General features: G+C 38.5%; 2 protein-coding genes and 2 pseudogenes across 3 annotated transcripts; all 4 read right to left on the minus strand.

Moving 5' to 3' along the window:
* Window positions 1–25,591: 25,591 nt before the first annotated feature.
* Window positions 25,592–26,585, minus strand: LOC143883391 (protein P21 pseudogene; annotated as a pseudogene).
* Window positions 26,586–33,038: 6,453 nt separating this feature from the next.
* LOC143884711 (protein P21-like) lies at window positions 33,039–33,930 on the minus strand (annotated as a pseudogene).
* Window positions 33,931–38,334: 4,404 nt separating this feature from the next.
* Window positions 38,335–39,546, minus strand: LOC143882797 (uncharacterized). Its single transcript, XM_077386211.1, has one exon. The coding sequence runs from the start codon at window positions 39,544–39,546 to the stop codon at window positions 38,335–38,337; it is 1,212 nt and encodes a 403-aa protein (XP_077242326.1).
* A 2,126-nt stretch (window positions 39,547–41,672) lies between these two features.
* Window positions 41,673–53,905, minus strand: LOC143884710 (alpha amino-terminal protein methyltransferase). 2 transcript variants are annotated; one of them, XM_077388442.1, is made up of 8 exons: window positions 53,689–53,905; window positions 53,456–53,597; window positions 52,593–52,651; window positions 48,868–48,984; window positions 48,645–48,746; window positions 46,806–46,860; window positions 42,809–42,906; window positions 41,673–41,965 (listed from the first exon to the last, which is right to left on the minus strand). In XM_077388442.1, exons 1-8 carry the CDS (start codon window positions 53,815–53,817, stop codon window positions 41,852–41,854), a joined length of 816 nt encoding a protein of 271 aa, XP_077244557.1. In that variant the 5' UTR covers window positions 53,818–53,905; the 3' UTR covers window positions 41,673–41,851. The 2 variants fall into 2 exon arrangements, with proteins under 2 accessions (XP_077244557.1, XP_077244558.1); XM_077388443.1 differs by lacking the exon at window positions 46,806–46,860.
* Window positions 53,906–56,179: the final 2,274 nt, after the last annotated feature.

The raw sequence follows: 56,179 nt of genomic DNA on the forward strand, positions 1-56,179 counted from the left end.
TTATTTTCATAGACTAAACGATATTTTCACCCCTTTGATTTGGCCTGCATTTGAAAAATTACAGCCCATAAAGTTTGTCATGTCACTTAGGCTGATATTTCCAACAGTTATCACCCTTTTAGGCTAATATTTCCAACAGTTATCAACCTTTTGGAGCTATTCAAATAGTTAAAAAGTAGAGATAGATGTGATGCGTATAGACAACTTGGTTCCAGTTCTAATTTGTAGAGTTATTTGCAGGTTTTGATTATTGTTTATCTTCCAATTTGTATATTTTTTCACCATAACTCTAAGACAGTTACACCATAACACTTCCAGATAACAGACAATATGCAGGCCCAGCCCACGAACCAAACTAATACCATGGTATAATTGGATCCTTTATATCTTTCTTCCGCTTAGACCTATTGTTCCCCCTTTTTACCTTATTTTTGACATCACATCGGTTTGATGATCTAATGAACTTCTCCAATCCACTTGACCTTCTCAATTTATGGGTGAGACTTTTGAACTTCTAAAATTAGGATTTTAAGACTTTTGGACTTCCTCCCAACCTTGCTTGGAGCACATTTTCCAGGTTTTTCTAATCGGTGTCCTGCAACCAGATACCTTTACTACATGGGTATTCTATTTGCTTTTGGTAAAATGATGTTAAGTGTTATTTTCAATGAATCTTATATTCTCAACTTAGTGAAACCTGGAAAATCCACACATTTTCCAGGTTTTATTAGCACGGGTTTGCATATTGTTATGTGGTTTAAGCTGAATAAAAATTAGTAGATTTGGTTCTTTTTAGGTATATTTGCAAATATACATATTTCCCCATAACCTTCATGTGGCGGTCTAATGGCCAGCCTTTACAGATTTTCATCGTGTTTTATTTTCTGATTCAGTCTACCCTTTTTGCTAATGTTTGCTTCTCTTTTTTTTCTTTTTTTCTTTTAATGGCAAATAATTATGTTTGCTTCTTTTTTCCTCTTACATTGTTATGAGATATGGGTTCATTTAAAATCTATATCTACATATCCTTTTCACTTACTCTTTTCCTTCTTAACTGGGTAGAAAGCATACCTATCTTTGTAGGGCCTCTATGCATACCTCCAAAGCTGGGATTATCCCATTTCTAAATTTTCTTTCTCTTCGCCCTTATCGATCCCAAATGCCTCATGTTTTTTTTGGATGATTAATGAAAATTATGTGCTTTTGGATGCCCAAATGCTCATGCATATGTATAATTTTGTTGGCCATGAGGACTTAATAAATTGGAACCTTCACTTATATGTCTGCAAGCAAGATAAATACTTTTAGGCCACGTTTGGATGCCTACAAGATTAAGATTTGGATTTAGTTCATATTTTGAACTGGATCAGATCCTTTAGATTTCCAAATCAGCTACGACAGTGCAAAAAATTCCGATTTTGAAATTTGTTCTATGAGACATTATATTTGTGGCAACTTCCTTCACTATCGCTGCTCCTCGATGTGGCTCCGGCAGCAGCGAGACATCCCTCCCTCCCTCTCTCTTAATCTCTCTCTTAAAACATGATCATGAAGATGATTGATGTAGTTTGTATCCAAAACTCAAATCCAAATCAAAATACAAACTCATGAGGTATCCAAACGGGCCCTTACTTCTGGTGGGGTTGCCCATGAATGTGTGCATTGGTTAAAATTTGGCAAAAGGAAACATGATTATTAATACAAAAAAAAATCCCAACTTCATATTCAAGGATAGCTTTCATGTTATATTGAATCAGACGTTATAAGTTCGTTATGGAAATAGATTTAAGTCCAAAATTGATTATTAGACTTAAAACTCTCTCACACACGCACACAAAATGGTTGTGCATGACATCTTTCATTCTAGAGGCCGCTGCCCTGCAAAATTGTTTTGGTTCCTAACCCATGGCATCTTTTATGGAAACATTAGCTCTTTGGATGCCACGTGGCACCCCTCTGCATACTGCATCCGTAGTGCTGCCATGTGACACCCCCTCTATATAAAAAATCGTTTCGAAATCTCAGGAAAACGTAACCCCCTGTTCTCATCCATTCATTTCCAAACGTGTGCTTTTCCATTCGGAAAGTAGCCAAAACACGTATACGACTCGAAAACCCAAGAAACCTATGCATATGTATTGCAACTCCTCTCGCAGTTACTCCCTGAAGAAATACACATTGAAATGAAACGACACAGCCGTTGCAATCGGTACCTTATAATTAGCATCTCAGTAAAATCCCTCTCTCTCTCTCTCTCTCAAAACTGACGCTATGCCCATTCTCTTCTCTCCTGCCGCCATCACTACCTATACTCTCATCTATTCAGTTATGAAGTGCTCGAATGATTTGGCAGCCTCCGTGTATGAGAATAATTGGTTCTTTTGACTCGATTGAAATGAGTTGTGTTTTAGGTTTGGTTCTCTGCATATATGATTTTCATACATTCCTTTTTGTTCTGCACGAACTTTTCTCTTTATGATTACCATGCCCGACCAAGTTTATTGCTTCATGTTTTAGTTTGTTGCATAACTATTCATCTTTTTTGTGATCTCACTCTTCCAGAAATTTCAGTGTTAGTGGTTTTTAGTCCTTCTCATGGTTTAGTATTATTCTTCCTACTTTCATTCATCGATTTATATGTTCTTGGCTTGGATGTGGGTTAAGGCGCCGCGACTTCCGGTAGTGCTTTTCGGGATATTTATGGTTAGGGTTTTCTGGTGTTTCTCATTTTTTTATTTTTTTTACATTTCTCTCTTTTTCCATTCGTTTTGGGGGTATTTTTTTTACTAATTTCCATATCCGTTTTTCTCATTTTATGTCTTTGTGTGTATTTTTAAACCTGTTAGATTCTTAATAATTAATATTTGATGGTTGCTGAAGATGTTGCTCTTTCTCTATGGTGCTTAGATGGAAATAAGTTGCCATGGGATTGGATGAAGGTGATGAGAAGAAGTTGCCTCAGGCATGTTGTCATTTTCTCAGTCATTTGAGTATTTACATAATATCATCTGCACTGAAAATTGATCTCTATCTGCTTCTGTGAATTTTTCTCTACATTTTATTACACTTCATTTTAGCAATGCATTTTGGGAAGTTCTCATATTTTTTTCCATTTCTTATGGTCTCACTACTGTGAAGGTAAGTCTTATGTTAGCAGATTTTCATTCTTCTCCACTCTTTTACCCGTAAAATAAAGTTTTATGGTTGGAAATGTATCACATCACACTGTTCTATTTGACATAAAAGGATTAGAATTTCATTCCTTTTTCTGTTCATGATAGAAATATCCATTTCTTTTGATGCTCAGTGATGCTTCTAGCTATTGGTTTGTAGGGGAACAATCTAAACTGAGGGTTTATGTCTATTTTGTGGACCATATTTGTATGTTGAATCTATTTTTCAAACCATGTTTTTTTTTTATGATTATTTTGAACCATATATAGAAAGCAGAATCCTATAACCGTAGTGCTGCCACGTGGCACCCCCTCTATAACCTTTTCTTTTTTTAACGCATCTATTCACAATGCAACCCTTTCTTTTTTTAACACATCTATTCACTTCAACTATTCAACCGGTAAAAACTAAAGTCATTTCACTTTATTTTCAAATCGTGGCTCCTTCCTCACTTCACCTCTGCATAAGGCATTTGTCACCTCTGACCCACCCAGGAATATCATTCGCAGGTGCTCTTATTAAATTTGAAAATAATCCACTCATGTATTGTTTGTTTTCTTCAACGTGCTGATTTTTTTGTTCGTAGTATTCCCCTGGGATAATTCATCTCTCTCTCTCTCAATCTTCCTCTTCTCTTGATCTCTTTCTATTATTGCAATCTTCTGCAACTGTAACTAATCGTCAACCTGAATGCAGGTACATCAAAAGGTCAAGTTCTGTATGCTCAAATTGAGTATGGAAGCGGAGGAGCATCTGTCTTGGAATGGGAAGAAAGAACACTGAGATCAGCCACATATGTCTTCAAATGATGTTTCTCCCATATTCACTTATTTTTTAATCCTTGGTTAGATGACAGTGCCTGATCCCTTCTCTTTCATTTCATCTGGTAAATTCATTTTTCTTTTATTATAAATTTTGATGCATCATCATCTTAGATAACCTATAATTAAGGATCAATGGCAGAGGCTCTCTTACATATTTTTTTTTCACACTTATCTGTATTAATTTTGTGTAAGATGGGTGTGCTATAATATTTGATTTTATTTACCATGGATCTTATCAATCTATTATATTTTGCGAGATGGAGTATGTAATATATTCCATTTTTTAACTAACCTATGTGCAATGTTGTACCTGATGAATTGGAAGTATTATTGTAAGTTGTAACATGTAAGTTCTTCAAAGCAGAATGATAGTACATTCAAAGCCTTAACAGTCAAATTTTTTTCCTGCTCTTTTTGTTTGGTATGAAGAATGCGTTCCAATTGAAGGATCACCTAAATGTTATTACTTTATTGTTGTGTCTATTTGCACTTTTACATGCATTAGAAGGTTTTAAAGGTCCAAAACTACTGAACAACTAATTTATTTGCCTTTGTCTTTCTGTGTTCCCTTTTTTATTTCGCATTAAATTGCATTAGTGTTTAATCTTTTCCTTTTTTGGCTCATTGATGGGTTTCATAAATAGCATGGTCAAGATAACTTACTTAGAAAGGAAAATCATTTGACATTGCATATCTCACCTCTTTAAATATCCTCTCCTTTCTGCTTCTTGAATCTCATGGACATCCTAACATGATAATTTAACCATGCTATTTGGGGTACTCCTTGGAGTAGGAAGAAATTTTCATGTAGCAACAATTAGAATACTAATAAAAGGCTCCTAAATTCTTTCTCCCAACAATAAGGTTCTTTCTCCCAACAATAAGGTTCCTCATACTCTATACAAATCCATCCATCCTCTCTCTTCCTCTCTAAAAGACCCTATGGCAATTGCCACCCCATCCATCTTCTCTCCTTAAAATCCTTTGTTTTTATGTTCCCTGTTGTTAAAAATAGTGTATGCCATTGACTACCTATCCATTTTCTTGCAAAAATGATCATTTTTAAGTACTGACAAGTTGTTTCTCACATCCGCGTCCCTTGATATCTATCTCATCTATTTCGTAATAAAAAACTATTAGTGTTTCAAAATACAACATTTTGCATTATTATTTTTAGATTTTGATCAATTGTGAATCTTTGCACAATGATCACTGTTATTTTTTTTTGCAGGTTTCTCTTCAAACGGCATAACCTATAAAGAAAGAACTTAAGACACATTGGCGATTTGTAAGTAGAGTGCTGTGTTGTTAAGTAAATATTCAAGATGCATTGATCTTTGTTTTTTTTCATGTTTCTCTTCAATAGGCAGCAACTGTCAAGAAAGAACTTATGACACATTGGTGGGCTGTCAGCACAGTGCTCTGTTATTAACCAAATATTCAGAGCAGTGGTCACTTTACAAAATGTTTTTCCTTCACTTATGTCTTGAAGCTTCATGATTTTGGATCATTTAAGAAATAATATCTTTAATTCCTTGGGTGTGGTCCATCTCGGCCCCCCTGTTTCTCTCTCTTTTATATAATATATTTGCCATTTCAAAAAAAATTAAAAAAAAATATATAAATATAAATATATATATATATACACACACATATATGAGGAAACTGTTGGTGAGTTTAAGCTCACCAAACTTATGGTGAGCTAGCTTGCCCAATCACATGGGGGCCCGCTTTGTTAGGATGATCCAAGCCATTCATTTGAAAGTCCCTTACATAGATGGGGGGTGTACCAAAAATCAGCTCCATAGGATCATCCTAACCCCTCCATTTGTGGAGGACAAAAATGGACAGACACAAATTTGCCCTATTTTTGTCCTCCACAAATGGAGGGGTTAAGATGATCCTATGGAGCTGATTTTTGGTACACCCCCTATCTATGATAAGGCCTTGCAAATGAATGGTTTGGATCACTCCCCAAAATGTGGGACCCATGTGATTGGGCAAGCTAGCTCACCATAAGTTTGGTGAGCTTAAGCTCACCAAATTATATTTTTCTTAGTTGGTAGTCTGAGCTAAATATAATTCTCTCTCTCTCTCTCTCTCTCTCTCTCTCAGTTTATTCTAAAACACGGAATCATTTTGATACCTAAAACTTTGATGTATACAACAGGAAAAATCATCTTTCTGGGTGATGCCAATTCAGCAACGAAATCTACAACCTTTCCCTTTTGTAAATAAGTGTTCTTTTAATCAATGGTGTCCTATTAAACAACTTAAAGCATCGATATACAGGAAACAGATTGACACTATCCCTACTCATATTGTCCTTTTCCCATTCCATGGTCCATTAGATACTTAATTTTTTTCCTTGACATTTTTCTTTACTCTGTGAATGGAAAGTTTAGGATGTATGCTTGCTGATAACAAAGTGTTGTGAGTGCTTTATAATTAAGGCATGGTTTATCCATGGTGCGACATACAAATTCACAGTTTGGATTTTGGAGTTTGGATCATTGAACAAATGATCCCCACAGGCATTTTGCCCACCCTTATTTTTCTTTGTAAATAGGTCTAAACAAAACATAATTCATATATGTATCTGTTTTATGTGTATATGTATACAATTTAGTTTGTCGTCTTCTTTTATGTTAATTGAGTTTTTAGTATTGTTGTAACATGTCAACTTCTCTTTTGCAGCCATCAAACAGTGACTGCAGCCTTCTCTTTTAAGCATATTTTTTCCTCTCGCATTAAGCTTTCCCACGTTTCCCTTCCTTTTCATATTCCTACGCATCTAAAATTTAGTGGTATATACAACATATATGATTTTCGCCTATGTCCTTGATTTTCACCTCTCTCTATATCATATACCGATGGAAGGCCTCATCCATCTCTCTAGCTATGCCGCTTTCCTGTCGAGCCAATCAAGGCGAAAAAGGGTTCCTCCAAGTTCATTGATTTCAAGAGGTTTCTGTTTTTGGTTACAGTTGATATTTATAGATCGTTCTTCTTCTATTTGGATATTTCAATTCTCTGTCTCTCTCTCTCCCCAATGTAAGTTATTTTTCAATTTTTTCACCACTATTTTTTGGGATTTCAGCAAGGCCGCCAAAAAAGGATTCCGTCCCCCGTTTTGACTTATTACAAGAAGCATGCTTACCAAGTGAGTAGTATTATTTGAAGTCTCTCTATCTCTATCTCTCTCCAATGTGAGTTATTTTTCATTTTCCTAAATCTCTATGCCGCTTAAAAAGTGAGTTGTATTAAGAAGCATGCTTAGCAAGTGAGTTGTATTATTTGGTTTTTCTAAACTTTGTACCATGATAAGTTTGTAATTCTCTCTTTAATATGATATGTTGAATTGTACGTAATCTCTCCAATTCGGTTGGGGGACCTTGGCCATAGAAATGGATGATTCATAATCTCACAATTGGTTCATATTTTATTTAAATAAATATGAGCAAAACTATCAAAACAAATATTTCAATATGAGTAAATTGAAATTATTTAATTGCTACTATTTGTGGGAGTAAAGTTTGGTTTAAGCTTATTGTAAACGGGTTGATCCTTATCTTCAAATGGAAGGCTAACTCCTCTTAGGAAGTCATTAGAAATGATATAGTTATTGACTTCCAAAGTGGCCTTACTGCCCTATTTGTAAATTAAAATAAGAGTGTGTATATGCAATTTTAGAAATCATATTTTGCAGCCCTTTTTCCACAGAGATGAGCGCTGTTACTTTCTACCTATCCATGTGTTTTTGCATGTGAAAACATGTTGGTATTTTGACTACCAATCCATGTGTTGCACAACATGATGGTTATTAGGTTTTTTGCGTGTGGTTTAGGTTGGTAATGAGCTATGCTATGCTTTCTCTTTATATTGCTGTTGAAATGGCCCCGATAATGATAAGCTTGATTATATATCGCCGATTTAGTTTGCATGTGCACCCAGTGTAGGTGATTGTGAACTCAATGTTCATTTTCTCATTTTTATTGGAATATACATCTTTACCAATAGATTACAACTAATGATCAGTTTTGCTTCTATCCAAAGATGGTTTGGTCTATTTTTTATGGTTGCACTATAATCTTATCAATTTCATTCTTTTATTGGTAGTGTTGCTTCAAAACTAAAGAATTGATAATTCTATCTTTTCTTTCTTTTATTTTTAATTACTAATTGTAGACACCCCATTTTGACCAAGCCCTAAAAACAAAAAAACAAAACAAATTTGGAAAATCCCTGAGCAGCTGGGCCCGGATAAATCCTCGAGTGCAAATATATATATATATATATATATATATATATATATATATATATATATAAATAAAAATTTTTTAGCAACTCAAGGCTCTGGGGTTAAATCTTGGATAGTTCGAGACTGTAAGTGGGCCCCATGAAGTTTCGTCGAGATTCGACAGAATTTACCTGGGTAATGGGGTTTATTTCGAAAAGTAGTGTAGAAGAGGGTCGAATTAGTCAAGTCAGGGGGTGCCCTAGGCAGAGAAAAACCAGCGAACATAAACCAAAAGAGGGTTGTCCCCGGGAAAAAGAAGAAGCCAAATTCGTGCGTTTTTCCAGAGTGTTTTGGTGCGCTTATAGGATATGGGTGTGCCAATATCATCCCCAAAACCTACCTATATATGACAAAGAGAGGGGAGAGAAGCCGAACAAAAAAAAAAAAAAATTTCTTTTCACCTTCGTTAGCTGCAAGGAGAGAAGAAGGAAGAGATAGGGAGCTCCACCCACCACCGCCAGCCGGAATCCGGCAAGGCCAAACCCACCTCTCTCGCCGTCGGCCAATCTCCAACCCGGCCAAGACTACCCCACCACCGCCTCCACCTTCATCTCCATCTCCCCACCATTACTCATCTGCCATTTCTCCACTCACGGCCGCCTCTCCATCTTCTCCGGCTATCTCCCTTGCCACCGGCACACACCCATCTCCACCACCTTCACTGCCATTAACCCTCATTAAATCCGGCCACTCTCTCTCTCAAGTTCCCAAAACCCATTTCAAACCCCATTGAAACCCACCATCTTCAAACCCATTTTCGTCATCTTCTTTCATCAAATCCGGTGAGCCCACGGCCATGAAATCCGGCCAAGCCACCCACCATCACCTCAAAACCCATCGCCATTACCTCCCTTAAAGACCTCCATCTGCCATTTTCCAAGAAAAACACACACAGAGAGAAGGAGAACGAGAAAAAGAGGGAAATCCGCCCCCATCTCCATCTTCTCCGGCCCATCCTCGTCCCCATTCCGGCCGAGCCTCCACCATTTTTTCTCTCCCACGATCATCTCCATCCACTACCTCTGCCGTTTCCATCAAACCCTCTTCCATTCCAATCAAAACCCACTTCATCTCTTCTTGCAATTTCAAACCCATTTCAAAACCCCATTGAATCCGACCCAGCTAACCCATTTTTGAAAACCCACAAGCCTCCACCATGACCTCCATTCTCTCCATCAAACCCTTTTTTTTATTTTTAAAACCCATCTTCCATTTTTTCGACCCCCATCGCCGGATCTGTTCGCAGAGAAGAGAAGAAGAGGGGAAATTGCAGAGGAGCTTCGGCTCCGTCATCACCTCCATCGCCTTCTCTGGCCGGATTGCCGGAGCTCCGGCCAACATCACCACCTTCTTCTACCTCCACTTTCACCCACAAAACCCGTTTGAAGATTTTCTTCTATTTTCCCCGGTCCATTCTCTGTTTCAAGCTCGCCCCATTGATTCCGGCAACTTTTGCCGGAATTTGACTAACATCCCGCCGGTCATACACCTCCATCACTGGACTCCTCCATCATTATCTTCTTCCCCATCCCATCTCTACTTCAAACCCTCTTCACTCCTCTGCCATCTCTAACCCATTTCTTTTTTTTTCTTCTCTAAAACCTTCACCGGCCATCTCAGCCAACCTCCACCATTAAACCCAAATCCTCCACCCCATTTCTACCCACTTCAAAACCCCATCCCACACCATTTTTTTCCATAACCATCCCTATCTCCTCCACCGAGCCGCCATCTTTATAAAACCTCGTTCCATTTTCTATCACCACCAATCTCATCTGCGCGGTCCAAAAAGCTCAAAAATCCGAAAGCTATTGGAGTGGAGCTTGGCCACTTTCTTCGTCGATTTTATCAGCATCAAAATCGGCTCTCTAATCATCTTCTCGGTAAATTCTGCTACCCGGGTAACATCTCTGACCCCTCTTATCTTGCTGAAATTCATATGGTTATTTGCCTAGCTTTCTGATTATAGAATTAATTCATAGGTTTTGGATGTTAATTCGATCCTTGAGTGCAAGGTGGCGATCGAATTTTCTGTGACGAATGGATGGTGGAGTTGTGTATGTTTAACTGATGTAGGAAATCAGGTGATTACTCTGCTCCATGTCGTGGGCACGAGCATCATCTGATTTCACAGGAGACCCCATGTCGAGGGTTTGATCGTGTGAATTGCTTGATCTCATTTCCTTTGAATATTTCCAAAGTACCTGTAGTTTTCTCAAAATTGGTGTTGCCGTGTATCTATTGGTTATCTTATTTGAAGGTTACTCATCAGTCTTCATTATATTTCCCTCAAGGCTTAAGAGTTCTTTCCCTTTTGTGGATCGTCGTTTCATAAGGGGCTAGGTGACCCTTTCTTTTCAAGGTTATCCTTTCCTATAGGGTTTAGAGTTCCTCCCTTTATCAGGTTTATTCTCTTCACCGTTCCCTGGAATTCTTCGCGTGTTTTAAGATTCCATCGATTTTGGAAGTGCCTTTGCCAGGTTCAGGCTATGACGGAACGTATCTTGAGCCAACCCTTTCCCTTCCTGCCTTAGAGTTTTCGCAGGTTAATGGATTTTTTCCTTTTTAGAGTCTGCCATAGAGAGTTTAGGAGTCTGTCCTTCCATCTTTCAGAGTCAGTCTTCAGCATAGGAGTCAGTCCTTCAGTCTTTCAAGAGTCCGTCCTATCATCATAGGGGTTAGGATTCTGTCCATCCCCTCATCAGATCATGTGATTTTTATCCGCTCCTGCAAGGTATAGGATGCTGTCCAACCCTTGCAGAGTTGTTATTCTGTTCATTTCCCCCAGCAAAGCATAGGATGCTGTCCAACCTTTGCGGGATATCAGGAGTCTATCCTACCCTTATGATGATAGGATTCTGTCTTCTTTTGTCAAAAATTCAAAAACATTAAAAACATCTGAAAAACCAAAAAATCTCAAAAATCTCGAGTCATTAGAAGTGTATATAGGAAATTCCAGTCCGAACTACGGATGGCTTGATCCCTAGCTGAGGGGTACGTAGGCAGCTCAGGCGTGCTGCTGGCATCCTGAGTCCAGTCACCCTTTTTTCATCACCCTTTCACCATTTTTTTAAATCACCATTTTACAAATATTTCTCACCTTTTCATCCACCCAAGTTCAGTCAAACTTTTTTAATAAATATTTTCAAACATTTCAAAACAAAAGCAAAAATGGGCAAGGATGGTGATTGCCAGGTCACTCGGAGCCCTCTTTTCATTCCATTTCTGGTTTTCATCGTGATTTTCCGGTTTCCATCGGTTTTCTGACGTTTTATCGAGTTTTGGGACGGGCGATGACGTAGCGTGGCCCCTTTACAGGGATTGCCCTCGCTGAGCCCAACGATAGGTTATGACGATCGCGAGACTTGTCCGATCTTCAGCAGATTAGGATCGCCGGGCTTGATTCCTTTTGAATCGCCCTCTGAGCCTATCGTGTGTTCCATCTTCTTTCCCCTGGCATTTTTGGTTCTCACGTGCCGTTGATTTTCCGATTTCTTTCTTTTCTTACACCTTTTAGCTTGCTGTGTGCTTATCTTAGATTTCTTATGCATTCTAGTTTGTTTGTTCTTCTAGCGTGCGATCGATTGCCATTTTCTTAGTCTTATCTCTTGCATAGGCTCGCATGCTAGTGTGTTTACCTTACTGCTTTGATTGCTTAGCTATAGCGTTTATCCATTCGTCTTAGCTTGATTATCTGTCTAAACTTAGATATTTGCTTTCCTTATCTCATTATATCTATCATTATCTGCTTAGCTGTAGCTATGCATGCGATTGTTTATTGCTTTCTTAGATGTGATGAGTTAGGATTAGATGCGATGAGTTAGGATTTGGATGTTCATTTTCTCTGCCCATTCCCCGGTCATGCATGCTTAGATAGACGTTTTCTCGGGGATGGTTGTTCCCATTTCACATGATTTTTGCTCAAAACTCTTCAAAGTTAATAATAAATGGCATAAGAGACCAGGTGCTTGCACTTGGGCGAATTGGGGGCGCCTAACCCCTTCCCCATTCGTCATCAGGCACGGACCTTTTGTATCTCTGGTTATCTGTTACGACAGAGAACAGCATGGGATCCAGGGCCTACTTCCTTGGATGGCGACTCTTTCTTTGTTTAAGGTGCGTCTCGAATCCGGGCTGGTCCCTGAATCGAGAGGTATCTCACTTTACATCGCCGCTCATGCTGTGAGGGGCACTCTTTCGAGAGTTCCTTGGTGGAGCTCTCCTTCACGTGGATGATCGCGAGACTCGCGTGGGGGCACGTCCCCCCGCCCCTCTCGGATCGGGGTCCACACTAATTTGTTTGTACATTTAGCTTTTCTTTCTTTTATTTTTATAGGATTGTCAACATTTATCCTCATGGATTTTTTTAAGAATGTATCTTTAATTTTAAAACAGTTTTAAAGCATATTTTGTTCCTCGCCTCATGCATCGCACGGGTCTACAACTAGTACATCATATATATAATGATATTGATGTTCAATATGCTTTCCTCTAGTGCCAATCTCACCATTCTTTATTGTGGATATTGCTGCTTGATTATCACAATAAATGTGAACATGATCGCCGGATATTTGACCTAGCTTGAGATCCTCCAGGAAGCGTCTTATCCATACAGCTTCAGATGCAGCTGCGTTACAGGCTATAAACTCAGCTTCGATAGTAAATTTAGCAACACATCCTTGATTTTTGCTTGACCAGGATATTGATCGTCCGCCCTAATAGGAGGATATATCCAGATGTTGACTTTCTGTCATCAGGGTCTCCTGCTAAATCTGCATCACAATACCCTACAACTGACAAATCATCACGTTGATATGTCAACTTATAGTGCAGGGTACCTTTAAGATATCTCAGTATTCTCTTAACTGCGACCCAATGCGCAATTCCAGGATTATCTACTCACAAGACCAACTACAAAACTTAAATCTGGTCTTGTACACAACATTGCATACATTAAACTTCCTACTACCTGAACATAGGGTTTGTTTTGCATTTCAGTTGTCTCTTCAACATTAGAAGATTCCATGTTCTTTGATAATCTGGTACCTTTGCAAATGGGAGTATCTCTTGCTTTTGACAAGTCCATTCTAAACTTCTTTAGAACTTTCTCTAAGTAGCTTTCTTGAGACAAGCTAAGAAGTTTGGACTTTCTATCCCTAGTTAGTTTAATTCCTAAGACAAATGAGGCTTCACCCATGTCTTTCATTTCAAACTGGAACTTTAACCATGATTTGACTTTCTCAATCAATAGTAGGTCATTTCCTGCTAATAAGATATCATCAACATATAATGACAATATCACAAATGAACTCCCACCTTTTAAGACATATATACAATGATCAAAATTGTTTTGCACAAAACCAAATTTCATCACAACATTATGAAAAGTATAGTACCATTGCCTAGGGGACTGTTTTAATCCATATAAGGACTTCTTCAACTTATAAACTTTATCTTCTTGTCCCTCAATTTCACATCCTTCAGGTTGGATCATATAAATTTCTTCATTCATGCTAAGAATTTTCTGAAATATTTCAAAATATTTTTGCAATGGTCCCTAATCGTAGGAATTTAGAATCTATATAATGAAAACATAAAACCCAACTCAAATCTGGGGGGAATACAAAGAATCCATAACTGAGTGGGACCAAATGTGTGATGCATAGGATGTCATTTAAAACCTAAATGAGTAAAGATTTATGAAATTGAAGAAAGGGATAAAAAAATAGATGAAAAAAATAAATTAAAAATAACTAAAAAATGCAATGTTATGAGAAAAAGATAATGGGACCCATCATTTATTCAGAAGACTTTTCTTCGCAGATTTCTATCATTTATGACAGGCTGTTTGGAGGATATAGAGAAAATAAACAAAATCTATTTTTTATTTTTATTTTTAAGTAATATTGCAAACGCCCTAGACCATATACTTTGTATTTCATGGAATGTTTTTTCCTTGGAAAAATTTCTTTTTCTTAGATACAAACGCCCCAGTATAGGACTTTTCCTCTGTTTGGTCTTTCAACCACATAGGCTCACTTTTGAACAGATTTTGTCTTCATTCATTTATTCATCTGACGTGGCTGCTCTCACATGCAACATACCATCCGCGAAATGCCTTCTGCTATGGACACTAGCAAAACCCTATTTATTATTTTTAGATCCAATTGGTATATGCAATCTCTACAGTGGAACCCACCTAACCAACGACACACACCTAAAAAATGATAATTGCACCCCTTTTAATTGTCTTTTCCTGAAAATGATATTTCAAAAAAATCCAAACAATAATTGCAAAAATGTTGCAAAAGGTGGGTGTATATAATCATTTTAACTTGTAGAATCTAAAGGTTGGAACACATTCACTTAGACAATGAAGATCATTAGTATATAAAACCATTTTATGTCTAAGTGAGTTTGTTAATCATCAAAACATATCAATGGGAGTACTTGTTGAACCCTTGGGCTAACAGTGTCTTAATAATCCACCTAATTAAGCCAAAGATTTTTTAATTAGCCAATTCACCCCCCCTCTTGGGTTGTCACACTTGTATTTCATTTGGTATCAAAGCTTAAGCTCTTAAAGAGATTGTTAAATTTAAAATCTATAAGAGAAAAGATTCATGACAATCCAAATGGATTTTGAGGAAGGCCGATCCGCTCTAATTCTTCCATTTTTTTTCCTCCCTAAAAATACCCATTTAGGCTTCAAGAATCTCTGGCACGTTTCCACTAACACTATATACTAAAAATTATATATTTTTTACGGGAAACAAAGCCCAGCCAAAATGGGGGAAATAATGGCTGGGTGTTGTTTCTCTTTTCTCAAAAAATAATAAGAGTTGTAAAATAATAGCACATAAATTAGCACAATAAAAGAGTACCTGTGTCTGATAATAATCTTGGATTCGAAGCAAAATAAATTAGAAGAAACAAATATGGGATTGATGAAGGGCAGAGGCAAGGAGAAGATGGTGTGGAGGACTATTATAGATTGGAATATTGAAGTTTCTAGATTGGAATATTGAAGTTGGAATAGAAGGATGCATTGTTGAAATGTATTTAATTTGGTGGAGGGGAAGAGGCATTTATGAAAAGACGTAATGTTTGATTAAATGATAGCTACCTATTCGCATCCATTGGTATTTCACATCAATTGGTATCCACATCGGTATAGACTTTTCTGTTGAATGGTGATTGGAATGCGGTTTACATATTTATTTATATTAATTTAATAAATAGGACATATGATTGAAAGATATATCTTGGATTGTATGTAGATTTTATTTGTAGTTTTTTCCGTAATTGTCATATTTTACTACATTGTTTTGGTATTTTTCTGTAATTTTTCAACTTTGCTTCCATTTGTCCGTAATTTTTCATTTTAAACTTAGTATTCTACCAATCTTTTTTTCACATAGTCGTAATGAGTATTATTTTTTGCTAGATTTTTTGCTAGCCACCTTTGCACAAATAGTACTTCGGCCAATCTTTGCACCTCGAAGTAAGCACAGGCGAGTTGTAGCCTCGGCGATGGTGGGTAGCAATAAAAAAAGGACGGTTTGGGTTTTTTGCGTTAAAAAAAAAAAAGGGCTGGATGCGGTTTGCAGAGGGGGGTGCCACGTGGCACACCCTCAGCGTACCACATCCAGCTTTATATATAAGTAATAGATTCTTAAAAAATCCGATTATAAGGGGGTGCCACGTGGCAGCACCACAGCACCACGGTTTGGGTTTTTTGCATTAAAAAAAGGACGGTTTGGGATTTTTGCGTATTAACAAAAAAGGACGGTTTGGGTTTTTTGCGTTAAAAAAAAGGGCTGGATGCGGTTTGCAGAGGGGGTGCCACATGGCACACCCTCAGCGTACCACATCCAGCTTTATATATAAGTAATAGATTTCACTTTCATGACTAACTGAATCTTTTTCTTTAGATATTTCAAATAACTCTATTAACTTACAATGATTTCTTGTATCTAAGTGTTCTTCTAGGAAATGAGCATCTCTGCTCTCGACCACTCCCACCGATCCATCGTCATGATGAATCGCAAATCTGGTTACCCTTAGAATTCTCAGGGTATCCTATAAATGTACACTTAATAGTTTTACTACTTAACTCCCTATTTTGACTAGGAACTAGCACATGAGCACCAGAGCCCCAAACTCTCAGGTTACTTAAATTAGGTTTAAAACCTCTCCAGAGTTCATAAGGCGTCACTTTTATAGCCTTAGTTGGAACCCTATTTGAAATGAACATGGCTGTTGATAAAGCTTCACCCCAAAAATATGTGCTAAGATTTGAATGGCTTAGCATAGACCTAACCATATCCATAAAGGTTTTGTTTCTTCTTTCAGCTACACCATTTTGTTGCGGTGTATACGGTATTGTGGTTTGATGTATTATTCCACATTCTACAGAATTCGTTGAATAGTTCTGAACAATACTCACCACCTCTATCCGTTCTAAGGATTTTAATTTGTCTACCTAATTGGTTTTCCACTTCCTTTTTGTATTCTTTAAAGATATCTAATGCATCTGATTTCTTTCGTATTAGATAAACATATCCATATCTTGAGTAGTCATCTATATATGTTATAAAGTACTCCATTCCTCTATGGGTTTTAAGGGACCACAAATGTCCGAATGTATAATTCCTAAGAGTTCAGATGATCTTTGCCCTTTTGGAAAGGGTTTTCTAGTCATCTTTCCACTCAAACATGGTTCACATGTAGAATATTCTATTTCCATTTGAGGAATTAAACCATTCTCAGACATTCTTTTCATCTTATCTTTATTTATGTGTCCTAATCTCATATGCCATATAAAGGGATCAACTACATTAAAAGACACATCAAAATACTCAGAAGAAGAAACACTTTTATTGATAATTCCAGAAGATACATCTAACTTATACAACCCATCAACTTTCTTTCCCCAGAACAAGACTTTTCCATGTTTTCCAATGGAAACTTTTTCTGATCGGGAACGAACTTCAAAACCATGTTCGTCCAATCAAGATACAGAGAGAAGGTTCTGTCTTATAGACGGAGCATACAATACATCAGAGACAAGGAGATTATTCTTCCCAGGTATCTTCAGACGGAGTGTTCCCACTCCCCTCACATCACAGTAAGTGTCATTATCCATGAAGATACGATGATCACCAGCTTTCATTTCCTTCATCTCTATGAAGTTCTCTCTGCTTCTAGCCACATGCCGAGTGCAACTTGAATCAATCCACCAAGCACAGTCGTCTCCATCTGCCAGAAGGGATGCAGAAACCACGCAGGCAATGTCCCCGGACTCATTTCCATTTTTCTCCATTTTCTTTTTGGGACAATCAATTTTACGATGTCCAGGTTGGCCACAATTAAAGCAGTTTCCCTTAAAGATCTTATTTTTCTTGAACTTGTTATTCCTATGTTTGAATTTTCCCTTCTCTTTTCTCTTTTTAAAGTTGTTTACTTGGGGCTTGTTATTTTCTGAAGAAGATGGGACAACTAACATTGCTTCTGACTTCTCTCAAGTCTCATTTCATATTCCACATTTAACTTTAGTGGAAGAGTCCTCATGTCAATTTCTTGACCAGAGAAGTTTATAGCGACTACAACGGAATCCCATGAGGCAGGAAGACTATGAAGAACAGTCGAAACTTGCATTTTTTCCGGAATGGGATTTCCTACAGCAGCCAATTCCTTTGCTATCACTAACATTTTGTTAACTTGATCCGCTACTGACTCACCTTCTTTCATCCTAGTTGAGTTAAACTTTTCGATCAGTAATTGAACATATGACTCGGACATAGTACCATATGCCTCAACTATTGATTCATACATCTATTTAGCATGTTCATATTCCTCATAAATTATTTCTAAATCTGGTTCCATTGACGTTAACAAAATGGTTCTTGCAGTTTTATTATCTGCCATATATTTTTCGTAATTTCTTTTAACCAAATCAGCAGCCCTAATTGCGGGTTCTGGTGGTGGATTAGTAGTCAAAATATAATGTACTTTTTCTTGGCTAAGAATATGTTTGATCCTACGTTTCCACATTGAGAAATGCATTCCATTAAATTTCTCAGTTTTACTAAGTTTTCTATTTAGAGCCTTAGAAGCCATGGATATCAAAATGAACTTAATAAAAACAAATGAATCAAGGTTTAGACACTGACCGGATCGGCGAAATTTAAAAGTCACTAACCCCTTTGTGGTTGAATTCCTTTGTTAGATTGATGATGTGCTTGTAAAATGACGCTTTATTGCGTCTTTCTTTGTCTTGATCCACTTGCTTTGTGCCTGATCGAATCTCCACGGGTTCAAAATAAGGCCAAGTTTGTCCCCTTTTTCAAATCAGAGATCCAATGACTTTTGTAAATCTCAAATAGGATATTTGGTTAGGCCCAAAAGATGATATTTGAAAATTTAAGACAATAGGTGTATCTTTATCAAACTATAGGGATGAGGATTTCAGTCATATATATATATATATATAAATGCCGATGACAGTATGTAAGACCTTTCTAAAGAAAATGGGATTGCGGTAGATTGGTTAATATGGCAAAATGAAGGTCTTAATGTATAAGTTGTAGGATTGATGTCTCTGTGCAGTTTGTCCCACCCTTCATGGGAAAAGGAATAAGAGTGAGGGGATGAGAACGAATATCTTTCCTTGCCTTTTTCAAGATACTCTTTTTTTAATTTATTCTTCTTTCGTCCTCGTGTCTTCTTCACTTGCAGGGAAGAGTATGGGACTGAGTTAGGCAATGAGTTCGGCCAGCAATGGGTTCTCCGATTATTCTTGCCCGATTAACGAAGGGACGTTGTTGTCCGGCAATGTTTGCAGCAACACAGTGACATTGATGAGGAATCATAAAATCTCTGTAAACCATCTTGCTCTGATACCACTGATGGGAATTACAGAGATGCAAGACAAGTGCAAAAATGCAAATGCAAATTGAAGATGAGAGAATGGAGAGAGAGGGCTTTTAGACTTTCTTCCAATTAAGAAAACTTATGTGCAACAATGGCAGATATGTAGGTATATTCGAATGAACCAAGTGGGGAAGATGAGGCTGTTCTTATAGAAGATTCATACAGCCCTTCATCATGGCCGTTCGGCCATCACGTCCTTTTAACATGGCTTTTCAAATAGCCTTCATACCCCTCTAACACCGTTTCAAACGGATATATGACCGTTCATTCAGTCACAATCAGGGACAAATTCCAAGTGTCCCCATGGCCACAGAGGGGCAACAACACAAGAACGACGTAGGAACATCGCTACCACATCAACTCTCACGTGGCTACAAATGATATCCACTAAAATGAGATAATTATCCATAGCAGACAAATTCTTGAGCTTGAAAGTAGCTTTATGAAGAAACAGACAAAAATAAGATAGTGATGGAATACTTTTACATTACCTGACGACCTCGCAGTAACCATAGATTTTCATCCCTCTCAAAAAGCACATGTATGCAGAAAAACAAGAGAGATTTGATAGAGGAATGCTAAAGTCAAGGGCGCCCTTTGCAAAAATCGCAATTCCAAAGTGCATTTATAAGAGGAACGATAGAAAGCAGGGCACCTTTGCAAAAACCACTTTCAAGGGCGCCCCCATTAGTAAATTCCATCAAAGTGCAATTAAGATGGATGGTGCAGGAAAAACCGAAGCGACCTTGACTTTTGTTGAAACTGACCAATGGGGGCGCCCTTGAAGTTTGTTTTTGCAAGGGCGCCCTTCATTGATTCCTCCATTTATAATTTTTTGAATATTATCATGAAATTAGGCTTCCCTATGAAAAAATGTGTTTAATGTTGTATCAAATTTCTTTTAGACCCATCCTCGTTCCTCGCTGCTTCTTGCTACTGTAGTTTTATTCCCAAGGACCCTTGAAAGAAAACTAAATTTACCATTCTTTCGTATCAGTTGAAAACAAAATCTCCTCCTAGATCATCACATTTTTTTAGGAATATCCTAAGGGAGGACGGGATTTCATATCAAAGGTGAGACCTACTGTTTAAAGTGGACATGCCTCGTATTGCAGCAAGTTTGTACCCTGTTGGACTAATTCATAGGCCCATCCCATGAAACTCTTCCCTCTTGATCTTCTTTTCAACTTTTGCAAAGAGCATACCTTCATCCTTGTCCCAGGATATCAAGCTAAAGATCGGTAGTGAATATTTCATTTCTAGCCACATGCCAAGTGTTACAGGTCTTCACGTGTTCTATAGCCAGGGAGAATCCCATACGACACCCAAGCATATATTTGCCTTATGACAAGGACCGTAGTCTCCAGTGCAAGCCCTTATATGCCTAACACTTCTTGTTTTTTTATCATATGCTCACAAGCTATAAGCTGAGTGACCTAACTCGTACTACTACCTGAGTACTTGAAGCCCATCAAGGCACAAGGCATAACCATGCCACGTCCCATATTGCCAAGCCTGAAGGTTCGGTCATTAATTTCGTGATCATCCCTACCTTAGATCTATAAAAAAAAATGTTGATTAGATGATCTTAATTATCTGCATTTGATTGATCTGAACCGTCCATAATTAGCAAGCCTTGCTTTCAATATCTTATGACTAAAAAATGCATCCATCATAGGAATTCCTAATATCAGATAGTAGGCAATTTTTGTCGCAACCCGATAAAATGGTAGATCAACCGAAGGAAACACGCTCCGTGTAAGACAAAGGAGGAATGAGTTTGGTTAGAATCTGGCTGTGTTTGTGTTCGATTTTGAGAATTGATTTTTGTGTCTAAAATTGATTATTGGACTTAAAATTATGTTTAGTTTTGTGTCCAATAATCAGCTTTGGACTCAAAATTAGTTCTTAAATATTGGAATGAAACCAACGAGGTTGGAGGGAGAAGATGAGTTTTAAGAGAAGAAGATTGTTCTCTTGATGTCAAAACACACAAAGAAAGTAACCCAAGTTGTTGTACTACTTAAAACCCTTCAAATTTCACTAAAAACACTTACATATGAAGAAGATACAAGGTCTAAAACTTAGTCTGCCTTACAAATCCGAAATTAACTATTCTTAATTACTATTAGCTTTCCTAAGCACAACTAACAGACTATTACTTGAAAAATAAAAGCATTACATAATTCTAAAAAGTCAAGACTTGTCTTCCAAGCTTCCAAGAAAGTAGGTAACTTAAGTCCCAAGAAAGTCAAGTTACTTAAGTCCCAAGAAAGTAAGTACCTTGAGTCCCAAGAAAGTCAAATCGATAGATGATCAAGATCTAGTGGTCAAGATTAATTCCCAACGTTAAAATCCAAAACAAACGGGGTCTAACAATATGTGTGTGTGTGTGTGTGTGTGTGTGAGAGAGAGAGAGAGAGAGAGAGAGAGAGAGAGAGACGAAGAAGAAGAAGACGAAGAAGGGAGGGTTTTCCTTTGAGCTTTCTTCTTGGGATTTTCTCTTGTGGGTTTCTCATGGGTTACTCTCTTGTATAGTCTTGGGTTGAGAAGGAAGGAAAGGGTTGTGGGTTTGTGATTAATCTATTGTAATCCTTGTATTTCTTGCCCGTGGAGTAGGCTTGGCCGAACCACGTAAAATCTTGGTGTTCATCTTGTGGCTTGTTTGTTTATTTTACTTTTCCATTTAATTTGTGCACGGTCGGATTGATTTGCCAGGCGGATTTTCTCAACACTTTTTTTTTTTTTTTTTTTGGCTCTAATGAGGCTGGGGAGAGAGGATTTTTTTACGGCGATGATAAATTCGCACCCCACCTAGGATAATTCGCACCTCTTTAAAGGAGAGTATGCGGCAGACTTAATGCTTTTTATAGGGGTGCAACTCGGGTCGGGTTCAACCCGATTTTTGGGCGGGTTGGCTTGAATATCTTCGGGTTGGATTGGGTTGTGGGTTGGAAATTTATAACCAAGCCTACTAAAAATCGGGTTGGGGTATTGGGCAACCCGACTCGAATTGTAACCCGACAATTTTCTAACTTTCTACATTTATGCACCTAATTAATTTCTGACTTTCTATAAAATGATTTAATTATGATCAATCTACATTTATGCACCTAATTTCTGACTTTCTGTATTGGATTCGTTAGTGTCTCAACTAGTCTTGGGTTTCTCATGGGTTACTCTCTTGTATAGTCTTGGGTTAAGAAGGAAGGAAAGGGTTGTGGGTTTGTGATTAATCTATTGTAATCCTTGTATTTCTTGCCCGTGGAGTAGGCTTGGCCGAACCACGTAAAATCTTGGTGTTCATCTTGTGGCTTGTTTGTTTATTTTACTTTTCCATTTAATTTGTGCACGGTCGGATTGATTTGCCAGGCGGATTTTCTCAACACTTTTTTTTTTTTTTTTTTGGCTCTAATGAGGCTGGGGAGAGAGGGTTTTTTTTACGGCGATGATAAATTCGCACCCCACCTAGGATAATTCGCACCTCTTTAAAGGAGAGTATGCGGCAGACTTAATGCTTTTTATAGGGGTGCAACTCGGGTCGGGTTCAACCCGATTTTTGGGCGGGTTGGCTTGAATATCTTCGGGTTGGATTGGGTTGTGGGTTGGAAATTTATAACCAAGCCTACTAAAAATCGGGTTGGGGTATTGGGCAACCCGACTCGAATTGTAACCCGACAATTTTCTAACTTTCTACATTTATGCACCTAATTAATTTCTGACTTTCTATAAAATGATTTAATTATGATCAATCTACATTTATGCACCTAATTTCTGACTTTCTGTATTGGATTCGTTAGTGTCTCAACTAGAAACTAGTGCATGACTATATCATTGACCCTTCATTTCTAACTTTCTATATTGGATCCATTAGCGTCTTAATTAGATGATACATCCGTGCACATTTTTTGAGAAAAAATACTGGCAGTAGAAGTGCAAGTGGGGCCAACATATTTAGATGGTCTAAACATGATTCAATATGGAAATCGGGTGAAGTCGGGTTGGGTCGGATTGAGGAAATTGTTCCTTGGGTTGGGTCAGGTTGAATCCCGCCGGGGGTTGGATTGGAAAAATGGGTTCCTCGGGTTGGTGTTTTTTTGCACCCCTAGCTTTTTAACGTAAATTCATGTTAATGTGGTGTGAATTATCCTACAGATCGAGGGGTGCAAATTTATCATTCCACTTTTTCTGTTTTTTTTTTTTTTTTTTTATAGAGGGAGGATGTTGGAAATGGGAAAATATAAGTTGGTTGGATTGCCGTGTGTGGAATTTGTTGACTAGGTTGGGTAGGGCTCAACTGACGTTCTTGAAGCATTAAAGATATGAAAAGAACAGAAAACGATAAATTTGCTCCAGTGTACGTGGTAATCAGAACCGTTGAATCATTACCATGTGAAGTACATCAGCCCCTCGGCAGTGAGGCATAGAAAAGATGACTGGAAATCAATCTCTCCATCTACAATGACTACGACACCCCCACTAAACAAAGCCTTGAAATTTCCACCATAATGCCGTTGTTTACACAATCACCCACACTGTGAATTGATCTTCGACTTTGATACATCTCTACAACCATTGGGTAAAGTATGTGGACAAAGTATGGCACATTGGGCCTGCCCAAAAATATCTAAGACTATTGGAGGCCCATATAGTATTTTACTTAAAGGGCTGCTAGGGACTGCCAACCAAACCAAGATCATAGCCGACCAAATTCCAACCCACCACATGGCACAGGGAGGGGTAGTTTTGTAATTTTAAGGAGGGAAAAACAAAACTAAGATAAAGGCTAGTAGTTGTCAATGTGTAAGGAGGCTATTACCGGCATGATTTCAAATTTCGGTTTCGGATTGGGATTCGGTCCTCATCGAAACCGAAATTTTTGGATAAGCGGAAATCTCGAGGGAAAAAGCAAATTTTTCCACCAAAATTTCTAAATTTCAGTCGAAATAATGTAATGTTTTGGGTATCCCCAATTTCGGTTTCGGGATTGACCGAAAAACAAAATTTTGGATTTCGGTCGAAATTTAAAACCATGATTAACGGTCTATACTCACCGAAACTGTTAATTGAGAGCAAATCGATCCCTACACGCCAGAGGGCACAGGGAAGGATAATTTTGCCATTTTAAGAAAACAAAATAAAAATAGGGCTGGTAGTTGTCAACGTGTTAAGAGGCTATTGCTTATTCATTTTCGTATCCCTTTGTGGCATGGGGAGTGTATGTGAAGTCAACTGTTTTTAGCTTAATGGATCAAAGGCGTAGGTCATCCGATCAAGGTGTTCTCAACCGCGTTTGGCTGGTTTTGTGGTTGTCGGTTGGATCAATGGCTCCGATCAGGTCCATGCAGGTAGAAAAGGTGGGTAATTAAAGAGGTTAAAAAGTAAAAACCAGTCTTTAGCATTTTTTTTTAACTTCTGAAAAGCCAACCTCGAAGGGTCCAAAGTATGATATGGAAGAAGAAAAACAAGAGTGCCTCAAAAAAGGTAGATCCGATCAATGCGGGGTTGATGGAAATGGGTCATAATCGTACTCCCAGGTCAGATCAACGGGCCTGATCATCTTCTAGTAAACACATGTGGGTCCAGAAATTGGCTGTTAGAAAAGAGCCTCAAAGCCTTAGCCACCCATCTTTTTAGCATTTTTCTTAGGCCCCGTTTGATTTAGATTATGACATGCAACTGAATGTAGCCCCTCAATGGTAGCGACGTGTGCATATGACAGAGACCGTGTCCCGATGGCTGTTTTGGGAAGAAAAGTCAGGTACCATGTTTGGAATTTTGGATCGCAAGAAGAATATTTGTGGTAGACCAAATTTTCTTACATTTTTTTTTTTTTTTTTCATTCCATGATTTAGAGGAAAAAGATTTGATTGTTTAAATTAGAGGGATATCATCATAAATTAAAGGTCCCACTGAGTGAAAATTGAATAGGGTTGGTTAAAGGGCCCCCTTTATCCAAGGGCTAAAGAATTCAATTTCTGAACCGACTTTAAAAATGACGTGGATCTATTCAAGGGCGTTTCTCTAGCCCTTGTATAAAATAAAGCTCACCTGGGTCTCCTTGTTAAAAGATCCAAGCCATTCATTCGTTGGCCTCAACACAAATAGGCCTGCTTATAAAATCTTCTCCATATGATGATCCTTAACCCTCCGATCTGTAGATGGACAACACCATATATAAACCTCTACATATTGAAGAGTTATGATCATCCAATGGAGATTATTTTTGGGGATATACTTATATGCTTTGGGGCTTAACAAATGAACGATTTGGATCTTCCAAAAAGGTTGGTTCCAATAAATTTTCTAATAAAGATCAGAGGGTTAAATATGAATGAGAGAGAGAGAGAGGCAAAGGTAATAAAACATGTGTTCATCAACACATGTACAACTTTATTGCAAAGGTAATAAAACATGTGTTTATCAACACATGTACAACTTTATTTCACTTCATCTCTTTGACATCTTAAAGGAGGATTCAAAGATATTATTTTACATGGATACAATAGAAGAAGACTCTTCCATGGCTTCATAAGTACCATACTGCTATAGATCATACCACCAAAAACTTAAGAAAAAGAAATGAGGAACTTCATGGGCAGAAGACAACCCTATAGTTGGTACCAGAAGGGCAAGTGAAGACAACTGTACTAACCCGATCATCCTGAGGATAACTGTAAGCATCTGGGCATCTAGCCTTGAAGAACCTAGAGTAATCTGTGGCTGCACAACTCCCAGAATTGCAACAGTATTGGTCAGTCCTAAATACGGTACAAGGGTTGTTACAGCCGCCCGGGGCACGGAGCTCGTTAGGGCACTGCCCGTTGATGTCCGCAGTGCACCTTATACCCCTAGTGCAACCATTGGAAATCGGGCTAAAGTCCATAGGGATATTGAACCCATCTACGAGGGACATGTCATAGAAATCTTGGCCGTTGAATTGCCTTAGAGCATACTCGGCTAGGGTGTTGGGTGGTTGGCCATACCCTGTGCATTGAAGGGCACCTCCACAATCCCCAGTCTGGCAACTTCCACGGCCGCTGCCATCAAAGTTGCAACCAGTTCGACCCCAGATGCGGGCACCGGTCTGTCCGGGGTTCGCACTAATGGTCCACGATTGGCCGGTGTTGAGTTGTTGGCCCCCACCGGGGACCGCGGCAGCCCATACTGTGTAGGGACATTGGTTTCGGATCTCAAAGGTGGCTGCATGGGAGAACGTGAATAAGAGAGGGAGTAAGAGAAGGGTGAAAGGGAGGGTTCTTGAGAAGGACATGTTGGGAATTTATGGAAAAGATGGGTTTTTATCTCCTTTTTTGAGCTCTAATGGGGTAAGTGTGTGTTTTTCATGTTGTGGGGAGAGGGTTTTTATAGGGGGAGGGTGGCTGTGAGGTCGTTTCATTGCTTAGAAAATTGCAAATAGTGGGTTGGGTTCCGTATGTGAAAAATTGTGAACAGTTTTCTTGACTTGACCCTGGTAGGGCCTACGAGAGGTTGTAGACGTATAGAAGAAGAAAAGTTGGACCGACGTTGAGGTGTGGATAAATAATATTGGGCCTCAAGTGGGCCTTCATATTAGCCCCCGGATGGATTTTGGTTAGAACTAAGCTAATGTTGATCAATTTTATGGATCCTGAAACTAATAATAATAATAATAATAATAAGGGCGATGATATTTTCACCCCTGCAGTACGCATTCGCCCTCCTTTTAACGTGATTTGACGTAAAAAGCGTTAAAGTGCCCACTGTTCACGGTACAAGGGGGGCAAATGCTTAATGCAGGAGGTGTGAAAATATCATCTCCCTAATAATGATATTAATAATAATAATAAATTTTAGATTCATAAGTTCTATGGATCCAGCAAAAGCTGGGCGCAAAATGGCTTTCTGCGAAAGTAGCTAGCAACTCCCTTGCTTTATATTTACATCACAAAAAAATTCCGTCAGAAATGTTCATTCTTGGAGAGAATTTATATGATGGGTGGCCGTGAAAACACGGGAAGTCTGGAAAGTATGGTACGGCCCACTCCATATGATGATCCAAACCGTCCATTTGATAGGCCAGAACTTAAATAGGTTGTGCCCCAAAAATCATTTCCATAGGATGATCCTAACCCTCCGATCTGTAGAAGATTCCATAAATCATTTCCATATGGAGTGGGCACAACCTATGGAAATGATTTTTGGGACACAACCTATTTAAGTTTTGGCCTAACAGATGGACGGTTTGGATCATCATATGGAGTGGGCCGTACCATACTTTTCAGACTTCACGTATTTTCACGGCCACCCATCATATAATTTCTCTATTCTTGGTATCCAAACATAGCCTCAACGGTTTACAATGAAGAGAAACATGAGATGGGCCTTGTATAAGTTCAGTGGGCTATAGAGACGATGCTGAAAAGTCATTGTTCTTTTATCTCTTTCTAGAGCTACACTAGAGTACAACACCCACTAATTAAATAAACTCTTTGACATTTTCACCATAATGCCGTTGTTTACCGGGAATTTGGTCTTCAATGTATATCTACAATGTACGTGGATAGTGCCACATGTATCCATCGTGCTCTCAAGACTAAGAGGCCTCCGCATCTGACTCGGCCCAAAATGGGTAGAAGATGCCTTTTAGTGATTCCATAAATGATCCTATGGAAATGATTTATGGATGATTTTTGCGGTTTTTAATGGATGATTTTTGGGCTTTTTTAGAACAAAACTTGACTCCATTATACGTTGGAGGAACTTCCGACCCAATTTTTGGTAATTTGGTTCGAAATTTCGGAATTTCGGACCGAAATTTTTAACACTTTAAAAAAATAAATAAATAATGTCATTAAACCGAAATTTGGTAAATGGCGAAAAATTGAATTTCGGAAATTTTCGATTTCGGTCCCCACCGGTATCTGAAATTTCGGATTTCGGTCAAAATTTTAAACCATGGTCTTAATGAATCCTCTTCAGCAATCCATGGCCAGATTTTACTCATAGAGCCCCTACCGCCAATCAACCGTGCTTACTCTTTGGCATAAAGTATGCTGCGCCCACTACACTTGATCTTGTGGTTTTATATCTAGGCTTTTTTCTAGAAAAAAACATAAAAAAAACATACGTTTCTAATTTAGCTTTCCACGAAAAAACCACAACTAGGAAGTTGGGACTAAGGATGTCAATTTTGGCTCGGGCTCGGAAGCTCGCTCGAGCTCGGCTCGAATCCTTAACGAGCCGAGCTGAGCCAGCTGGCCATGCTCGTTAAGGCTTGTTAAGAATTTAATATATTTAAATTTATATATTAATATATACACTAAAAGGGTTGTCTAGGGAGTGTGAAAGGGGGAGGCAAATTATGTCACTTCTTTTTTGGAACCCCATTTGTTACTTGGACCACCCCCGTAGTGTAAAAAGAGTAGTCAAATTACACTAGATAGGGCTGTCCAGGGAAGATGAAGGGTGTGAACTTAATATAACCAGAGCTCCATAAGGCTCGCGAGCCTGACCGAGCCGAGCCCGAGCCGAGTTTTTGAGCTTAATGAGCCGGGCCAAGCTCGGCTCGGTTCGGCTCATTTACACCCCTAGTTGGGACTTCCCCAACAGTAAAGCCCAGGTACAAGGGTGCCTCATTGGATCCTCACCCAACAACACTTATCATTTCTTTTAAGGGCGATGATATTTTCACTCCCCCTTCATTATGCGCACGCTTCCTTGATAACGTGATTTGATGTGAAAAGTGGGCAACTTTAATGCTTTTTGACGTCAAATCACCTAATAAGGGGAGCGTGCAGGTAATGCAGGGGAGTGAAAATATCATCTCCCTTCTTTAAATTTTCATTTTCACTACCATAATCAATGCAGCTAGGTTACATGGATCCAGTGGGGCACCCTTGCAGCTAGGTGTTTGCTACAGAACCTTTCAATTTAGCAAACTATTTTTAATAGCCATGTGTCTGTCATGGTCATGACAACTCCCCCATACGATATTGGGCCCACCAAAAATATGTAAGACTATTGGAGGCCCACATAGTATTTTTCTTAGAGGGCTGCTAAGGATATCCGACTGCCTAACCGAGAGCGAGCAAATCCTTAAACAGACACATGGCACAAGGAGGGTGGTTTTGTTATTTAGTGGAGAAAAAATAAACTAAGATAAAGGCAAGTAGTTGTCATGTGATGTGTAAGGAAGCCATTACCGGCTCCAAAGTCGCCGACACTGTTTGGTTACTTTGGGAGCATGGTCTTAAATTTCGGTTGATATCCGAAATCTCGGTCCATTTCGGTTTAGACCGAAACCGAAATTTGGTGAAATCCGAAATACCGAGTTCTACAAATTTTGGCTGAAATTTCAAAATTTCGGAAATTTTGGACATTTTGTTCGAAATTTCAAGAAAATTTCGACCAAAATTACAAAAATTTCGTAAATATTAAAATACAACTTTTCATTGGTTTACCTGATTTTGATCAAAATTTCAGTTTCGGCAAAGGCTGAAATGTATGCCGAAACCGAGATTTAAAACCATGCTTGAGAGTTGAACCGAGCGAATCCCTAATATGAAAATTTTGATTTCGGCCAAGGCCAAAACGTATGCCGAAACTGAAATTTAAAGCCATGCTTGAGAGTGGAACCAAGCGAATCCCTAATACGGGTTTGTTTGGATGCAAGAACTTTTAAAGTAGAAGTAAAATAGAATTAACAATAGGGAAGTGATAAATCCACCCCTTTTGATTACTTGGGACACCTAGTAGCAGTGTGTATCAATGACTTCAGAGGGGCTGATGTACTTCGGGTCAGAAGGATTCAATAGGGCTGATTGCCAAATAAACTGCTGGTGGGTGTCCCAAGTAATCTAAAGGGAGGATATATCACTTCCCTTAACAATAAAGTTGTATTAAAGTAGAAGTAAAGTTTACTTTCCATGCGATTGCCATGGGAAACTTTTTGAAAAATTACAATTGCATGTTTGGTAAGATGAAAAAGGAAAATAAATAGAAAATGTAGAGTACCAAACAATCAAGATATACACACCTTTTTAACAAAAGAACACCCAGGTAACAAAATCACAACCAATATAAGGAACATGTTGTAAACAATAAAAAAACTTACATACCCTTTAAACAAAATCACATCTATGAAAATCTATCAGGTATTCAAGAACTAAGAGTAGAAAAGGAAGAATTCACTGGAAAGCTAAGTGCCACTTCATTCAAAGAATAAAGAGAGGCGGGATGATAATTAAATTCATATATGAAGCGTTGTAGTTCCACCCAAAAGCAAATTGTCCCACATCAGTAAAAACATGTGGATGTGGATGGGTTATAAGGGAATGTGCACCCTCCCTCTAACAGCTAGCTTTTAGGGGCGAGTTCTACCCGGTTTAACTCCCTAACATGAAAAATAAATTAGTTTATATTTTGTGGTATTTTCTCTTTAGTTTTTTTCTTGTGATAGATTTCTTCATTGATTTGAAATAAAGCTACTTACTTGTTATTTATAAAAAAAACCCACTTACAACATCCTCTAAAACTCCTACCCAAGCCAATCTAGATAACCCTTGTCTCTAAGACTTATCCATACAAAAAATCTAAGGAGAAAATACGACAGAACATAAACTAATTTATTCTACCTTAGTGGGACACACCTAGCCAGGCACATAACATCTCAACTTTCAGTTTTCTTTTCTAGTTAATTCCGCTGGAATTAGAAGGAAAATGCAAAACCTGGAAAATTCACCCCGGACAAGGAAAGTCGGGTTGCCAATGAAAAACACCCAAACATGACCAAGAATAGGAAAGTGAAATCATATTCGTAGTTTTTCTTACTTTTTTATACTTTTGTGGCTAACCAAACGGACCTTACAATTACAAGTGGTTGTCAACGTGTTAAGAGGCTATTGCTGTTCCATAATCAGGTTCCTAACTAGGTTTTTGTATCGTCACTCATTTTCTTATCTCTTGTGCCATGAAGATGGGGTTTTACATGGGAGATTTTCTGAAGATTTGTTGATTTAGGGTATTCTCGGCTCACAATTTTTAGGGTTTACAGTTGATTCTGATAAAAAATCGTTCTATCTATTTTTCTTGTTTAATCTATTTCTTCTTCTAGAAGTTCATGTTTGATATATTTTTTCTGGTTTTATTGGACATATTTATTGAAGTTGATGTGTTGAAGAAAAGCAATGGAAGCCTCGAGTCGTTGAAAAGATTGATAACTCTCGAACAGTTTTGTTTCTTCCTTTCATTCCTTTTTATGGTTTTCTCTGTCAAGTAGGTTTTTTTTTTGGGAGATGATATTTTCACCCCCCTGCAGTACGCATTCGCCCCCTCTAACGTGATTTGACGTCAAAAATAATTAAAGTTGCCGCTATTGTTCACGTTATAATGGGGCGAATGTGTACTTCAAAGGGGTGAAAATATCATCTCCCTTTTTTTTCTTTTCTTTTTTTCTTTTTTTTTAACATAGGTAAGCTGGGATTGAACTGTCAAGTTGTTTTTGTGCTGAAATTTTTTTTTTTTCCTTTTTTTTAACGATAACAATTTTATGTTTTTGTGCTGAATTTTTCACTATTAGTTATTAGGTTTTTTGGCTGTACTGGTTATTTGTTATTTTTAGCCGTACATTGATGACAGCTGATAAATGTTACAAGATTTACTGGCGGTAAAAACCAAATTTAACTTAGGCTGTTTACTTCTTTTCCCGGGAAAGAAAAAGAAAGTGTTTTCCGGGAATCCGACGTGGCATTAGGAAAAGAAATCCAGGGAATCTGTGCAGGAAAAGATTTACCTGGACTGTTTCTGGACTATTCACTTGCGCAGGAAAAGGTTTTCAGGGAAACTGCTTGCCCTTCTTTTTGCACTAGTTTTCCCGAGAAATGAAATCCGAGTGTTTTTGGTCGGAAATGAAATCATTAAGGCTCTGTTCACTTGTTTTCCAGGGAAAGAAAAAGAAAAGGTTTCCCGGGAATCTGACGTGGCATTAGGAAAAGAAATCCAGAAAAACTATGTAGGAGAAGGTTTCTCGCGCCTGTTCACGTGGCATTAACTGTGCAGGAAAAGGTTTCCCGAGAAACTGCTTGCCCACTTTTTTCGCTAGTTTTCCCGGGAAAGCAAATCCAACCAAAATAGTGGGATTTGGTTTCCCACACTTGTGAGAAAAGAGACATTTTCACATCATTTTTGGCAATTACCATGTCATTATTTGACATTTTCCACCTAGGCTTGTTACTTTCTCAGGAAAGCAAGTGAACACCAGAATTTTGTCTTGTCAAGGAAAAAATAGGCTATTTTCCAGGGATTTGCTTTCCCGGGAACGCAAGTGAACAGAACCTAGGGGGGATGGGCTTTTCCATGTCATTTTTTGACTTATTGTAGAAATTCCACATATGTAATTCTATTTTGAGAAAGCAAGTGAACACCAGAATTCTGTCTCGTCAAGGTCTTGTCGGCGGGCGGGGGGGGGGGGGGGGGGGGTGTTAATATAATACGTAGTCATCAAGACTTGCACAACTTTATTTCCCTTCATCTCTTCGGCATCTTAAAAGGAAAGATGTTATCTTACTTAGATACAATAGATGAAGACTTTTCCATGGCTTCTTAAGTACCATACTACTATAGATCATACCAAAAACGTAAGAAAAAGAACAACCCTACAGTTGGTACCATAAGGTCAAGTAAAGGCACGTCTGATCATCCTTAGGGTAAAGTGACCGCCGGTAAATGTTACAAGATTTACCGACAGTAACAACCAAATTTAACTTTCTTAGAGAGAGAGAGAGAGAGAGAGAGAGAGAGAGAGAGAGAGAGGGGGGGGGGGGAGGTAATAAAACATGTGGACATCAACACGTGCACAGCTTTATTTCATTTTATCACTTTGACATCTTAAAGGAGCTAGGATTCAAAGATACTATTTTGCGTAGATACAACAGAAGAAGACTTTTCCATGGCTTCTTAGATACCATACTACTATAGGTCATACCACCAAAAGCATAAGAAAAAGATAGGAGAAACTTCATGGGCAGAAGACAACCCTATAGTTGGTACCAGAAGGGCAAGTGAAGGTACTAGTCTGATCATCCTTCGGGTAACTGTAAGCATCTCTGCACCTATCCTTGAAGAACCTAGAGTAATTTGTGGGTCCACAACTCCCAGAGTTGCAACAGTATTGGTCGGTCTTAAATACGGTGCAGGGGTTGTTACAGCCTCCCGGGGCACGGAGCTCGTTAGGGCATTGCCCGTTAATGTCCGCGTTGCACCTTATACCCTTAGTGCAACCGTTGGAAATTGGGCTAAAGTCCATAGGGATATTGAACCCATCTACGAGGGACATGTCAAAGAAGTCTAGGTTGTTGAATTGCCTTAGAGCATACTCCGCGAGGGTGTTGGGTGGTTGGCCATACCCTGTGCATTGGAGGACACCTCCACAATCCCCAGTCTGGCAACGTCCACGGCCGCTGCCATCAAAGTTGCAACCGGTGCGACCCCAGATGCGTGCACCGGTCTGTCCGGGGTTCGCACTAATGGTCCACGATTGGCCGGAGTTGAGTTGTTGGCCCCCACCGGGGACCGCGGCAGCCCATACTGTGTAGGGGCATTGGTTTCGGATCTCAAAGGTGGCTGCATGAGAGAAGGTGACCAAGAGAGGGAGTTAGAGAAGGGTGAAGGGGAGGTTTCTTGAGAAGGACATGTTGAGAATTTAGGGAAAAGATGGGTTTTGTTGAGCTCTAATGGGGTAAGTGTGAGTTTTTCATGTTCTGGGGAGAGGGTTTTTATAGGGAAAGGGTGGCTGAGAGGTAGTTTCAGTACGTGAAAAATTGGAGATGGTGGGTTGGTTTCCGTATGTGGAAAATTGGAGATAGTGGTCCTTGACTGGAACCCAGGCAGGGTCCACGTGACGATTTAGACACAAAAAAACAAGAAGTGAAGAAAAGTAGTAGTGGCGTTGAGGTGTGGATAAATAACGTTGGGCCTCGAGTGGGCCTTCATGTTAGCCCCCCGATAGATTTTGGTCTGTAGAACTAAGCTAATGTTGATCAATTTTATGGATCCTGAAAATAATAATACGGAAATGATATCTACACGACATGTTAGCCCCCCAAAGTGTTTCGATAAACAAGCGCTCCACTTGTTTGTCGTGTAGGATTAAAGGGATGTCAGAGGGATATTACAGGAATATCCTCTGACAAGTCAGAGGACATATATTCGTCAGAGGATATTCCTATAATATCCCTCTGACATCCCTTTAATACTACATGACAAGCAAGTGGAGCGTTTGTTTTTCTCGAAACACTTGGCACATATATCATTTCCCTAATAATATTAAGGATTTGCTAGGTTCCTTTGCAAAAGGCATTTCGCAGCTGATCTGTTGCATTTCAGACGAGCCACCTCGTGAATGAAGACAACAGCTTTTGTCTCCATTCACAAGGTGGGTGGTCTGACATGCGACGGGCCAACCGTGAAATGCCTTCTGCGATGGTCGCTAGCATTTCCCTAATAGTAATAATAAAAGTTAGACTCATAAGCTCTATGGATCCTGCAAAAGCTGGGCGCAACTCCCTTGCTTTATTTTTACTATCACAAAAATTTAGTCATAAAACATTAATTTTTCACATGAATAATGTTTCAGTTTAGGGCCTTAGCGGTTTACAATGAACAGAAACATGAGATGGGCCTTGTATAAGTCCAGTGGGCTATAGAGAAGATGCAGAAAAGTCTTTGTTCTTTTATCTCTTTCTAGAGCTACACTAGAGTACAACACTCACTATTACTTGTCTACCGTGAATTTTGGTCTTCAATGTATATCTACAACGTGGATAATGCCACGTGTATCTATCGTGGGCTGAAGACTAAGAGACCTCAGCCTCTGTCTCGGCCCGTTGATATTGGGCCCACCCAAATGAACCTAGCAAATACATAGACGCCACATTGCATAGGGAGTAGTTCTGTAATTTTAAGGAAAAGCAAAAAAAAAAAAGAATTTGGTCCACACTCACAGAAACCCAGCTGCTAACAGAGAGTGGAACCGAGCAAATCCCTACACGCCACATGTCATAAGGAGGGGTAGTTTTGTCATTTTAAGAACAAAAAGAATTTCGCTATCATAAGGAGGGGTAGTTTTTACTAGGAAAATGAAGGTGTGATTCAGATGGCTATCAAAGGCAAAATGGATGCTTAAAAAAATGGCGTGACATCCATTTCTTTCATTCCTGCGTGCGGGAGACTATATAAAAAGGTTTGTTCTTGAGGGGTGGTCCGCCCGAGCCTTATCAGTTATCGTATAGGGATGTGCCTGGGCAGACAAGGAGCCATCTCTTCTCGGGACCGAATTCGCCCACTGCTCTTGGTGGCTTGATTCCTGGTCGGACGGTCCCAAATGGGTCAGTGCTAGTGATGCTACTCTAGCTCAGGATCATGAGTCACTAAACCAACTGACTCCCCTTACTAATAAGGCCTCACCAACTTCTGGCTCATCCACTGACTCAACAAAATCAACCGGTTCAGATACTGAATATGAATATGAATATAAATATGAATATGAATGATTCGAATTCAAATCCCGGGCTAAGAAAGAAATAGAGCCCCAGTCTCATTTAAGGTTGGGACGAGCTTTCCTGGGTCAATAGAGTCAGGCAAAACAAGATAAAATAGATAGGCAGACCCTAGAGTGTCAGTTCAACTCGGCATTCCCTTTCTGTTGCTGATAAAATCACAAGGATGCATGAATGATTAACGGAAATGCGAGAATATATACCTACTAGAGATGGAGTTGGTTTGGTTGTGCTCCTCAAATAATAAGCCACGAGAAAGATCCTAAGAAGGATGCGATTGGAGATACGGGACTACTTGGGTTGGTTGTGTTGATCCTCGAGGATAGGATGGGTTGGAGTTGGAGGTGTGGTGGGGGGGGGGGGGGGGGGGGGGGGGGGAGAGGCTGGAATTTATGTTCAAGGGGAGGCTATGGTGATCCCAGGTGGCACGTGATCGGAGGTCTTTCTCTCTCTTTCTAGCTCTCCCTCCAATAAGAATTCCTATGGTTTTGCATTGGAAAATTAGGAGAGAGGACAATCCCGCAACATAGGCGCCACCTATGCGAAAAGCTAATAATGATGTCTCCTCCATGTCTAGTAGTCCAATAGAATTTGAGCTAAAATTTGACAACCAAACAACATTTGGTGTTTCATATTCCTAAAAATGCTCAGCCGTCTTCCATGTTTTTTTGCAACCAAACAGAGCCTATATGTTTTTTTCCTTTCTATGTGTCTCTAGGTGGGGGTCTTTCTATTTCCCTTTTTCTTTCTTTCTTTTCCTAGTGTGTCCCTATTTATAGCTGAGGAGAAGCGTAGAGTTTGTAATTTTGAGGGGGTGTCCGGCCGGACAGGGGGTTAGGCCGGTCGTATGTGTAGCTTTTCTGGCATGGGCTTAGGCCGGTTGCTATGAGGATTGAACTGTCAACCAGTGATTGGTTGTAGGGTGGTGTCTTACCGGTCAGGAGGCTAGCCGTGCGGGCAGTGTATGGTTGGTCTAGTCTACTGATTCAGGAGGGGGACTTTGGTCTAAGTTTTTTTTTGGATGGGTCTAGGTTTTGAAGGATCGGTATTCGAGGATGCCTTTCGAAGATCAAAGCGTTTCAACCAGGAAGTCCTCCTCATCTGAGTACTAGACCGCATACGGTCATGAGAGTACAAAATGGGGTGTCTACAACCTTGCGTAGAAAAGCTCCCGTAGTGAACAAAACCTGAAAGATCCATATCCAATATTTGTTCTAAGTTTTGTCCCTTCTCATTTTTCGTTTATTTTTTATTCATTTCCTACACTACTATACTATATCTCAGGGGGCTCCATTTTATAAAATCTCATAGGAGCTACATTTTGGATAAAATCTCATAGGAGCGTACCCAACAAATTCAAAAACTAAAAGGCATCATACTTTTTAGGAAATAAAAAAGGGTTTCTATTACCCTTTTTTTTTCAAAAAACAATAAAAAGGGCTCCTCTTACTTTTCAAAAAACCAAACATTTGAATGGAACATTTATTTTATATATGGATGTTGGTTTATGGGGGCTAGAACCTCCTTTTTTTTTTTTTTTGATCGGTAATTTGGGGTTAGGCAGACCCCCACCAGCTATATTAGAAAAAAGAAAAAAGAAATATTACAATCTAGGATAAATCATTCCGGAAACATCATCGGAAACAATATTTGCAAGTTCCTCTGGAACCAAATCAAGAGAAATTGAGTCTCCTTTACAGATATAGTTGGGTTTGGATAAGAAGTCAGCTGCTCTATTTCCTTCACGCCAAATGTGGGTCAGCTTCCAGCTCTCAAAAGAGTTGAGCATGGATCTAATTGATTCGAGCGTTGGGATTTTCCGCCATGGGCACGGCCAAAGCAGGTTTACGGCCATAACAGCGATGAGCGAATCAGATTCTATCCACAGCCTCTTAACTTGGTGCTTCGCGGCTAATTTGATTCCATGATGGATGGCTTCAATTTCTAATTCTTGGATTGGGTGAGGATTGCAGTTAATAGAGAAGAGAGAAAGGATTGCACCCTTGTGGTCTCGGAGAAGGCCTCCAATCAAGGCGGTATCACTAGCCAAGGAGGCGTCCGGATTCAACTTGATCTCAAAGGCAGCAGGAGGTTCCCAATGACAGAATTTTGGTTCAGTGGCTTTACTGAACAGGGGAAGATTAAAGTTGTTGGAAATTCTTTGGTTTTCTGCAGAGTCTTCATCTTCCAGCTTGAGGGCCAAAATACGAGATCTCGTTGCAGTGATAATTCTACTTAGAAGGAACATTTTATGGGTTTTTTTTTTTTTGAAATAGTCTCGAGTTCCTTTCCTGCCAGAGCAAGTAGATTGAAGCAGTGAGAAGTGTGCGGACAAGGGTGTAGGTCTGCCATTTTTTCTTGAATTTGCTCCTAATCCAGTTTTCCTCGTCAGATAGGAATTTTTTTTGCTTTCTTCTATTTGAGATGCGACGGAGAATTAAGCGCCATATCCATGCCGAGTAAGAGCAGTTGAAGAAAATGTGGTTGACACTTTCGGAAGCAGAATTGCAGAGAAGGCAGGAGCGATCATGGTTGGGGCCGAAGAAATGAAGGTTATCTCTGGTACTCACTTTGTCCTGAAGAGCTTGCCATGCTGTGATACTGAACTTCGGAGTGTGACCGGCGAACTAGACTGATGATACCCAAGGAGGTTTAGGATTAGGAGATCTAACAGCGTTCCAAGCACTACGTAGCCTGAATTTGCCATCAGATTCCGGCTTCCAAATCGGGTTAGAATTAGCAGCTTCTGTGAAAGACCTGAATTGATGATCTGCTTAAGCTCTTGAAGATGAGGAAGCACTTGAATCAAATCCCACCCACCCTGAAATTTAGCCTCATCAATAGAAGCTTTCTGGGGAATGAAGGAAGTCGTAATGGAAGACTGGGCAGAGAGGGGACCATTTGGATGCCAAGGATCTGTCCAAAATTGCAGAGGGGTCTGAGTTCCGACAATGAAGCAGACATGCTTACTGGCCATGTCACGAGATTTTATAATGCTTTTTGTTGCCCAGGATGGGGATGCAGGCATGGGGAGGGTCCATAAACTTCTTCCTCTGATGTATTTCCGATCAAACCAGGTAACCCAGGGAGAGTTTCTCTTGGTAAGGATGTGCCAAAGTTGTTTGATCTGGGCGGCCAGATTCAAATCTGATACCTTTCTGATCCCTAAGCCTCCTTCAGATTTGGGGCTACAGATTGTGTTCCAAGATACTAGGTGATGAGATTTCTCAAGATTAGAGCCTGCCCAGATAAAGTTCCGAAGGATTTTCTCAATATTATTGAGAGTTGCTTTGGGGATATGAAACGCTGCAGACCAATAAATTTGATAAGTGCTGAGAACGGATTTAACCAACTCCACTCTACCAGCTCTAGAAAGGTGGCAGTTTGACCACGAAGAGATCCTTTGTTTGATCTTGTCCAAGATAGGCTGGCAATCTCTAGAGGTGAGCCTTGCAGTGATTAGGGGAAGACCCAAGTATTTTATTGGGAGCTTTCCTTCTTCGATCTTAAGAATGTTGCAAATAGCTCTCTTGCTGCTGTTTTGGATGCCTGCAAAGAAGACCTCACTTTTGCCAGGATTAAATTCAAGGCCCGAGCAAATCTTGAATGACTCTAAGCATTTTATGATCCCTGCAGCTGAAGTGATGTTAGGCTCTGCATAAATCATAACATCATCAGCAAATAGGGTGTGGCAAATGGTTAAATCTCCTTTAGAGAAGGGGGAGGAAATTAGGCCTTGGGCTTGGAAGGAGGATAGAAGACAAGATAACATTTCCATTACAAACTGAAGAGCAGGGGGGATAAGGGATCACCCTGCCTGAGGCCATTTGAAGACTGAAAGAATCCACGGGGAGACCCATTGACTAGGACAGAAAAGGAGGGAGTAGAAATGCATTCATGCACCCACCGGCACCAAATTTCTGGGAAGCCCATTTTTTGCATGAAGAAAATCAGGGTGGATCTGTTGACACTATCAAAAGCTTTTTTGAGGTCTAATTTAATACACATTGCTTTTTTTGAGTTATTTCTGTGGAAATTATGACATAAATCATGAGCTAGGAGAATGTTATCCTGGATACTCCTACCTTTAATGAATGCTGACTGGAAAGGGCTAATGAGGCTATCCATAATGGGTTTAAGTCTATTTGCCAGGAGTTTAGTGATGACTTTGTACAAGAAATTGCAGAGAGATATGGGCCTGTATTTCTCTGGGGAGCTAGCATCAGGGGTTTTGGGCAAGAGAGCTAGAAAGGTGGCATTTAGTTGAGGTAAGATTTTACCTCTTTGGAAGAACCTCCTGTGGGCTCAAAAAGGGGCTTGACAGCCCGGCCTAGGTCGGGCACTCGGGCCCATGAGGTGTCTGGCACCTTATGTTCATACCCCACTTAGTAAGGGGGTTCTACACTGCCGTTGATAGCAGTACGGAATGTTGTGCTGTGGTTAACCTAGACTTTAATGGAATTAGTTACACCTCTCCCATCACCAATTGGTTTTGGGAAACTTGGTTGTGCTAACGTTCCTACAAGTGATATCAAAGCAAGGTCTCAAGTTCGAGACTCCCCGGGGTAATTTCTGGGAGGGGCGATTGTTGGCTTATGGGACCAGAACCACCCGTGGGCTAGAAAGGGCTTGACAGCCCGCCCCAAGGCAAAGTCTGGTTCTGCAGTAGAGATTGGATTGAGAACAACCATCAACTATAACCCCAAAACCCCAAAAGAACCAGTAAACAACATAGAGGAAGAATGAAAGGAATATCTTATCGAGGCAATCATATTTGTTTCGGTAGATACGCTCTTCTGGCACTTGAAACCCGCTTGGATCACATCTAGACAAATAGAAGTAGGGCGACAAGCAATGACACGATATGCGCATCATGGTGGAAAAATCTGGGTACGAATGCAACACCTTATATCCATTCGCCCCTTAGTAAGGGGGCTTTGCGCTACCATTGATAGTAATATGGGGTGTTGTGCTATGGTCAGCCTAGTCTTTAGGAGAAATAGTTGCGTCTCTCCCACCACCAATTGAAGGGAAGGATTAGACACATGTTCTTTCAAGATAAGGTTAAGTATGGACGTGATCTTTCGATGGGAGAAATAGTTGCGTCTCTCCCACCACCAATTGAAGGGAAGGATTAGACACATGTTCTTTCAAGATAAGGTTAAGTATGGACGTGATCTTTCGATGCCCATTGGACAACCTACTAATGCTGGAGCAAGTACTCACAGAGCCTACGAAAAATTCTTAAGAGAATGATAAAACAACTCAGACGATCATGTCAAACTTCATGGATCCCAACCTAGAGGTTTAGTATGAAGGTCTTAAGGCAGCTAAGAAATATTGGATGTCGTAACCCAAGCATATGATGGCCATTCAAAGTTCAAACACCTACATTCAACTTCTATTAAAGAGGTTCAATGCCCACTTGTACGGAGTAATCTAATTCTGTTATTAATCATTTTAATAAAATAATAATTATGACAAAAGAGTCTGCGGTTGTAGGCAAGGTTTAAAATTTCGGTTTCGGTAACCGTTTCAGACCCCACAAAAAACCGAAATTTCGGACCGAAATCGGAAATTAAATGGCGAAAAAATGAATTTCGGAAATTTTTGGTTTCCCGAAATTTTGGATTTCGGTCCAAATTTTAAACCATGGTTGTAGGGAACCCTATCCCTGATTGCATGCTAGTATTCACTATTTTGCATAGTGTTCCTCCATCATTGACCCTGTGATTGTTTTCCTTAGTACATGTCTAGTAATAAAACTGCAAAGAATGATTTACTCACTTTCGACTCTTGAAGCATAACCGAGGGATAAGAAAGGACTTACCTCTGATGTGGATACCATTTCCCTAAATTTTTTTGCAAATTTAAGTAAATTTATCAAATATCCAACTCACGCAGTTATCTGAAATCGCTAAAATTATGGATACCAATTTGGGTATGCATCAATTAGAAATAAATATATGTCCAAACATAGCCTTACCAGATGGGTGTAAAAGTAAGATTTTTCAATAGAGAGCTACATATAGTCTGGGCCTTTGCTTGTGTTGAAAGTCCCAAATTTTCATCAAAAAAATTCATTATTTGATGATAGCAGGGCTATTGGATTGCATCCGGATTTTGGTCTTTGGTGTATTAGTAACCAATGCATACATTCGCACAGCAAATAATTCCTTAGGCAACCCCCTCTGAACCTGAAGCAAACATGGAAGTGAAAATTCAAGGAAAGAAGGAAAACAGAATCACAAAAATTATTTCAAAAAAAGAAAAAAAAAAAAAAATGAGCTTGAAATCAGTGTTTAAAAATTTGGACTCATACGAGATCTCAAGGCAAGGTCAAATAGGTTGAGTCAATCATTGATACGGTCGATTTTTCACTAACCTGACCTAATGAAAAGAGTTTCGTATCGACTGGATAGGGCAAAACTCAGACTCGAACGAAAACTCAGCCAAAGTGAAACGAGTTGGCTCAGGCCAACTAAAACAAGTTGATGATCAAGGGAGTTGGGAACATTAATTGAAAGTATGAACTTGAAATCTCAAAAGAAGTAAATACTTGTATTCATGATTTTAAGTATTGCATGAATCCTACTGATTTCCATCTGATTAGCAATGGACATTGGCTAAAAGCCAATACTTTTAGGTTACTGATATTGGCAATGCCATGTTTTAATAATTGCACTAACTCACCTTGTCTTTATTATTTAACCAGCTGGAAAAGGTTGTTACAACTCCCAAAAAGCCCTAAAAAGACAAGGTGAGTTGGTGCAATTATCAAAACATGGCAATGGCAATATCAGTAGCTTCCTTCTTCTTCTTCTTTTTTTGATGAGTAGCTTCCTTCTTTTTTAAGATAGGTAAGCTGGGATTGAACATACGACCTCCAGGTTGAAAAACAAGGCCTATAATTTAAGAGTGTCAATGGGAAAACACGGATGTCCCTTGACAGCCCTCTCTATATTTGCCATTTTTTCAAGGATGCATTTTGACAACCTCTTTTTCAGATTATTTCCCATAATTTAATAATCTAAACAAACCTTTGTCTGTAAGAGATGCAGTCCACACTGGTTGAAGAGCTCCTTGAAATATAAATCACATCTGGTGATGCTCTTATCCTCTTTATCCAGCAGAAATCCTGTAAACATGCAGTCATTTAGCAATACTTCAGAGTGCAACTTCTCAATGCTGATCATGGTTCGTTTATTTTCTCGATATGAATGGAGTACTATTACAACTTAGGACTATTAAGAACAAAATCGGCTTTTCACAAAATTCCAAAATATCAAGTAGAACTCTAAGAATTTTCTGCTCATACAGAAAAGAACGTTTAACAAAATCATGACCAGTTTTTCAGGTGGCTATTTTAGTCATTTCCTGATTAGCCACATCAACAACCATCCATAACTAACAGATTCTTACTCTTGACTGCCTACATTCTACAGCTCAAAAGATATACACCACGAACTGCCACACGCAACACAAAATTCTTGATTTAGTTGACAAAAAAAAGTGAGTTAAAAAGGCGAGCTGATGCAGCTGAAATCAGTAACACCATTTTCAAAATTCAAGGAGTGAACCATATATTTGTTTGGAACATATTGATTGAGAAACATGTTTTTGTCACTCCAAAAGGCAAAATGCAGTTGGTACAGAACTAGGCACATTTTTTTGAGTTTCCCATTTCCTATGACAATTTAATAATGATTCAATATTACATATTTAAGTAAATCCAGATGTTAGCTGTTAAAGCATGAGCATCTATATTTCTCACCCTAGCTATAGCAATATCAATGTATAGAAGCATGGTTTTAAATTTCCCCAAAATTTCCCCGAAATGACTCCATCCTCACCAGAACAAAATCTACATGATTTACTTTCAGGTCATTATTTCACTGAAATTCCCGAAATTGGACCAAAATTTCCAACATTCAACCGAAATTCCCGAAATTTGTTATTTTTTGCATTTTATTTCATTTCATTAATATAAAGAATGTTAGTTGATAAGCAACATCATTGAACTGCGTATCTTATGCATGGGATGACATAGAGTTGGGGTCCTTAGACACGTGACTCATCGTTGTACTTTCATATACTTCAATACATTGTACTTTACTGATTTTACTGGTCTAGACATGTGTGATAACACATGTCACTAAGTGTTCGATGTGATTAAGCCAATATGGATGGTCTTATGTTATGGTTTCTAAGTATGTATTTGTGCTTATTCTAGCATTTCCCAAAGTTTCATCTTAAATGTCATCATTTGCATATACATCGTTAAACGATTAAAAAATTCCATCATTTGCATATGTTTCGGTACATTTCCATGATTTTACAAGATTTCCATCGAAACTGAAATGTTTTCGTTTCCGTGCTAACTGAACCTAAAACTGAAATCGAAATTTAAAACCTTGTACAGAAGTGCATGTATGCGCACGGTGTGTGTAAGTTGCACTCCTTACAAATAGTAAAGAGGTTACCACCTCTGAAATTTTGTACGACGTCAATCACTTTTTGCGTCATCAATTCTCGCACACAAGACTGGATCTGGATTGGCTGAAGTGACTTGTCTCTTGTACACTTGCTTGGCCCGATACATTCATCATGTTTTTTGGATCCTCAAACAAGTAGATAATTTCATCACATAAGCTTTGGCTTTCTTGGTTTTCTCCTCTTGAATCATTCTAGCTCGTACTATTTTACATTCTTGAGCAGTCGTCAGCACAAACTTTTCAAAAATAGATCTCTCATGTCACACCAATGAATAACAGCTGGTTTTCCTATTACGCATCGTTTCTACTTCAATGTTAGCCACCACTCTAAGACATGCCCAACAAAAGTTGTCCGGGTAATGCAAATCATTTGGTCATCGCCCGGATTAGGCTGACATAAATGTCTCTTACTCTTGTGCCCAATTAAGACATTCTCGTTCATTAAATCCATAAAATCTTGGTATCTCTCTAATCCTCATAGTGTGTTGATTACGATCCATGAGTTGGGATCTTCCCATCATATTCCTTCTATCCCAAGTAGTCATTTGAACCTAGGCTCTGATGATGCCAAATTGATGTAGATCCATGACAGCCAAGACAAAAGAGACAAAGAATAGGGAATCACGATCAAGAAGAGTAATCAAGATTAAGAAAAGAGATTGAGATCAAGAGAAGCAATAAAGATCAAGATCAAGAAAAATAAGAAAGATAGAAGTAGAAAGGAAAGCGGTTTATAAACCCCCCAAGCGTAAAGGGTGAGAAAGTGAAGGGAGAAAAGAGAAAAGGATAAAGTAAGAGAGATAAGTTTAGGGATAGAAAAAAGGCCTAATATGAAGCATCGGTGCATCACACTTCAAAAGGCATTACATCCACGCAAGAGAGAGAAACTTCAAATCTTTATTCATTCCATTGCATAGCATTAAAGTGGCCTAAGGCTACATATATATAAGAAAAGAGAGAGACTAGAAAGTTCAAAAACCCAAAACAAAAGAACCCACTTTTGGACTAAGATACCCTCTAAAACTTCAAGACTTCAATTTTTGCATTACATATATGAGGCTTATTTAAAACACTCATAACCTAAAGAGTCAAAGTGATTTTGATGGGAAAAGATCGCGGTACCCCTCTATAACATGATGGACTCAAAACACCAAAACGACACTTAAAAATTAGAATAAGAGCCCTACGATGGTCCCCATCACGAACTGTGGAGATTAGCTAATATTTTGAATGAATTTTTTTTATATTTGTAGAGATTTAGATGCTCAATTTTTTCATGTGTTGAGAGACAATTGGTAGAGAAACTTTTGATTTGAGCAATCTCCACCCTTGTCGTGACTTCCTGTTTTATCTCTTCTTAGTAAAGCATATCTTTCAAAAAAGTGTTGCCTCTATCCACCATCACGACACACACATGCACACACACGTGCACATGCACATGCACACCCATACTCATACCTGCGCCTCCGGTTTTAAATTTCCATAGAAACCAACACAAAACAACCAAAATGTTTCCATTTCCATCCTCTCCAACAATATTGAAACCGAAACGCATACTGAAACCAAAATCATAAGCGCATTAATGGTAGACTATATCAATCTGTATTACATAAGTATATTTATAAAAATTGCATGCGAAAGGTAGTGTATGTGCTAGGTATACATATATATATGAATTATATGTGAAATTTCGTATGTAGTGATTTATCAAAAATGTGCGACAACATATGTCACTAGGTGTTCGATGTTATTAAACCATTAAGGATGGTCGTCTTACTTACACGATGATTTCTAAGTGTGAATCTTTGTTTATTCTATCATTTCCTGAAGTTTCAACTTAAAATTCTATCATTTGAATATGTTTCCACAAGTTTCTATGATTTTATAAGATTTTTACTAATTTCCAACCGAAACCAAAACATTTCCATTTCCTCGGTGACCGAAACCGAAAGCGAGATTTAAAACCTTGCCCACGCCCCACGACATCCACAAGCCCTCAAATATACATAGAAAGAAAAACTTTGAGAACATGGTTTATCTTGCAAACAAAGAAGTCTACAGGTATCTATTTATGGTGAATTTTAGGATTATTTATTTATTTTTTAGAACTCGCTTAGTTGGGTTCTGAGTGGGCCCTGCCTTAAAATACGTAGCGTTCATATATATTTAGAAAAATGTACTTAAATTATGTTTGGAAGTTAAGAACAGTGTAAAAATCAATGGCTAAGATTAAGAGAATGTTTGTAAGGTTGTTTAGGGAGCATACATGGCTGTTTTTTAGGGTTTAGATCAGTCTACTGTCTCTTTTCTGTTTCAGCTGATCCTTTCTGCTATATTGTGATCTGGTGCAAATTTCTTCTCTTTTTACAGTTGTGATCTGATTCAAATTTCTCTTTGCAAGGTTTCCAAGATCTGATTGGAAAAATGATTATGGATATCCCTTTCTTATCAGCACTAAAATATTTTTAAAGTCAATTCATATGAGAGAGAGAGAGAAGGGGGCGGGGGAGGCTTCCATTAAAAAACAGAGAGATGGTCTAACCGTCTTTTGCAACGTTCTCCTTGAGGACAAAAAATCCATGGGGCTTGAGGCCAGCCTGAGCAGCAAGTATTTATTAGCACCAAACAGCACATAATAACATGTTAAGTAGCATCAATGTAGCAGAATATTTCATAAAGAAAACAACAGACACATTAAGAATTAGAAAGCTAAGAAATCAAGGAAGAATAAAAGATAAAGGGAAGATGACCAGGTCCACAAACAAATGGAAAAGAAAAGGGAAATGGTATTCTAATTCAATTAATAACTTAACTTGCCGGCTACCAGAAAAAAAGAGCTTTGAAACTTTTGCAGATTGGCATCACACACTGATTACGAAAAGATGTGTCCGTGTGTGTGTGTCTGTGTGGGTGTGGGATTGTTCTAAAAGTTCAAAGTTCTATGATATATTGAGCAAACCCTTTATTTTAGAGGCAACTCTTCAGATCTAACACCTAGATCGATAGATCATGTGCTATAATGTTGAATCAAAATCCATGGGGAAGCATAAATTATTGATTTTAGATATTTATGGATTTTTAGGGGCAGAATTTCTTCTGAAATATATTAAAACTCTGAAGTTTCCACAGACAAAATTAATCATGTTATTAATCGTGAGTTCATGGATGTAATTTAATTACCAGCCTTTTACTCGCATCAATGACCCTCTAGCATTTGCTCTATGCCTCCCTTAATCATAGCCCATCCAGCCAACAAAAGAGAAAAGGCATACATATAACCTATGATTTCTGGACACGAACACGAATGTCGGACACAGCAAACCCTCCAAATTTAGAAACGGGGACACAACTAAAACAAAATGTATATGTAATCATGACTTATGGACACGAATTCGTGTGTCAGGTTTCAACATGGATATGAGGTGCCTGACATGGCAATTCATAAAAATCTAGAAATGGTGACATGCTCATACACTTATGCACATAGAAAATTACTAATTATTATCATAATTTGGAACAATTTAAATATGGTATTCATTTTACAACCTAATAAATCTTAGGATTAATCAACCACAATCTAATACAAACATGAGATGATCAAATAACAACGCATTCATCAATTTAATCTATTCTCTTCTGTCTCCAACATGCAGTAAGACAGGAAGGCCAATAGGATACAATAAATATTGAAATAAGAATTTGCTTTAGGGATTTAGGTCTAGGGGAGGGTATATAACAGAAAATATTAGCTAAAGAAGACCTAAAAGAAGAGTTAATAATAAAAGAGGTAAACATGATATTCAATAGTAAACATGATATTCAATAGTAAGAATGTCACGCTCGGCATGGTACCAGAACGTGTCAACATGCCCACATTAAGGCTGAACTTCTAGCATTACATTTAAAAGTGTCGAAAGGAGTGTCGACACGTGTGGAGACATGCATGTCGTGTCGAACACGGCACGACAAGTACATCAACAATAAATTAAAAGTGTCGGCTAAATCATAGCATATAACTAGATAGTTGAAAGATAGAACATAAATAAATGTCGAATATTTCAAGTGATTTTCAATGATGGAGCTTCAGAGCCCCAAATACTCAACATCAGCATACAAACCGGCAGTTCCACTAAACCTAGAAACTTCATACAAATCAAAGTAACATGAAATTTTTTCCAAACTTAAATTATTTTGTGGAAATCACCTCGATGAATTTTCCAATTTTAACAGTTCTTCATAAAAGAACATTTCAACAAAATAGAAGAAAGAAGAACAAAATGAGTAAATATGGGCAAACTCAGTGTGGGTAAGTGCAGACATTTTTCATCATACGTAAAAATTGATATTGACTCATTAAATCAAGTATATCAAATTTATTCACCTTTGCCCGCTTAAAGAAAGCTACAAAGTCATCATCTGCAAGATGCCCTATACACCATTGGACCCATATAACATCATATCTTCCTACTTCTGGAGTGAACTCCTGTCACAATAAAGCACCTGAAGTTCACCGTTACTTCAATAATGAAAAAAAGGCGATAGAAACAATGTTTGAATTGAAGTTCTTTCACATTTAGAATGATAGGTCAGGGATATTAAATTACCTGCAAGGGGACACAATAAAAATTGACAGCCCTGTGCATGTTTGTTATACATTTCTCAGGAGCAAGCTTTTCACGGGCAGCCTCCAAAAAATGTGATACTGGCTCAACAAGATCAACCTGAATCCAAGTGTAGTACATTTGACATGGAGTTGTCAGAGTAAATAGGAATTAAGTGCTACATTTCAAACCATAAAGCAGCGAATGAAAAGGAAATTTTGAGATATTAGTCATTGGGACCAAGGACAGAGTCACATTATATGAGTTAGACATAACTTCTCTCACCCAAAAGTCTATCAAAGGTAGGGTCATAGCCAAGCACCCTGCAGCCCCTTGAAGGATGCCTTCCCTCATGAAAGTATGATAGCCACGGGACCGTAGAAGTAGAAACGATGGGAAACGGATGGACGCTTTGTTTGATGGAGTTTACAATCAGAAGTAATGCAAAATTTGGGAATTGCTAGTTACACTTACACTAGATGAGTCACATGTTGCTGTGAAGTTGCCGTTTGACAACACAAATATCATGGATCGCTTTTCAAAAATGATGAAAACACCGTGAGATAAAACCTTGGAAGAATACTACTCAACATTGCATGAGATGAGGGATGAGCTGAACTTATGCCTTGTCCTTACTATTTATCTGGAACTGTAGAGTCAACACCATGAAGAGTTTACAGTTGCTAAGTTGCTCTCTGGGTCAAAGTTTGAGTATGAACCAGTTAGAGCACAAATTCTTCGCATAAACGAAATCCCATCTCTGACTGAGGTGTTTGCTCCTCTTCGGAGAGTGTCCTTGTCTAACTCTGAAGACAACAATGATTATCATTCCGCCTTGATTGTGATTAGGGGTGCAGGTTGTGGCACTCGTAGTGACTGTAGGAATACTTGAGATGGTAGGACTAGTAGAGGTCTGGTGGTGGTAGAGAAAGAGAAGTCTTCTTGTTAAGCTATCGAATCATGTTTAGCATGTTGCCTTCAATCCACAACTTTGGATGTTTCTATGCTTCAAGAGCACTAACATGATCGATAGCCAAAACCTCCTCTTCGATAGCATGAGCTCCATTGCAAGGACGTACAAAGGCAAAAATATTACAACTAGCATCCGAGATGACACCGTTGAAACCCACCTTCCTTACTTAGGCTGCATTGAAAATATTCACTTTATTGTATGGTACTATGGTTTTAAATTTCCCCGAAATGTTAGCATTTCCATCTCCACCGAAACGAAATCTACATGATTTCCTTTTACGTTATTATTTCTCCAAAATTTTGACCGAAATTCCTAAAATTTGAATGAAATTCCCAAAATTTGACCAAAATTCAACCGAAATTCTCGAAATACGACCGAAATTGTCGGGAGTAGAGTTAGAGTCCTTAGAGGGGAGACTTGTCATTGTACTTTCTTATACTTCATTACATTGTATTTCTTTATTGACTTCATTGTTCCAAACATGCGACAATGCATGTCACTAGGTGTTTGATGTGATTAAGCCATTATGGATGACTTTCTTACTTATGTGATAGTTTCTAAGTATCTATTTGTACTTATTCTAGCATTTCCCAAAGTTTCATCTTAAAATTTCATCATTTACACATGTTTTTTAAAAGATAAAAAAATACCATCATTTGCATATGTTTCCATGATTTAACTAGATCTCCACCAAAGTTTCCACCGAAACCGAAAAGTTTCCGTTTATGTGCCGACCGAAACCGAAACCGAACTTGAAATTTAAAACCTTTTTTTTCTGAATGGTTGTGAAACCTTGCATTACTACTCCCGTCAAAGTTAAGCTTGAGCCACCCAAGAGGACGGTGGTCCATAAGTGAGGAGTTCGTGGATTGGTAATTGCACCGCCTTCAATGTATGGAAGAGAATGAAGACTATGACGGTGATGGAGGAGCCACTTTAGTTTTCATGTCACGTTTGATTTCAATAATTCTGATCTAAAAGAAACAAAGTTTTATAATAGATTTCTCGAAGAAGATAAGGCTTTTAAATATGTTGTTCAAAATAATCCTGCGAACTTGTATCAAGAAGATGGCATGCTTCTTTGGAGAATACAAGATCAAGAATTTTTGAAGTAGAGATATAGAGGATTTGTTAAGAAAGTTACAGAGATCTACTCCAAATTCCTGAGTCGGAGGAAGGAATCTCCACAATAATTCATTCAAAACCAGAAGACAAGTTGGTAGGATTTTCAACCCATTGAAGTAGCACAAACCCACTGGTTCTTCCAACCAAAAATTAGAGAGGGATGCGCTTTGAAGAGCGAAAGTTTTACAAATTGCGGTGAATTAATTTGAATTTTCAAAATATTTTTATAGGGTTCTATAAAGTCCACGTTGTGAGAGAAATGGGGTTGTTTGAAGTTTATATCTTATCATACCTAGATTATTTATGCATTCGAAGTATATTACTTTTTATAAACGAACTAAAAACACTATTTATATAAACTATAAATTTTAAAAATCTTATAAAATATCTCTATCTAATTATTCTTCTATTTTTTTATAGAAATTGGTTACTTTATTTGTTTATATTTTACCGTTGTATTTTGGAAATTATTGACCATAATTGATTTTGTATTAAAGGTGTTATAAATCTAGACCATGAGGTAAAAAACCAAGAAAAATACAGATGATCAATCAATGGTTGAGAGGTAGAGACGAACAGGGAGGAGAAACAAAAGAAGATGAAGAAAGAGATGGCGGGGAAACTGTTCGGGTGGTAGTGTAAAACCACAATCCGCAAACACGTTGTTATCTCTTCTACACAGATCCCCAAGATGCAAAACCCCAAAAATGCACAAAAGACAAAAAGTGGGCCCTCTCCTTACATTTAAGTCACTTAAGCTACTTAATGCATTAAAAAGGAATAACCCAAAAAGACAAAAAAAAAACATTCCATAAAATACATCCCATAGAAATATACACAGGCCCAATTGAAAATATCTAAGCTATATTTTTCTACAGAAGGGATTTGGAGTTAGGCAAGGGGTTTTCTGATAGAGATACATTAGGGTGAATTAGGCTGGTTTATAATTAGAAACAATTTAAGATATAAAGTTTAACTTTTTGCGAAGATATGGGTTAGTTTTCTTCGAGAGTTAATTGTTATAAGTGCAAGTGGAATCTGAGTTAAAATAGAAGCAATTTGGGCCTATTTTAGACTTGGAAAGTGTCTAGGATTTGAAGTCCTTCCTTTGGGATTGTGTTGGAATCATAAAAGAGAAAGTATATGATCTATATATGGGGTCTTTGGATTGGTCCTGTAACCATTACGAAAATTGAGGTTTATACAAGTTTTATTGCCTTTTCTCTATTGTTTCCTTGTTGAGACAACATCATACCTTACCCCTTGTCATTTACTGAGTTGTGTGCTTGGGTTTGTTTTGAGTTGAATATAAGTTCAAAGCTTGTGATTACTATTCTTCTTCTGTTGCACAAGGTTAGAGGCTATAAAGTATAGCCCCTAACTTGCATCAGTTTGGAATAAGAGCAAGTTGATCTTGGGAGGCGACCATAGAATCGATCCCATCTAAGAAGACTAGTCGATCCTCATTAGAAGATTGACCACATAGAGCAAGTGGTTCAGTTACAAGATAAGGTGACAGCGATTGTGGACTCAGCTGTTGGAGGAGATCCGGGAAACAAGAAAACAAGCAATGGTGATGACCTAGTAAAAACAGTGAAATGCACAAACAAATTTGGGTAGCACTCCTTACCTCATTAAAATATCTTAAAAGAAGATTTCCGGTGACCCTCCCAATGCCAGAACCACAATCTGCACTAGTTCCAGATATCCATAAGTAATAGACCCATTCACCAAAGTAATACTGCTTGAAATCTAATCAACTATATCAAGCTAACAATAATTGAAACTAAAAAAATAGGAAAACACAAATATTATACATCCATCCCATTGTGAGATGGAAAATATAATTATCAACATTTCAGATAGTCCAAAATAAAACGTGACTGATGTTGTAATCCTTAGTTAAAATGGTGTATTGATAGCCTATCAAGTCTCACTGCCTGCTAATCCAAATTCATTGTGTAGGTGTATTATTGGACCAAATACAAGAAAATTGGATAATTGTCCACCAATGGGCAACTCTCAATTGAGGTGTCTGATCAACTCCTAGAGTCTAGGTACCTATCCTTACAGAGTTCATTCAATTTCAACACTCCAATTGTTTAGCATAGTTTTAAATTTCACCTATCCTTACAGAGTTCTTTCAATTTCAACACTCCAATTGTTTAGCATAGTTTTAAATTTCGGCCAAAATTATTTGGCGTCATTTTGGGCCAAAACTGAAAATACATTGAATCGGAAAAATACACTATTTTGATGGGATTTCCACAATCAAAATTTTGTTTAAAGGGCCTAGCCTAACGCATTCCATGGCTTTGGAGCATTAGGCGTAATGGTTAGATAACTAAAACTAGGCTTATATAAACTCAGATTTTCAACTGTATTTAGTTGGCTAGCATTCTTATTCTAGTATAAATTTCAGACCTAAGTTCAAATAGGAGAAAATCACCAAAATCCATAAAAAAAATAGGACGAGAGAGATAGAAAGAGTACCGAGCGCCACGAGATTATTTGGTCTCACTCCTCCAATGCGATTGGCCAAAAGGGCTTTGAGAAATGCCTCACTACCCTTCACATCTGGGTCATTAACATGCCCATATCCCCCTAAAACCCCATCTACAGAAGCTTCGATTCCCTGCAAAAGGATGAAAAATTATAGGAGAATTTGGAAAATTTTACCGCGAAATAACAGGGCTTTGGAATGTGGGTCATTTAGCATTGCTTACTTCCCAGTAGCCTACACCCTTTTGATACCATTCCTTCTTATTTTCTCCCCCTTCTCCAATCTCTTCTCTCCACATCTCCTTCGCATTCCTGTATTCTCGACCCTCAGCATCTGATCCACCCACCTCCATGTCTCACGCCTTCTCAGGGAGTTTAAACGAATGGGTTAGGGTTTGTTTGAGAGAGAAAAGTTAGGGGTTTTTGCACAAGAGAAAGAAAAATCTGGGGTATTTAAGACATGCTTTTTTAAAAAAAAAAAATACAATAGGGCCCACCATGTTTGAAGATCTAACCCATTCATTTGTTGGGCCCCAACCTGCGGCGGAGGGTTAGGATCGTCCTATGGAGATGATTTGGGGGCACGGCTTAGGATTGTCTTATGCATCAAAAGACCAAAATAGCCTTCACTTCAAATCCTTATTCATATCATAGTGAGAAAAAACGAAAGCATCAATCAGACCGTTAAAGTGGCGGGTGAGTTTCAACATTCCCCATACAATTTTATGCCACTGAATTTGTAGGTAGGATTAAGGGATAGATATGTTCTTATATTTTCTTTTATACTATGTAATGTTGTTGTACTTCACTATGAACACTTTAACTCTACCAAGATAGTAACAAATTCTGGTGACTTTCGTAAACTAGATTGGGCTTTCTCCATGGAGTTTGGGTTTATTGAGTCAACTTTTCGGAGTTTCAATCCGATAGCCGAGACCTATAGCTGTGATACCTCTTTGCAGTCTACTTATTACTTGCAAGCATTCACCCATATTCCTATAAAACTCACTTCTTCCTCCTAAGAAGCATGCCATTTTCAATACCAAAATCTTGCAAAATAACTTCTATTGTCAGTTCTCATCTTCTTATTCTTCCATTTACTTCAAACTGGGGATGATATTGTTTTGTTTCTTTAAGTGAGGTGTCTTTTGAGATTTGGGATTGCCATTTTGGTTTTCTTCTTTTTTTTTGGCAGATTCAGTCACAATTGTTAATCTCTCCGCCAGTTTGCGTTTAGTTGGGTTATTCAGAGATTAACGAATAATATAATTGGTTGTGATTTGTTCCAAAAAAAAGCTGTGGTATTTTTTGTTAAATCTGTTCTCTGTCTTTAAGTTAAATCATTGGATACCAAAAATATAGGTCCCTTATGTGCAAATAATAGAAACCGATTAGTGCTTCATATTACTTTATCTTATAACTTTCTGTTTCAATATAGTTTTCACATGATTTGAAACCTGCCTTTTGCATTCTTACTGAATCCAAACAACTGTTATGTTTTGAACATGTGTCATTTGCGAATTATATTTGAATTTCTTTGTTTTTTAGGCTTTAACTTCTGCTCCTTATTTTCTAGTTCTTCGTTTTTATTATTATGGCCATCTTCCGCCACCATGATTTATTTTCCATGGAACATTAGCTTACCCCATGGTTGTGATGTGTTTATCAATGGTTGCGATGCTTGATTTTCGGGTTTTTTATTATTTTAATGGCATGTTACTAAGAATCCGTTTGTTCTAAGTGAGGGATTTCCATGCACACCTCCAGGTGTTGACTATGGTTTTTTTGTGTTAAAGTATAAAAGATAAATAACGCCTTTCTCCAACAGCTTAAGCTTTTGGAGAAGTTGGTAAGTTAACATGGTATTAGAGCCAAAGGTCTCGAGTTCAAACCTCCCGGATAGCAAAAATTCACATGCAATGGTCGGCCCAAAGTGAGACCACATGTGCCACGTGTTTGCCAAGTGGGCCACACATGCGGGAAAGTGTTAAAGTATAAAAGATAAATAACGCCTTTCTCCAACATCTTAAGCTTTTGGAGAAGTTGGTAAGTTAACACTTTGCCACACATCTTCTTGGCCTTTTTTGTTGCCTAAAAATTAGGTTTGTAGATTCCATAACAGATGCCATCAGCTTTAATCCCTCTTTTGCCTTCAATTTTCGTACAATAAGTCTTATTGTGATTCTGGACTCATTGAAATTGGATCATTGTCACGCCCCCAGTTAGATTTATGTATAGTCACAGTTTTGCATCAGGGCATAGTATTGTCCGAGTGAGATGCTACAGTTATGGTTCTTGAGACGAAGTTGAACTTATTAAATTTTGCTATTATGTGAGACTTTTCTAGACCAGCGAAGGGGGGTCACGGTTCTAGCCGCAATTGTTGCTCTACGCAGTACCTTCGAGAGCATGATCCTTTGCAGTAAATTAGACGGTGAGGTCATCCACGAGCATAGTGGAGACTTTGCTTCCCACAAGTAAGTGGCATGTTTCATTGACTACGTAGTCTAGCAGCACTAGTCTCATCACACCAGATTTCAATTTCAGTTACAGTTACCGCATGATGACCACGATTACTTTATTCAGTTTGCTAGCTAGATTGTTATGCCGGTTACAGTGTTTACATAGAATGCCAGTTAAACAGTATACTTGAATTCTTATGATATTCTTGCTATTATTGCTAGTGTAGGACTTGTCTATCTCATTGAGCTTTAG

This window comes from Tasmannia lanceolata, unplaced genomic scaffold, assembly GCF_043159265.1.
Source record: "Tasmannia lanceolata isolate RefF3 unplaced genomic scaffold, GAP_Taslan_0.1 ptg000008l, whole genome shotgun sequence".
In the NCBI taxonomy this organism is placed as follows: domain Eukaryota; kingdom Viridiplantae; phylum Streptophyta; class Magnoliopsida; order Canellales; family Winteraceae; genus Tasmannia; species Tasmannia lanceolata.

Excerpts from the sequence above, each read along its gene's own strand:
- LOC143882797 (XM_077386211.1), bottom strand. The coding sequence starts at position 39,546 with ATGGAAATGTTATCTTGTCTTCTATCCTCCTTCCAAGCCCAAGGCCTA.
- LOC143884710 (XM_077388442.1), bottom strand. The coding sequence starts at position 53,817 with ATGGAGGTGGGTGGATCAGATGCTGAGGGTCGAGAATACAGGAATGCG. Across the intron at positions 52,652-53,455 it reads AAATAATCTCGTGGCGCTCG|ATTGTGGTTCTGGCATTGGG; the intron begins GTACTCTTTCTA and ends GAACTAGTGCAG. Across the intron at positions 48,747-48,867 it reads TTTATTGTGTCCCCTTGCAG|GAGTTCACTCCAGAAGTAGG; the intron begins GTAATTTAATAT and ends TTATTGTGACAG.